General features: G+C 45.9%; 2 protein-coding genes across 2 annotated transcripts in view; one reads left to right on the top strand and one right to left on the bottom strand.

Moving 5' to 3' along the window:
• The first annotated feature begins 37,060 nt into the window (after nt 1–37,060).
• On the top strand, nt 37,061–65,881 carry LOC122934162 (mitogen-activated protein kinase 12-like). The gene is made up of 12 exons (XM_044289416.1): nt 37,061–37,336; nt 40,785–40,914; nt 43,559–43,617; nt 44,338–44,449; nt 56,911–56,940; nt 58,510–58,557; nt 59,313–59,427; nt 59,549–59,620; nt 60,594–60,673; nt 61,103–61,181; nt 62,825–62,998; nt 65,500–65,881. Exons 1-12 carry the CDS (start codon nt 37,218–37,220, stop codon nt 65,559–65,561), a joined length of 1,080 nt encoding a protein of 359 aa, XP_044145351.1. The 5' UTR covers nt 37,061–37,217; the 3' UTR covers nt 65,562–65,881.
• Nucleotides 65,882–70,189: 4,308 nt separating this feature from the next.
• Nucleotides 70,190–72,089, bottom strand: part of LOC122935060 (mitochondrial potassium channel-like) — a 13,256-nt gene continuing 11,356 nt past the window's right edge. Inside the window, exon 2 of the mRNA XM_044290784.1 lies at nt 70,190–70,981. Coding sequence (XP_044146719.1) covers nt 70,226–70,981 — 756 coding nt within the window. The 3' untranslated portion in view covers nt 70,190–70,225. The remainder of the gene's footprint in view (nt 70,982–72,089) is intronic.

Here is a 72,089-nt window from a genome sequence, read left to right as displayed (position 1 = left end):
GTCAAAATTTTCAAAAACATAATGAGTTTGTCTTATTAGCACTTAAATTTATTTTGGAGCACAATTATTTTATTTTTCAGGAACACTTCTATCACCAAATTAATGGAACCGCAATGGGGACGTCATGTGCCCCCACATACGCAAATTTATTTTTAGGGTGGTGGGAAAATAATTTTGTTTTCACGGATGAGATGTCGTCATATGTCTGCCACATTTTATTTTGGGGCAGATATATTGACGACATTCTCATATTATGGGATGGCGGTCACGCACTGTTTCAGGAATTCACTCAGAGGCTTAATAATAATAAGATAGGGATGAGATACACCTGTGAGGCTCAGAATGAGGAGATAGTATTTCTTGATCTCAAAATAAAAAAATCAGAAGAGGGTCAGTTGACTACAGAGGTACATAGAAAAGCTACCGCAACGAACAGTTATTTACATTGGAGCAGTTGGCATCCACCTCCCCTGAAAAGGGGAATACCAACTGGCCAATACTTGAGAGCACGTAGGAACTGTTCGGATGAAATATCCTTTGGAAGAGAAAGTGAACAACTATTCCAAAGGTTCAAAAAGAGAGGATATCCGACAAAACCCCTCAAGAAGGCATTTAATAGAGCTAAAAATACGAGCAGAGAAGAACTACTGAAAACATCAACTCAGAAAAAAAGTGACATCATTAGATGCATTGGAACCTATGATGGATATAATGAGGAGATATGCCGTATAATTAAAAAATACTGGCACATAATACGATCTGATAGAGACCTAGGGATGGTCCTTACCCCATATCCATCGATAACATACAGAAGGGGTCCAAATCTCAAGGACAAGTTGGTCCATAGTCATCTGGCAGAAGAAAAAATTCAACCTGTTGAAAAAAGAGAAAGATACAAAGGATCATCACCGTGTGGGAACTGCTCCTTTTGTAAGTACATACCTCGTATCAAGAAATTTATGAACCCTGGGGACAAAAAGGAATATGAAATTAGAGAACTAATAACATGTAAAACAAAAGGAGTTATATATATAGCCGCCTGTCCATGCCCAAAATTGTACGTGGGTAAGACCATACAGGAGTTGAGACGCCGGATCTCAGGACATTTAAGCACAATTGAAACAGATAAAGATACCCCCTTGGCCAGACATGTGAAATATATACATGGAAACCAGAGTTCGATACTCAGATTCTGGGGAGTAGAAAAGATATCCATGGGACCAAGAGGTGGTAATCTAGATAAAAAATTGTTACAATGTGAAGCCAGGTGGATTGATAGACTAAATACTATGAGTCCCTATGGCCTGAATGAAGGATTTTCATTCGCAGCATTCATCTAGTTTGAAACTATATCTGTATAGAAGAAGGAAACCTAGTTTATATATAAAAATATACATATACTGATTACAAGAGATTTAAATATAAGAAATAAGAGGAAGAATGAAAGAGAGACAAAGAGTAAGGCCAATTACCTTTTAGGTTAGTGTTGTTGAGAGGATTTCAGTAATGTAGTCTGCGTCTATAACCTATATTTAGGATAAAAAATAAAAAATAAATAAAAAAATCTATATCAGATGATTAGAAATAAGAACATGGATATGGATTATTAAATATAATAGTAACACAACAATAATAAATAAAGAATAAAAATCTATATAAGAAGATTAGAAATAAGATCATGGAATATAGGTTATTAAACATAATAGCATAATAAATCCCTCCCTCCCCCCTCCACCCCTTCCCCCTTATTCTATAATTAGGATGGATCCATATTTTTAGTGGTTCACAAAAATATAACAAGGTAAAAATATTCCTGTAAATAAGATTAAAAATAAAATATCCACAAAAGATCTCCCCTTATCTCTGCCTTCCCCCTTTTTCCCCCTCCATTTATTTAGGAAATCACTTGATAATTTCCATTCATATTGGGCAGCTCCCTTATATGAGAATAAAATGGGAGAATAAGCTCTACCTATCTGGAAGGTTACAGATGTAATAGGGAGATAATTAAAATATTGTAGAGAACATACTGAAATTATATATTGGAAAATCTAGGAGTGAGAGAACATACTGAAATTATGTATTGGAAAATCTAGGAGTGAGGACATAAAGGATATTGGAGTTTCTATCTGGGAGAGATGTGGACATTCAAAGATATAGGAAAGACTCTGAATGTGCAGAGAGGAAGAGCAGTGGCAAATCGGAATTGCAGGAATTATGAGGTAAGGACATACATGTAAGGCACTCGGCCAGTGGATCAATCTTGAATCTTAGGAATAAAGTGGATGGGCAAGCGCAGAAGTGATAGATCGTGAGGAAGTGACATGGAGTGTAATGCGCAAGTGCGCTGACTTAGTCTTCGGTTAAAGAAACTATCCGGGACATGCGCTGTGGGGGGTAAAGACAGACGGGAGAAAGGCATGAGATGCTACGCAGGCGCTTACCGTTAACAGACATTGGTGAGTCCTCTGATTACAAACGGAACCTATTGGTCTAACGACGTGACTATCATGCGATCGCTACAAATGCATTGGAGACCTGGAAAGGAAAGATCCACCCCTATTATATTTAAACATCAATCGATATAGCGATCGTGTTGGTAGTAGCTCCATAGCCCCTGAAGATGCCACATCTGTGGTGAAACATGTCGGGGGAGCTGCTAGTTAGGTTTTAAATTGTGACGCTTGTGCTTCAGTGTTTGGCTCCCGGTTCACTGCAGACACCGGATAAGCCGACACAAATAACGGCAACACTCAACCCACTAAGGGGAACAAAGACGCAGAGTTTACATACCCCAGCTACTCTGATGTAAGGCTTACAGAGAGCAGTTATCTCGTCAGACCCTTATGAAATCAGAGTAGGGAAATAGACAAAGATAAACCCCATAGTTTGAGTGGTAAATATATGATTAGAGACTGCAAACATAAGCAGTAACCGCTGAAAAAGAAAACAATCATTGCGGCAAGCACAAGGGCACTTTAATTTTAAGACACATTCTTTCTTTTTTTCTTTTTTGTCTTCCCGTATATCTTTTTTAAAGGAATATATAATAAATGTTAAATTTTAATTAGACCATAAACGGGAATCCATTAGCCGCAAGGCTATTTGAACCATAAATAATTTGAAAATCCCGGGTCCAAAGGGTCCCTGAAGGGAGATCCTATTAATGTCTTAAAAGAGGAATCCTAAACGCAATAAACAAAGTTAGCGAGCCATTTTGGCTTCTGATATCACTTTATTTCTTCAAAATTTTACAGTTTATATGTAAAAGACAGGGAGAGAGAGAGAGAGAGAGAGAGAGAGAATGATGCTTGCATTGATTTTGAAAAATAGCTTTTCTGCATGCAAGTGAAACTCTAAAAATTAGAATATTGTGCAAAGTTCATTTATTTCAGTAATACAACTTAAAAGGTGAAACTAATATATGAGAGACTCATTACATGCAAAGCGAGATATTTCAAGCCTTTATTTGTTATAATTTGGATGATTATGGCTTGTAGCTTATGAAACCCCAAAGTCACAATTTTGAGGTACCCTTTGCTCAGGGGGTTTGGATTAATTATCTAACTAGAGTGTGACACTTTGAGCCCAGAATATTGAACCTTTTCACAAAATTCTAATTTTAAGCTGCAATAATTCAATTCCTTTTAACTTGCATTACTGAAATAAATGGACTTTTGCACGATATTCTAATTTTTCGAGTTTCACCTGTAGCTGTTGAAATCTCAGAAGGAGCATCCTCTCTGCCTTCATTTGAAGCAGTGGTGCTTCTACTATGTTCTCCAATTATATAAATAATAAAAAGTGTAAACCTGAAAGTGTTAGCCCTTTAAGGACTGATGAGGGAGGAGTTGCAGAGAGCGATGAGGAAAAATGTTTTCCATTATATTCACTAAGGAAAATAAACTGTCCGATGAAATGCAGAATGTACATGTAAACTCCTTATTTAATTTGGTCTGCCCGACTTAAAAAGATTAAAATAGACACTTCACTGGGTCCAGATGGCCTGCACCCCTGTATCCTAAGAGAAATAAGCAATAGACAGACCCTTATTTCTGATATTGAAGGACTCTATAATGACAGGGTCTGTTCCATAGGATTGGCATTTGGCAAATGTGGTGCCAATATTCAAAAGGGGTCAAAAACAGAGCCGGTAAGTTTAACATCTGTAGTGGGTAAACTGTTTGAAGGTTTTCTAATATATGCTATCTTGGAGTACCTCAATGAAAATAAGCAAATTATTCTATATCAGCATGGCTTCATGAAGGATCGGTCATGTCAAACTAATTTAATCAGTTTCTATGAGGAGATAAGTTCTAAACTTGACAGCGGCAAATAAATGGATGACGTGTATCTGGACTTCTCCAAAGCATTTGACACTGTACCACATAAAAGGTTAGTATATAAAATGAGAATGCTCGGACTGGGAGAAAATGTCTGTATGTGGGTAAGTAACTGGCTCAATGATAGAAAACAGAGGGTGGTTATTAACGGTACACACTCAGATTGGGTCACTGTCACTAGTGGGGTACCTCAGGGGTCAGTATTGGGCCCTATTCTCTTCAATATATTTTTTAATGATCTTGTAGAAGGCTTGCACAGTAAAATATACATTTTTGCACATGACATTAAACTGTGTAAAGTAATTAACACAGAAGAGGACAGTATACTACTACAGAGGGATCTGGATACATTGGAGGCTTGGGCAGAGAAGTGGCAGATGAGGTTTAACACTGACAAATGTAAGGTTATGCACATGGGAAGGAATAATGCAAGTCACCTGTACATACAGCTCAGCATTACATTGATTTGGTCATTGAACCAATGGCATGGTCATTTCTCCAAAGTGTCCCAGAAGCCATTTTTCAACAGGACAGTGCCAGGCTGCCTATTGCTCTTGTACTATATACAGCCTACATGGCCTAAACATGCTACCATGGCCTGCAGTTTCTCCAGACTTATCTGCTATTCAGCATATCTGGGACGTCATTGGTGGCAGTTGCAAAGGGAGCTGCAAGCAGCAGATCTTGATGATTTGCATGCCCAAGTGCATTCAGCATGGTAGAACACTCCTCAGACAGTGTATTTCTTAGCATGGAGCTCACACAATGTTGAATACATTGAGATGTTTTGAATATTTTATTACTATGTTTTATTTTTTGCATTTCATTAAAATGTCTAATTATCCTGTGGTTTCCATAAATCCATAACTTTTTCTTTTTGGTGTGGCATTTTCAGGGCTGAGGAATGTATATTTTGATCAAAATCATCTGTGCCAAAATCATTTGAATTCATTGAAAATATGCAAAAAGATTGTGATTTGCTTCATCAAATGCTTTATTATGGAGGTATTATCCCTGTAGATGCATTGCTTTCAGTAAGAAATGTGGTGATTCATTGAAGCCAATACACAAAGTGCCCATGATAGCCGTAAGTGAATAAACTCTAAAGTATGGAGCACTGTATACCAATTCTTAAATTTTGATGCACGATATGGGAAATTGGGAAATATATTTGGAGTAATGTTTGGAGGTACAGGATTCACTTAAAACTTCCGGGCACTAGTACAAAGTCTGTAATAGGGTTCACCCATCATGAGTCATTTATAACTAATGTTGAGTGAATCGAAGTTAACAAATTGACTTCAATCAGAATTTCAAGAAAAAATGGCAGCAATAAAAAAAATAAAAAAACTTACTCATCTCATCCATTTGGTTGTGGAGGTGCCGTTGCAGCCATATTGATTGAAGACAACCCAACAAATGTTGCTGATGACGCGATGGTGTCATCGCATCAGAGCACGTGAGATTTGGAGCGTTTACTTCAATCAAGGTGGCTGCAGCGGCCTCTCTGCGAATAAATGTATGATGTGAGTATGTATCTGTCACGACTGTGACTGATCCAGACAGGTCTGGGAGGAGAAGGTCGCAGCGACTTGCTACTCGCGATAGCTTGTGAGTTTGCTCCGTGGTTCAGGGTATGTCATCCGGGTTTTGCCTTGTGAACCTTTTTGTCCTGACTGGGAGTTTGTAGGCATCCTTCTCAGGTGAGTCCTGTCTGCCACTCCCAGCTACTATATTAGTTTCAGTTTCACTTGCAGTCATTGCCAGATATAGTCCTTACTTCCAGTGCTATTCTGACCTTTGGAGGAGATCGTTTGACGGTATTGCCGTGGAGCTCTGGTCTGGCGTGGACTGTCGTTGTTGGGATCACCTTCTCTGCTCGTGACTGGATAAGTCTATGTTATAGATTGTTTGTTTGTTTGTTGCTGTCTTCCCCTGTTGTTCTCCTAGACGTGAGTGATGGTGACTAGTGCTCCCATCTGCCTTTCCCCAGGCTAGTCTTGTTAGGGTGACTAAGGGTTTAGGCATCCTGCTCGCCGCACGGGTTCACATCCCGTCTAGGGTATCAGGGCAGACAGGTGCCAGCTTAGGGTTAGTCAGGGGTGACCATTCTATTTCCCATCCGTAGATAAGGGTCCCCCTTCCCCTCCGTCTGGTGCGACACGACTGCTGCTGGGATAGCGGTCGTGACAGTATATCTGGCCTTTTAAAAAAAAAAAAAAAAAAAAAGTGACATTTCTTTTTTTTTTTTTTTTGCTTGCTGTTTTGCTTTGTATTTTTCTGTTCCACTATGGATCCGGTTACGGTTTTGGCGAAACAATTCCAGGGGTTATCCCTTGAAGTGGCAGGATTAAAAGCAACTGTGCTGCAGCAGCAGCAGCAATCCTTGGGTTCCACCGTTGCTACGGGAAACCAGGGTACTCCTGAGCCAAAAGTGGCTTTACCTGATAGGTTCTCAGGAGGAAGAGACCAATTTGTAACCTTCAGAGAAGCTTGTAAATTGTTCTTCAGGTTACGCCCTAGGTCCTCCGGCGGTGAGGAACAACGGGTGGGCATTGTAATTTCGCTCTTGCAAGGAGATCCGCAGGCTTGGGCTTTCTCCCTACCATCAGACTCTCCGGCCTTACGATCAGTGGAGGAGTTTTTTGAAGCCCTGGGTCTCGTATATGATGACCCGGACAGGGTCTCACTGGCTGAGTCTAAGCTACGTAGACTTCGGCAAGAGAACCGGTCTGCTGAACTATATTGTTCCGAATTCCGTAGGTGGGCTACTGATACATTATGGAACGACTCGGCCCTTAGGAGTCAGTTCTGCCAGGGGTTGTCTGAAAAATTAAAAGACGCGCTGGCGGTATACGAGGTCCCTGGGTCTCTTGAGGCTGCTATGTCTCTGTCCATAAGAATCGACAGACGACTCAGGGAGAGACTATTAAATTCTACAGAGGCCTCTATAGGGCAGGGATCAGTTTGTTATGATCCAGTCAAACCAATGCAAATAAGGGGCGCCACTAGACGGGTGAATCCTCCTAAGGTCCGCCGTAGGTCAGAGGTTTGTTTTCGTTGTGGGGGGAGGGGTCATTTTGTAAAGGTATGTACCTCAGAACCCAAGAGACCACAAACAAAGGAGCCGCCGGAAAAACTAGAGTCCCCAGATTGTGCGGAGGATAACAGTCTGGGCGTATTTGTTTCCTCCATACGCATGTCTCAGTTTTTGTTGTCCGCTACCGTTGAGGCGGGCAATAAGACTGAGATCTGTTCCGTCTTTTTGGACAGTGGGGCAGGGGTCAACTTGGTGGATTCACGGTTTGCTCAGGCTCTGGGTTTTACTCCGGAACCGGTACGCAGAACTATTCCTGTTTTTGCCATTGACTCCTCCCCTCTTACTCAGAGAGAGTTAACTCAGATCATCCATAATATCCATCTGCAGGTAGGGGACCTCCATAAAGAAATTATCTCTTGTTATGTCCTGGACGGTCTCCCGGCTCCTATGGTATTGGGGCTTCCCTGGCTGGTGACCCACAATCCAGTGGTGGATTGGCAGGCCGGGGAGATTGTGGAGTGGAGTGAACATTGTAAGGACAACTGCTTGAGTAGTAGGTTCTCCACACTCTCTGTAACATCTCTACCTGCCTTTCTGTCAGATTTTATGGATGTGTTTTCTGAGAAGGGTTGTCAGGGGTTACCACCTCATCGTCCATATGATTGCCCGATTAATCTTGTACCTGGGGCAAAACTACCTAAAACCCGGTTATACAATCTTTCCGGCCCGGAGAGGAAGGCTATGAAAGATTATATTTCGGAGAGTTTGGCTAAGGGACACATCAGACCCTCTTCTTCACCCGTGGCTGCAGGTTTCTTTTTTGTTAAAAAGAAAGATGGGGGCCTGCGTCCTTGCCTGGATTTCCGGGAATTAAACCGGATAACTATCCGAGATCCCTATCCTCTTCCTCTCATTCCCGACCTCTTTAATCAGGTTGCTGGTGCTAAATGGTTCTCTAAAATGGATCTCAGAGGAGCCTATAACCTGGTTCGCATCAAAGAGGGGGATGAGTGGAAGACGGCTTTTAATACTCCAGAAGGGCATTATGAAAATCTGGTCATGCCATTTGGTCTTACTAATGCGCCTGCGGTGTTCCAACATTTTGTCAACGATATTTTTAGTCACCTTATCGGGAGATTTGTTGTGATATATCTTGATGACATCCTGGTCTATTCTCCGGATTTGGAGACACATAAGATCCATGTGAGACAAGTGCTGCAGATATTAAGGGCCAACAAATTGTTTGCTAAATTAGAGAAATGTGTGTTCGCCGTAAAAGAACTGCAATTTCTGGGGTATGTGTTGTCAGATTCAGGTTTCCGCATGGATCCAGAGAAAGTCCGGGCGATTATGGACTGGGATCTGCCTGAGAACCTGAAGGCATTGCAACGTTTCCTGGGGTTTGCCAATTTTTATAGAAAGTTTATAAAGAACTATTCCTTGGTGGTCAAACCACTGACTGACATGACCCGAAAGGGATCCGATTTTTCCAAATGGTCACATGCAGCCAAAACTGCCTTTACATCTCTGAAGGAGAGATTCACCTCGGCCCCTATTCTCGTACAGCCAGATGTCTCGCTTCCTTTTATTGTAGAGGTTGATGCATCAGAGGTGGGGGTGGGAGCAGTACTTTCTCAGGGCCCGTCCCCTGGTGAATGGCGTCCGTGTGCTTTCTTTTCGAAGAAATTGTCTACGGCAGAAAGGAACTATGATATTGGCAACAGGGAACTTTTGGCTATTAAGTTGGCCTTTGAGGATTGGCGTCATTTTTTGGAGGGGGCGGTTCATCCCGTCACAGTGATTACTGATCACAAAAACGTATTATATCTGGAGTCTGCTAAACGTCTCAACCCTAGACAGGCTCGGTGGTCGTTATTTTTTACTAGGTTTAATTTTGTAATAACCTATCGCCCGGGGGCAAAAAATACTAAGGCGGATGCATTGTCTCGAAGTTTTCCTGGAGGGGGTGATGTTGAGGTACCAGAGCCTATTTTGCAAAAGGGGGTGGTGGTCTCTGCATTACACTCAGGTTTAGAGGGGAGGGTGTTGGAAGCTCAGGGGGACGCCCCGGCCTCCTGCCCCTCGGGTAAACTGTTTGTGCCAGAAAATTTACGCCTGGAGATACTAAAAGAACACCATAACTCCACACTGGCAGGACACCCAGGTAGTAAGGCAACCTCTGAATTAGTGTCTCGTCGGTTCTGGTGGCCTAAGTGGCGCCAGGAGGTGTTTAATTTTGTGTCTGCATGTGCTACCTGTGCTCGTTCTAAGGTAGATCATACTCGTCCAGCAGGGCGTCTTTTACCTCTGGCCATCCCCAACAGGCCTTGGACGCACCTATCAATGGATTTCATTACGGATCTACCAGTATCAGCTGGGAAGACTGTTATTCTTGTAGTTGTTGACAGATTCAGTAAAATGGTGCACTTTATTGCTCTTACCGCATTGCCTAATGCTAATACACTGCCTCAGGTTTTTATTGACCACATCGTGAAGCTTCACGGGGTCCCTTCCGATATTGTTTCGGATCGTGGTACCCAATTTGTTTCTAAATTTTGGAAAGCTTTTTGTTCTCGTTTAGGGGTTCATCTGTCGTTTTCTTCATCTTTCCATCCACAGTCCAACGGTCAGACTGTTGCAATCCCAGCAGACGCGACTTGAATCTTCAAGAAGTTTTATTTTCACAAATCAATATGTCCCATCATCTAGTAGGACGCGTTTCGGCTAACTGCCTTTTTCAACAGATAAATTTACATGGTCAGAAGCACATATATATACAGGCATCAATGATTAAGGATAGGGAACCTCCCAGTGGCATCACCGCCCATAAGGGGTGGTACATTTCAATTAGATATACAAATCAAGGGTTAATCATTCAAGTGGACGGCACTGGTATTAGAACACATACTGATGGTATAAAATGGATAATAAATACCAGTGTGGCTGAGAAAATTCTTCAATAAGTAGATGTCTAGAAAAATGATAAATGACAAACAGAAAATGCATGAGTAAACAGAACCAGAACTTAGATATGCATAATTTCGTAATCTCTATTGAGACCCCTTGGATGAAGGGTGTCTAGGGTGTGGATCCAGTAGGCCTCCCGACGTAGCAAAAGTTTTTTAATATCACCTCCCCGTCTGGGCCTCATGACCTGTTCTATGACCTGAAATTTTAATTGGGCAATTGTATGATGATGTTTCTCAAAATGGGAGGGGATGGGCAAACGGTCAGACTGAACGTACCAATCAAAACCTAGAGACATATTTGAGATGCTTTATTTCCGAAAATCAGGAGGAATGGTCATCTTATTTACCGTTAGCCGAGTTTGCCATTAATAATCGTCGTCAAGAATACACAGATAAGTCACCATTTTTTGGTGCGTATGGTTTCCATCCTCAGTTTTGTACGTTTAGTGAGGGGGGGCCGTCTGGGATTCCCGAGGAGGAACGATTTGCGTCTTCACTTTCATCAGTGTGGCAGAGTGTGCAAGAAAGTTTGAAGAGAATTGGTGGTAGATACAAACGTGCGGCTGATAAGAAGCGCTCTGAAGGTCCGGACCTTGGGGTGAATGACTTGGTGTGGTTGTCTACCAGAAATATCAAGTTGAAGGTTCCCTCGTGGAAATTAGGTCCGAGATTTATTGGTCCTTATAGGGTAATTAAGGTCATTAACCCGGTGGCTTTTCGCCTGGAGCTACCTCAGACTATAAGGATCCATAATGTCTTCCACAGATCTCTGCTTAAGAGATATGTAGAACCTCCTGAACCATTGCCACTACCGCCTCCACCGGTGGTTTTTGATGGCAGTCTTGAGTTTCAGGTAGAAAAGATTGTTGATTCACGATATGTTCGCCGCTCTCTTCAGTACCTGGTGCACTGGAGAGGTTATGGTCCCGAAGAGAGAATGTGGGTGCCAGCATCAGAGATAAAGGCGGACAGACTTATTCGGGCTTTTCATAGGTCCCATCCGGAGAGGCCGGGTCTTGAGGGTCCGGTGGCCCCTCGTAGAAAGGGGGCTACTGTCACGACTGTGACTGATCCAGACAGGTCTGGGAGGAGAAGGTCGCAGCGACTTGCTACTCGCGATAGCTTGTGAGTTTGCTCCGTGGTTCAGGGTATGTCATCCGGGTTTTGCCTTGTGAACCTTTTTGTCCTGACTGGGAGTTTGTAGGCATCCTTCTCAGGTGAGTCCTGTCTGCCACTCCCAGCTACTATATTAGTTTCAGTTTCACTTGCAGTCATTGCCAGATATAGTCCTTACTTCCAGTGCTATTCTGACCTTTGGAGGAGATCGTTTGACGGTATTGCCGTGGAGCTCTGGTCTGGCGTGGACTGTCGTTGTTGGGATCACCTTCTCTGCTCGTGACTGGATAAGTCTATGTTATAGATTGTTTGTTTGTTTGTTGCTGTCTTCCCCTGTTGTTCTCCTAGACGTGAGTGATGGTGACTAGTGCTCCCATCTGCCTTTCCCCAGGCTAGTCTTGTTAGGGTGACTAAGGGTTTAGGCATCCTGCTCGCCGCACGGGTTCACATCCCGTCTAGGGTATCAGGGCAGACAGGTGCCAGCTTAGGGTTAGTCAGGGGTGACCATTCTATTTCCCATCCGTAGATAAGGGTCCCCCTTCCCCTCCGTCTGGTGCGACACGACTGCTGCTGGGATAGCGGTCGTGACAGTATCTTTTTGTTTTTAACCCTTGAAAGTCTTCAATGTGACTGTGAGACGCCACGATTAGCGTAGATCGCGCCATCTGAGGAGTTTAATGGCGGGGGCAGTTTGATAACCATTTTGGTGAAGCAGCCGAATCAAATCCTCTCAAGGATTAATGTTAACTGCACATCCGCCACGATTTCTTCCTCTCACGCTCTCTGAACTTGCTAGCCCTTACAGAAACCTGACTTTAACCCTCTGACACTGCTTCCCCTGCTGCCCTATCCTATGGTGGACTTCACTTCTCCTATGCCCCCAGACCTGATGGCAGGCACGGTGGAGGAGTAGGCATACTACTTTCTCCACAGTGCACATTTCAGGTACCCTGTACCCTCTCTCACATTCCCCTCTTTTGAGGTTCACACCATTAGACTCTTCCATCTATTCCCCCTGAGAGTTGCAGTTGTCTATCGTCCCCCAGGCTCCCCCCACCAATTTCTGGATAACTTTGCAGCTTGGCTTCCTCACTTCCTATCTTCTGAATCATCAACTTTTATTATGGTGATTTTAATATCCCCATTGATGATCCCATCTCCCCATCAGCCGCTCACTTTCTTTCTTTAACCTCCTCTCTTGGCCTATCACAACTTACTTCCTCTGCCACGCATGAATAGGGCAATATACTTGATCTACTCTTCTTCCGTCATTGCTCAGTCTCAAAATTGAATAACTTATCCTTCCCACTTTCTGACCACAATCTTCTTTCATTTACCATACAGACCTCTTACTTTTCTAAAGGCAATCCTACTTTTCACACTTAAAGAAACCTAAACACCATTAACTGCCGGCAACTTATTAATACCCTACAATTAGCTCTTACCCCAATAACTTCCCTCCCCTGTCCATACTTGGCTGCCAATCATTGCAACCAGACCCTCAAAACCTCCCTAGATGAAGTGGCTCCAATGTCAATCCGTCCCTCTCGACACAGAACACCGCAACCCTGGCACACGTCTGAAACACATTTTCTACAGCGCTGCTCCAGATGTGCAGAACGCTTATGGAGAAAATTGTGAATATCAGCAGACTTCCTCCATTATAAATTTATGCTCAAAACATATAATTCGTCTGTCAACATTGCCAAACAAAAGTACTTCACCTCTCTCATCTCCTCACTCTCAAATAACCCAAAACAACTCTTTGACACTTTTCATTCCCTTCTAAGCCCTAAAGTTCCAGAACCTGTCACTGACCTCTGCGCTGATGCATGGCCACTTACTTCAGAGACATGATTGGCAGTATCCGGCAGGAAATAATCTCCCAGTCCCCAAATAATTTCAATCCTCCTCCCTCCAATTCCTCCACATGCTCTCTCTCCTCTTTTTACCCTATAACAGAGAAAGAAGTCTCCAGGATTGTCTGTTCTTCTCGACCCACAACCTATAGCAGTGATCCTATTCCATCACACATCCTCCAGGCCCTCTCCCCGGCCGTCATCACTGACCTTACTACAATTTTTAACCTCTCTCTCTCTCTTCTGGTATCTTTCCCTCCTCTTTCAAACACTCTATTATCACCCCACTACTAAAGAAACCATCTCTTGACCCGACCTGTGATGCTAACTACAGACCTGTTTCTAACCTCCCCTTTATCTCTAAACTTCTTGAGCGTCTTGTCTACTCTCGCTTAATAAGCTATCTCTCTGAAAACTCTCTTCTTGGCCCCTTACAATCTTCCTTTCGCCCTCTTCACTCTACAGAAACTGCCCTTACTAAAGTGTCTAACGATCTAACAGTAAAAAGAAATGGTGACTATTCGCTATTGACTCTGCTGGATCTCCCCTGCAGCATTTGATACCGTAGACCATAAACTCCCCCTCACCATGGTACACTCAATTGGCCTTAAGGACACTGCTCTCTCTTGGTTCTCTTCCTATCTCTCTGGTTGCTCCTTTAGGGTATCATTTGCTGGCTCTTCTTCTTCTCCTCTTCCTCTTGATGTCGGCGTTCCTCAGGGCTCAGTACTAGGTCCTCTACTCTTCTCCCTCTATACAGCCCTCACCGGACAGACTATCAACTCTTGTTGTTGCCTTTATTCATTCTCGTCTTGACTACTGCAACGCATTACTAATCGGTCTCCCTCTCACTAAACTCTCCCCCCTTCAGTCTGTTCTAAATGCTGCAGCCAGGCTCATCTATCCATCCAACCGCTACACTGATGCTACTAGTCTGTGCCAGTCACTTCACTGGTTGCCCATCCACCACAGAATACAGTTCAAACTTCTCACCCTCACCCACAAATCTCTCCACAGTGCTGCAGCTCCATATATCTCCTCCCTCCATCTCCATCTACCACCCTACTTGTGCTCTCCGTTTTGTTAGTGATCTTAGATTAATAACCTCCATAATTCATACCTCTCACTCCCGTCTTCAAGACTTTTCTTGAGCAGCACCTACTCTCTGGAATACTCTACCCCGGAATACTAGGTCAATTCACAACTTCTCCACCTTCAAACATGCCTTAAAAATCATCTTTTCAGGCAGGCTTATCAAGCTGCCTAAACTGACTATTCCCCGACTAAACCTCTCCCCCACCAACTCCTCTGGCCAGAACTCGATCCTCTAGTAGTCACAAACCTGAAGCAGATGGGCCGGCACCACTCCTGTCAGTTTAAGAATGGCTGAAATCCTACTTATCACAATCTACTACCTTATGTGTCACCCCCAATTCCTCATAGATTGTAAGCTCTTGCGAGCAGGGCCCTGACTCCTAGTGTTTCAGTTGCATATTAGCCAGTTAGTTTTGTTTCGTACATGAACCCTTTGAATTTGTAAAGTGCTGCAGAATATGGTGGCGCTATATAAATAAATGTTATTATTTTATTACTTATTATTATAAGGCCTGGGTGCAACTTTTACTTCTGCACCCCTTACTAATATGCCGATACTTTGAGCCATCCAGACAGAATAACTAGTTATGGTTTGGTTTAGGATGGGATAGAAGGAAACTGTTGTACTTCATGGTCATGTTTACTTCTCACTTTTCTGTATAAGGCCCTTTTCAGACAAGCGAGTTCCACGCATCCAACTTGCAGAGTGAGTATGCGGCAGCTCCCATCCTGACCCCCCAGCACTGACAGTGTCGCATAGCATTATATTGGTTTATGATGCTATGTAACCCTTACAGTTCTGGAATGTATTGGATAACACAGACAGCATTATGTCAGTGTTATCCAATACATTCCAGAACGCTAAGGGTTACATTAGGGTGTTTCATTTTTCCAAATATGTGATTTTCATATGACTTTGTTTATGCCCCGAGTCTCAGTGATATAAAAGATATATATACCAAATTTCAAGAAGATTGGGTTGCACACATTGATCACTTTTATTACTACTCTCACTCCTGTACCTGGAAGGTTGGTCTAAAAACAACTTCAGTTTCAAGATCCCAGGGGCTCTGCATCAAGCAAGGTGGATGGCAAAGGCAATATATGCACTTGAATATTCCTCAACGAGAATTGAAAGGAATGAAACGGGTTGCACATTTTCTCAGCCTCATATATGTTCGCTTTTTGCACAAGGCAATTGTAAGTCGATGGGCTATAAAGAATGATTTGGATATGCTACAGCTTCTGAGCACTTAACCATATGCAGACTTTAAAAAAGTGCTCTCACAGTTGCTAAGAGACACCTTTGGTATCTTTCAGAAACAAACTTAGGATTGTCTTTTTTTGGCCGAACATATTACTCAGGCTGTTAAGGAAAATATGACTAAAAATTTAGAAACCAAACTTGCAAAGAAAAAGGAAATGAAATGATTAGAGGGTAAAAACCTGGTTTTTGAAGGAAAAGACCTGAGCCATTTCGTTACTAATAAAACAAAGACGTTCTTTGAATTTTTTGGGATCCACGACGTGATAGAATACTGCAGTGATTCTCTAACAATCCATGTGAATGCTCTTAAGGTGGTCAATGATACAGCATCACAGAAAAGTCATCACCAAACTAACAAAAGAAGAGATTGCATAGTTCAAAGTTGATTAATATAACACATGTTTTGCCAATCATACTACATATTAATGTCTCGTTTTAATATTATTTGAAGTTTGTGATTTCTAGTTTTCCCAATAAAAGTAATTAACATTGAAAAATCTTATTTTTGCCTACTTTTACAAAACTGATCAAAGTGTGCAACCTCTAAATATTACCCAATCTTCTTGAAATTTGGCATATATATCTTTTGCATCACTGAGACTCTGCAAAAGTCTGAAAAAATTTTACATTTTTTTTTTCCATTACAAAATGAAACACCCTAGGTTACATAGCATCATAAATCGATATAAGGCTATGCGATGCTGTCAGTGCCGGGAGGTCAGGATGGGAACTGCCGCATACTCACGCTGCGAGTCTAATGCATGGAACTCGCTTGTCTTAAAAGGGCCTATGGTGATTTTTATGTTTGATGGAATCTTTGGCAGTGATTTCCGACTGGAGTTGATCAAAAGTTTGTAGAAAAAGAAAAGCATAAATTACAGAACCCTGCAAAGGAAAGAGCAAGAAAGTGCAGAAATGAAGAATTCTAGTGCACTTCAAATGCTTGATGCAAATGACCTTCATTAAATATCGTTGATTTGATATAAAGAATACAGAAGAAACACCACTCACGCTACATGTCTCCAGCCTCTGCTTTACATGCAGAGAATTAGCACAGTATTACAATGATAGCAAACAGTAATCATTTCAAGTATCATTTCTATTAGTTAAATATCCTCGGATAAATCAAAACTGATGAGGTCAATATGTTTTCTAAGGTGATTCCTGTTATGTGGGCGAATTGCAGTGTTCTGTGAATTTCAATGGGATAGTCAATTTTCAAAAGAATGTCTCCTATCAAGGCCAATATTCATGTAAGTAGAAATAAAATATAACAATACAAAGTGTATAACTGACCAGACAAATAAAAAAGGAAAGGAATAAAAGATTATATGAACTACTGGTTAAAGCAAATTGATGAAGCATCCTTATCTCAAGCTATAGGATGCACATACAGTATATATCATTTTCTTATTTTGGTTAAAAAACAAAGAAAACCATGGTCAGCTCCTCCATTCAGATACTTCAGTTTGTGCCAGGGAACACCCAGAATGAGGTTAATCCAGTTGTTTCAAAGAAGCAAAAAAGTTTCAGCACCAAACAGTGTATACAGTAGAACAGAGATAAGCCACCTTCAGCTGCTGTGAAACTACAAATGCCAATATGCAAACATATTGTAGTTCTGAGAGTTGTAATTTAATAACAGCTGGAGTGTCAGAGGTTGTTGATCACTGGTATAGAAAATAAAATGTGGCCTTTATTTAAAGGGGTTGCATGATTAAGGCCTCATTCACACGACAGTGAAAAATGGCTGTGTGACGTGGTCATTTTCTGAACCAATTAAAGTCTATGGGGCTAGTCACATGGCTGTTTTTGCAACAGCCAATAAATAGCTAGCCACCATCAAAAAATAGGACCCCTCCTATTTTTGGCCGTTTTCATGGCCAGATGGCCCCTGTTGTAATCAGTGGGCCTGTTTTTAATGGCCATATAGACAGGGGTGCGTGCATATATCTAACGGCCGTTAAAAATGGCTACAAGGGCCATTCAGGGGATGAAATAAAAAAATACTTACCTCATCCACCTGAACTAGCGGGGACACTCGCTCACTGGAGACAGCAGGACCTGAAACTTCCAGCGTGATGATGTCACATGATCATGCTGGGTGCTCAGGTCCTGCAGCCTCCAGTGAGGAGTGAGTGTCTCCGCAAGTCCGTGTCAGCACTATCCTGAGGAGCACTAAAAGAGGCATTAAAAACACTGAGGAAACTCTTATATATACTGGGGGCCACTAAGAGGGGCCTTACATATGCTGGGGGGGTACTAAGGGGGTATTATTTATACTGGGGGTCACTAAGGGGTGCATTATTCATACTGGGGCACTATGGGGGCCTTTTGAAGTCATGGGGCACTATGGGGGGATATTATGTATACTGAGGGCATTGCAGGGGTTAGGATTTAACCCCATTCAGCCAACGTGACGTACCGGTACATCATGGTGGCTGAGGTAATGTATGGAGCGGGCTGCTGCAGTGAACCCATATGCAGCGAGTTCTAGCTGGATAATACAGCAGGCATCGATCACGCCAATAGGCGTCATCTCGTGAGACCCGAGATTCCCTGTGAACACGTGCTCATAGGAGCGCGCAGTTCACAAGATCATCTACAGCCTGCCGGCAGCGATTATTGGCTGGCAGGCTGTAGATTTTAAAATTAACCAATGAAAGAGGTATATCAGACACTATTTAGTAAATAGCGTCTGATATGCCTGCTACCCGGTCCTCTGGTGGTCCCTTTTGCTTGGATCGACCACCAGAGGACATAGGCAGCTCTGTAAGTAGCACCAATCACCACACATACACTACACCCCCCATCACTTATTAACCCCTTATTAACCCCTGATCACCCCATATAGACTCCCTGATCACACCCTGTAAGGGTCCCTCATCACCACCAGGTAGTTAGCTACTTGTTAGGTAGTTAGCGCCCAGCCCACCGCACCGCAGTCACTGATTAGTCTCTGATTAGGGTCATCGCTGTTGCTAATCAGCACTTGTACTATATAGTATCTGTAAGTGATCTAGACTGATTGCAATCAGATCTATATAAGTACATTAGGGTCACCTTAGGCTCTACAAAAACCGCAGTGTTTCGCCCGATCAGGCTTGATCTTGTGCGCACACTTGCGTTCAGTCCGCCCCACCGCAGTGACAGAATTTTTTTTTTCTGATCACTGCAAAAATACTGTAGAATTGCTGCACCACTTTTGAGCTTTTTAGGATCTTTATTAGCGATCGCAGGTTTACTTCGCAAGCACTCCTTTTTACTAGGCAGGTTTGCTCTTTTTCCTGGGTAGTATCAAAGGAACAAGGGGTATTCCGCTGAAGAGGCCTACAGGATTCTGGCCGTGATGGATAAAAGCGATGGGGACGCCGCACCCACTGAATCCAGTGGTTCAGAATATGAACCTGTAGACATCAGTGGCACTCTAACCGCTAGTGAAGATTACGAGGTTGAGGTCCCTGCTATGGTCAGGCGTACCTGATCCCATGTCAGTGTTCTGCATACCCCGCGTGATGAGCCTCATTTGCAGCAGAGTGGTGCTAGCGCTGATCTTTTTTATGGTGCGGCATACACCAGCAGCGCAGCACATCCTGGACCTTCTACCAGCACTGTTGTATTCCCTGGTGAAGTGGCGAGCACCAGAAGGGCAGTTCAAGCTGGTACGGTGGCACGTGCATTAACTCCCCCGTCGCAGCCACCACGCTCACAAGCTCTTAGTATCCCAGAGGTGCTGGCAAACCCTAATTGGCAATCGTATCTTTTAGGGTCTATGAGGGAAAAGACTCAAAACTGGAGCCAGTCTGATGCCCTGACTACCTGGGGAGCAGTGGCAAGATTGTCTGGGACTTGGTGTCACCCTTACTCCACAAGGGGTACCACTTATACATGGACAATTTTTTTACATCTAGTCAGAATTCAATGCTGTGGCACCGCATAACCTAGTCGCCGGGGCTTCCCCCAACGGCTCGTTAATAACCGACTTGCACGGGGAGAGAGGGCTGCCTTGTGTGACCAAGAACTGCTCGCGGTGAAGTGGAGGGACAAGAGGGACGTTTACCTTCTGTCCACCATTCACACAGACTGGGGCACTATGGGGGCCTTTTGAAGTCATGGGGCACTATGGGGGGATATTATGTATACTGAGGGCATTGCAGGGGTTAGGATTTAACCCCATTCAGCCAACGTGACGTACCGGTACATCATGGTGGCTGAGGTAATGTATGGAGCGGGCTGCTGCAGTGAACCCATATGCAGCGAGTTCTAGCTGGATAATACAGCAGGCATCGATCACGCCAATAGGCGTCATCTCGTGAGACCCGAGATTCCCTGTGAACACGTGCTCATAGGAGCGCGCAGTTCACAAGATCATCTACAGCCTGCCGGCAGCGATTATTGGCTGGCAGGCTGTAGATTTTAAAATTAACCAATGAAAGAGGTATATCAGACACTATTTAGTAAATAGCGTCTGATATGCCTGCTACCCGGTCCTCTGGTGGTCCCTTTTGCTTGGATCGACCACCAGAGGACATAGGCAGCTCTGTAAGTAGCACCAATCACCACACATACACTACACCCCCCATCACTTATTAACCCCTTATTAACCCCTGATCACCCCATATAGACTCCCTGATCACACCCTGTAAGGGTCCCTCATCACCACCAGGTAGTTAGCTACTTGTTAGGTAGTTAGCGCCCAGCCCACCGCACCGCAGTCACTGATTAGTCTCTGATTAGGGTCATCGCTGTTGCTAATCAGCACTTGTACTATATAGTATCTGTAAGTGATCTAGACTGATTGCAATCAGATCTATATAAGTACATTAGGGTCACCTTAGGCTCTACAAAAACCGCAGTGTTTCGCCCGATCAGGCTTGATCTTGTGCGCACACTTGCGTTCAGTCCGTCCCACCGCAGTGACAGAATTTTTTTTTTCTGATCACTGCAAAAATACTGTAGAATTGCTGCACCACTTTTGAGCTTTTTAGGATCTTTATTAGCGATCGCAGGTTTACTTCGCAAGCACTCCTTTTTACTAGGCAGGTTTGCTCTTTTTCCTGGGTAGTATCAAAGGAACAAGGGGTATTCCGCTGAAGAGGCCTACAGGATTCTGGCCGTGATGGATAAAAGCGATGGGGACGCCGCACCCACTGAATCCAGTGGTTCAGAATATGAACCTGTAGACATCAGTGGCACTCTAACCGCTAGTGAAGATTACGAGGTTGAGGTCCCTGCTATGGTCAGGCGTACCTGATCCCATGTCAGTGTTCTGCATACCCCGCGTGATGAGCCTCATTTGCAGCAGAGTGGTGCTAGCGCTGATCTTTTTTATGGTGCGGCATACACCAGCAGCGCAGCACATCCTGGACCTTCTACCAGCACTGTTGTATTCCCTGGTGAAGTGGCGAGCACCAGAAGGGCAGTTCAAGCTGGTACGGTGGCACGTGCATTAACTCCCCCGTCGCAGCCACCACGCTCACAAGCTCTTAGTATCCCAGAGGTGCTGGCAAACCCTAATTGGCAATCGTATCTTTTAGGGTCTATGAGGGAAAAGACTCAAAACTGGAGCCAGTCTGATGCCCTGACTACCTGGGGAGCAGTGGCAAGATTGTCTGGGACTTGGTGTCACCCTTACTCCACAAGGGGTACCACTTATACATGGACAATTTTTTTACATCTAGTCAGAATTCAATGCTGTGGCACCGCATAACCTAGTCGCCGGGGCTTCCCCCAACGGCTCGTTAATAACCGACTTGCACGGGGAGAGAGGGCTGCCTTGTGTGACCAAGAACTGCTCGCGGTGAAGTGGAGGGACAAGAGGGACGTTTACCTTCTGTCCACCATTCACACAGACACGACAGTACAAATTGAAAGGGCAACTGGAGTCATTACGAAACCCCTCTCTGTCCACGACAATAACCTTGGAGGGATGGACTTCAATGACCAGATGTTGGCTCCCTATTTAGTGTCCCGCCGCACCAGACACTGGTATAAGAAGGTGTCTGTTTATTTAATTCAATTGGCTCTGTATCATAGATTTGTTCTCTACAGTAAGGCTGGGAGAACAGGATCCTTCCTAAAATTCCAAGATGAGATAATTTTGGAACTCCTGTATCCAGAAGGGTCCGGGCCCCAAGTCCCTGATGTAGTTAGCCGACTACATAGCAGACACTTCCCGAGTATCTATCCTGGTACCTAAACGCACCGTTCCCCAAGAAAAAGATGTTGCGTCTGTAGCAGGGCTGTAATAAGGCGTGACACCACCTTTTTTTGTCCTGACTGTCCTGACCAGCCTGCCCTATGCATAGGGGAGTGTTTCCGCAAGTACCACACACAGGTACACTATTAGTGTAGGGATTGCGTTATACAGGACAGGCACACAGGGGTCTTAGGGCCCTTTCACACAGAGCTGCCACAAACCTCTCTTTTTACCTGTGACAAAGCGCATAATGTACTTCGCGATTTGCGCTTTGCGCTTTGCACATTGTCCCATGGGGAAGGAGAGGTTTATCCTCTAAAGGTAAAAAAATAAAAATAAAAATCACAGGTAATCAAATAAGTTAATGTTCTGTTTCAAAAGTTCAATAAAGTTTATAAAAGTTAATGTTCTGTTTCAAATGTTATATAAAGTTAATGTTAATAAATTTATTGCGTTGCTGCCTGTTTTTTTTTTTTACCTTCTAGGTGGACCAACCGATTGACCAGCTGCAGCACTGATGTGCATTCTGACAGAAGCATTGCGCTACTGTCAGATTACACAAAAGTCGGTGTATGCGGCGCTGCAAGATGAGATTTCTCCTCTGCAGTAAAAAAGATATGTTTGCCGAGGCTTATGAGCTGAGGGCGGTGTTCATATGCTTTGGCAAACACTTTGTATAAAAAAAAAAAATTTAAAAAAAATTCCGGCAATGATTTATTCATCCACATCGATTGATGTGAATGGAGAAATCGGGTTTGCCAGGGCATACGAGCTGAGTGGGTTTAGATGTTGGGCTCCTATGTCATGGCAGACGCCTTTCCCCTCTATTTTTGTTTGCACATTTTTGGGCAGAGATTTTTTTATCCACATTGATGCGAATGAAGAAACCTGTGCCGTTCATTTTATCTTTCAGCCCAGAGGCTGAACGAAAAAAAAATCTCATTACCCGTATGGTCAATATAAGGAAAAAAGCAGAAACTCCTAATGCTGTCCATAAATGTAATGATTGCAGAGACCCTCAAATGCCAGGGCAGTACAAACACCCCACAAATAACCCCATTTTGGAAAGAAGACACCCCAAGGTATTCGCTGAGGGGCATATTGAGTCCATGAAAGATTGAACTTTTTGTACCAAGTTAGCGGAAAGGGAGACTATGTGAGAAAAAATAAATAAAAACAATTTCCGCTAACTTGTGCCAAAAAAAAAAAAATCTTCTATGAACTCGCCAAGCCCCTCACGGAATACCTTGGCGTGTCTTCTTTCCAAAATAGGGTCACATGTGGGGTATTTAAGTCTGGAATCCAAATGTCTAAAAATGCCCTCCTAAAAGGTTCTCATTGGAATTTGGGCCCCTTTGTGCACCTAGGCTTCAAAAAAGTGCCACACATGTGGTATCGCCGTACTCAGAAGAAGTAAGGCAATGTGTTTTAGGGTGTATTTATACATATACCCATACTGTGTGTGAGAAATATCTCTGTAAATGACAACTTAAAAAAAAAATATACAAAGTTGTCAATTTACAGAGATATTTCTCTCACACAGTATGGGTATATGTAAAAATACACCCCAAAACACATTGCCCTACTTCTTCTGAGTACGGCGATACCACATGTGTGACACTTTTTTGCAGCCTAGGTGCGTAAAGGGGCCAAAAGTCCAACGAGTACCTTTAGGCTTTACAGGGTTGATCACAATTTAGCCCCGCCCAAAATGCCAGAACAGTAAACACACCCCACAAATGACCCTATTCCGGAAAGTAAAAAAATAAAAAACACTTGATTTGCTGTTTTTAAGTCACCATTCAACACCCTAAAAAATTTAATAACAGTGATCAAAAAGTCAAACATATCACAAACATGGTACCAATAAAAACAACCTTGGCGGAATTCAGTTTTTTTCTGTTTAACCCAACAAATATTTTTTTTCCATTTTTCCAATAACAGACATGGTAAACAAAATGATGCCCCTAAAACAATACAGCTTATACTGCAAAATAATAAGCCCTCATATGACTATATGAATGGAAAATAAAAAAGTTATGGCTACTGGAACGTGGAGAGGAAAAAATGAAAATGCAAAACATGGGGGTTAAATGGGTAAAAAAAAATCAAAAGAAAAACCCTACCAAATTCAAAATGAATGCAAAACGGACAATTAAAAACAGATAGATAGCCATGGCTGGTCGCAGTTGAACATACATGTCCTCTTAGAAGACCAGCATGGGCACATCCTAATCTGTTGTTTGTGATATATACTGTATGCTGCTCATTTACACTATATTTGCACAGCACTGTGGAAAGGGTTAATGAATACTTGGAGACTTTGGGGATTTTCTAGCTTATAATGAGAAGCTAGTAATTTTCCACAGTTACCATAAGGTTAACAAAAGTATGTTTTGAAGGGAAACCAGACTTGTTTACCACCAAAACTAGGCAGACTGACCTATTGGATGCCTGGTTTAGCTATGTTATTATGTCTGAAGACTTGTTTTCCTACCTTATATTATCTATCCTTTTTTTTTTCCTTTTTTATTATTATGCTTATTTAAATTGGCTCCAGTAAAGAAGCACACTGGTTTATCGCAGACCCTGATTCTCTGGACTTAATACCCATTGGGGTGCACCACGCCTTACCATCGCTTTCAGAGAGCAGCAACATGTGGTGACATCTCAGAAAATGTGATTCAGCAACTTTGATTCATTACGATTTAAATTACTATGAAATCGTTATAAATCAGATATACTCGCACCACTCTGCCTTAGGGTACAGCCACATGGAGTGGCCATGCTATGGTGAAGAACCGTGTGTTTAATTAGCCTGCAGCTGCCTTTCATTTAATAATGAAGACCACACTGTATAGTCCTTCTTCATTGTTAATAGCTGCGCAACACTTTTAAACAGGGGCTGTTGCTGATATGGGGTTTGGCTGGTTAGGTCGGAGGGACAATATGCATATTACTGCTGTTCTTGTCTGCAATCTCCTGCAGGTTATTTGACAGTAAACACAGAATATTAATCAGCTCTGGCATACCCACTTCTCCAACCCCAGCGCTCTCCCGCCCTACAGGTGGGAGCCCTTCTTCTGTCATCTGCTTTTCCTCCTTTTCCACATCAACTAATATCGATAAGAATGTCATCAGTAACATCCAGCTCCTCCTCTCTCTGCATCTTGCTGAGTTTTCTAGAACATGAAGACTGTGAAGGATGATTTGGAAGAAATAAAGTCAGCAAAAGATGAGGACGGTCATCATTAAGACCCCCCCCCCCCCCCCAACCAGAGGTGTGCAGACTGGATGGTATTGGTTGGCAAGCTGGCAGTAGAATAATAAAGGCTTCTATCTTATTGGTATTGAATTACATATCTTAGTTTACAGCTGATGTAGGAATAAGTAAATGTAGAAATAAATTAAACTGATGCAGAATAAGTCTCCCTGCACTCTCTCTCCCTCTCCAATATTCTTCTATTAATCATTTTCAGCAACAAAGTGTCATGGTCTTACCTCCTTGCTGTTCCCTTCGTTTGACATGTGCTGGCGGCCATCTTGGTTTCTGGGTTTTCTTGTAGCCTCCCACCCTGCGGCTCCTCCTTCCCACTGGGAGGAGCTGGATGCCTAGCTCATATATATAGGAGGTCTGTGGCTTCAGTTCCTTGCTTGGTCCTCCTGTGTTCACATGCTTCCAAGACTGCTGCTGCTTCTGGTTCCTGATCCTGGCCTCGTCTGACTACCCCGTTGGTTCCTGATTCCGGCTTCGTCTGACTACCCCGTTGGTTCCTGATTCCGGCTTCGTCTGACTACCCCGTTGGTTCCTGATTCCGGCTTCGTCTGACTACCCCGTTGGTTCCTGTTCCTGGCTTCGTCTGACTACCCTTCTGGTTCCTGACCTCTGTCTCCGCAAGACCCTGCTTCGGTTTAGCCATCCGTTCGGACTTTGCTACGGCTTGCTCTTCAATAAAACCTTCTTATTTTCCACTTATCTCTTGTTGTACGTCTGGTTCATGGTTCCATGACATTAGGACCAAGCCATGAATTCTGACGGTACAGGGCCACCCTCGCTACCTACGCTGGTTGCCAGACTTGATCAGCAGGATCACCTGTTGGGTCGGTTCGCTGTGGCGTTGCAAACCCTGCTTGAACGCACGGCTCATTTAGCTTCCGTTGCCGATGGGTCGGTTGTCGCTCCTGGGCCCGCTCCTACTGCCGCTCCGGTTGTTGCGCCAGAGTCTACCCTGACACCTGTTGCTGCGCCTGTGGTGTTTCAGGGTATGACCGGTTCTGCCCCCCTTCCACAGCGCTTTGGGGGAGAGCCAACTCAGTGCCGAGGTTTCCTTAACCAGGTGGGCATTTACTTCGAGTTGCTGCCACATGCCTTTCCTACTGAGAGATCAAGGGTGGGCTTCTTGATCTCGCTGCTCTCGGACAAGGCCTTGGCCTGGGCCAGCCCTTTATGGGAGAACAACAATCCGGTGGTTGCCGAGTTTTCCGGTTTTGTTGCTTCTCTTCGGAAGGTATTCGATGTGCCGGCTCGTGCTGCCTCTTCTGCGAAGCTCCTTATGTCCATCAGACAGGGTTCACGATCCGTAGCTGAATACGCCATTGAGTTTCGTACCCTGGCAGCAGAGGTGGGCTGGAATAATGAGGCTCTGGTCGCTGCTTTCTCTCATGGTCTCTCGGATGCCTTGAAGGATGAGGTTGCAGCTAAGGACCTACCAGTGGAGCTCGAGTCTCTTATTTCTTTCCTGATTTTGATTGACACCAGACTCAGGGAGAGACCTTCCTTTAAGGAGAGCCTGCGGAGGTCTCCTAACAGATTGGCGCCTACGTTTGCTGTCCCACCCGTGCCTCCCTCTCCTCCCACGCCTCCTGGGGATGACTTGTCTGGGGGTGAACCCATGCAGCGGGGGTTTGCTCGCCTGTCTGAGGGGGAGAGGGTACTCCGGAGACGCGAGGGCCGATGCATGTACTGTGGTCTCGGTGGGCATTTTCGGTTGGCATGTCCGAACCGTCCGGGAGAACGCTCGCACCTGAGGTCCTGTCGGGGGCAGATCTTGGGTGGAGTCTCCTCGTCCCCGGTTTCCCGTGTTGACAAACCACTGATCACGGTTGTCCTCTCCTGGGTCGGGGGCTCGGTGACGACCCAGGCGTTGGTGGACTCTGGTGCTGGTGGTTTGTTCATTGATAGAGTGTTCGTTGCCGCCAATTCCATTCCTCTGCAGCCTCGAGGTTCCCCACTGGCTCTTGAGGCGATAGACGGCAGACCCCTTCTGCCGCCACACGTGACTCATGAGACCCTTCCAGTGGGGATAGCCATTGGTGCCGTTCACAGAGAGTCGGTCTGTCTCCAGGTTATTTCGTCTCCACACTACTCGGTGGTCTTGGGGTACCCCTGGCTCCAGAAGCATAATCCGACTTTCGATTGGAGATCGGTCGAGATCCTCTCGTGGTCACCGCAGTGTGGGGCTAGTTGCATCCATGGGCCTGTCAAGTTGCTGTGTACTTCCTCGGACTCTCTGTTGCCTCCTGAATACGAAGAGTACCGGGATGTATTCGATAAGGTGCGCGCGGTTGCCCTACCTCCGCACCGCCCATACGATTGTGCCATAGAGTTACAATCCGGTGCCGTTCCTCCTCGTGGCAAAGTCTATCCACTGTCGGTAGCGGAGAATGAGGCCATGGAGGAGTACGTGAGGGAGGCGCTTTCACGCGGACACATTCGCAAATCCTCGTCCCCGGCAGGGGCTGGATTTTTCTTTGTGAAAAAGAAGGGCGGCGAGTTGAGGCCTTGCATCGATTACAGGGGTCTCAATCGCATCACGATCAAGAACGCTTACCCGATACCCTTGATTTCCGAGCTGTTCGATCGCCTCAAAGGGGCCACGGTCTTTACCAAACTCGACCTGAGGGCGGCATATAACCTGGTAAGGATCAAGGCGGGCGATGAGTGGAAGACCGCGTTTAACACCAGGACCGGTCATTATGAATCCTTGGTTATGCCCTTTGGGTTGTGCAATGCGCCCGCAGTCTTCCAGGAATTCATCAACGATGTTTTCCGTGACCTGTTGCAGCAGTGTGTGGTGGTCTATTTGGATGACATCTTGGTATATTCTGCATCCATGGAGGCCCACATTCTGGATGTCAGACGAGTGTTGCAACGCTTACGAGAGAACAAGCTGTTCGGTAAGCTTGAGAAATGCGAATTTCACCGATCCCAGGTAACCTTCTTAGGTTACATCATTTCCGCTGAGGGGTTCTCCATGGATCCTGAGAAGGTTTCGGCTGTCTTACAGTGGCCCCAGCCCAGTGGGCTTCGTGCCCTGCAGCGCTTTTTGGGCTTCGCCAATTATTATCGGAAGTTCATCAGGGACTTTTCCATGCTAGCCAAGCCTCTCACGGATCTGACCAGGAAGGGCAGTAATCCTCAGGTCTGGCCGCTCGAGGCCATCCGAGCTTTTGAGGCTCTAAAGTCCGCCTTTGTGTCGGCTCCGATTCTGTCGCATCCCAACCCTGGGTTGCCTTTTGTCCTCGAGGTGGACGCGTCTGAGACGGGAGTAGGCGCCCTCCTGTCTCAGCGTAGAACACCAGAGGGTCCTCTGCTTCCTTGTGGGTTTTACTCCCGGAAACTGTCTTCCGCGGAGTGCAACTATCAGATTGGTGACAGGGAGTTATTGGCCATCGTGCAGGCCCTTAAAGAATGGAGGCACTTGCTCGAGGGCTCGGTGGTTCCGGTTCTCATCCTGACGGACCACAAGAATCTGACCTACCTCTCTGAGGCCAAGAGATTGACACCACGTCAGGCCAGATGGGCTCTGTTCTTGTCACGTTTTAATTACGTGGTCTCCTACCTACCCGGCTCCAAGAACATCAGAGCGGATGCCTTATCACGGCAGTACTCCGAGCTGTCCGGGGAGGAGTCGATTCCGACTACGGTCATACCCCCGAATCAGATCCTGGCCGCTATTCGCACCAGCCTGACTTCTCCTCTGGGTGAGCAGATTTTGGCGGCTCAATCTGGTGCTCCCTCTGGGAGACCCAACGGCAGATGTTTTGTGCCTGAGGAGTTGCGCACTCGGTTGTTGCGAACCTACCATAACTCCAAGGCCGCGGGGCACCCTGGAAAGAATCAGCTGTCCTGGGCGGTTTCACGTCTGTTCTGGTGGCCTTCTCTACGTTCCGACATCGCCGCATATGTAGCGGCATGCTCCGTTTGTGCCCAGAGTAAGTCCCCTCGGCACCTTCCGTTGGGCCTTTTGCAACCCATAGCCACCGGGGAGCGTCCATGGTCACACCTGGGGATGGATTTCATTGTGGACCTCCCTGCATCCCGAGGCCATACGGTCATTCTCATGATTGTGGATCGGTTTTCCAAAATGTGCCACTGTGTTCCTCTCAAGAAGTTACCCTCTGCACAAGAGTTGGCCTCGATTTTTGCCAGGGAGGTCTTCCGGTTGCACGGTTTGCCCAAGGAGATTGTGTCGGATCGGGGGAGTCAGTTTGTGTCCAGGTTCTGGCGCGCCTTTTGCTCCCAGTTGGGGATTCATCTCTCTTTCTCCTCGGCCTACCACCCTCAGTCCAATGGGGCCGCAGAACGATCCAATCAGGCCTTGGAGCAATTCCTTCGTTGCTATGTCTCCGATCACCAAGACAATTGGGTTGACCTCCTGCCTTGGGCTGAGTTTGCCAGGAACACGGCGGTGAACTCTTCCTCTGGGACGTCTCCCTTCATGGCCAATTATGGGTTCCAACCTGCCGTGTTACCGGAGGTATTCTCTCCCCAGGATATTCCGGCTGTGGAGGATCACCTTTCCGTCCTACGTGCTTCTTGGGTACAGATCCAGAGGTCCCTTGAGGTCTCTGCGCAGCGCCAGAAACTCCAGGCTGATCGCAGACGAGCGCCCGCTCCTTCCTACCAGGTCGGAGACCGCGTATGGTTGTCCACCCGCAACCTCAACCTTCGAGTGCCCACTCCCAAGCTGGCGCCTCGCTTTGTTGGTCCCTTCCGAGTGCTTCGCAGGGTAAACCCGGTAGCCTATGCCCTTGCGCTTCCTCCTGGCATGCGGATCTCCAACGTGTTTCATGTCTCCCTGTTGAAGCCACTGGTGTGTAATCGTTTCACTTCCTCGATTCCTCGGCCTCGTCCGGTCCAAGTGGGCAATCGTGAGGAGTATGAGGTGAGCAATATCCTGGACTCACGCCTGGTCCGCGGCCGGGTGCAGTTTTTGGTCCATTGGCGTGGTTATGGTCCAGAGGAGCGTTCCTGGGTTCCCTCCGCAGATGTCCATGCTCCTGTCTTGCTCCGAGCCTTCCACGCACGCTTCCCTCAGAAACCGTTCCTTACTCCGCGGAGGAGGGGCCCTTGAGGGGGAGGTACTGTCATGGTCTTACCTCCTTGCTGTTCCCTTCGTTTGACATGTGCTGGCGGCCATCTTGGTTTCTGGGTTTTCTTGTAGCCTCCCACCCTGCGGCTCCTCCTTCCCACTGGGAGGAGCTGGATGCCTAGCTCATATATATAGGAGGTCTGTGGCTTCAGTTCCTTGCTTGGTCCTCCTGTGTTCACATGCTTCCAAGACTGCTGCTGCTTCTGGTTCCTGATCCTGGCCTCGTCTGACTACCCCGTTGGTTCCTGATTCCGGCTTCGTCTGACTACCCCGTTGGTTCCTGATTCCGGCTTCGTCTGACTACCCCGTTGGTTCCTGATTCCGGCTTCGTCTGACTACCCCGTTGGTTCCTGTTCCTGGCTTCGTCTGACTACCCTTCTGGTTCCTGACCTCTGTCTCCGCAAGACCCTGCTTCGGTTTAGCCATCCGTTCGGACTTTGCTACGGCTTGCTCTTCAATAAAACCTTCTTATTTTCCACTTATCTCTTGTTGTACGTCTGGTTCATGGTTCCATGACACCCAGATTCCAATAATGTGAATATGTTATTATACGAAGATCTCCTCACCAAGCTCATACACAGTACACTTTTCTCCCATTCACGATATAACCATAACTGCCCAGCCATAAAGTAGCTCTTGAAATAGTGAAGATTCAATCCTCCCTGCTCCAAGGGCTTATAGAAATATTCCAGTTTAAGCCTCACCCGCTTTCTTCCCCACACCAAATCATTAATGATTCTCTCAATAAGTTTAAAAATCTTCTCCTCTATCCATTTGGGTGCATTCCTAAGGATATAAAAGAGTTGGGGTAAAATCACCATCTTCACCAGGGAGACTCTATCAGCTCTAGATAAGCTAAGTCGGAGCCATATTCCAATCTTTGACCTGAGTTTACTTAAAGGGACACTGACAGGCCCAATAAGCATATTTCGGTATATATATGACAGTACAGGTCTTATCAAGTGTGTTAAAATCATCTAAGTAGCCCCCCTGTCCACCTTATAAATACCAAAAACTAAAGTTTTATAACCTGCTTGTCCGGTCAACAATCTGCCCAAGGGGCGGAGTTTCGTCTCAAAATGCGCCCAGCCAGCCGCTCCCAACTGCCGTTCTGAAGCCCCGCCCAGCTCATCAATATTCACTTCGCTGGGCGGCGGCTACAACTCTCCCCGACTCAAGTGCCCGGCGCAGAGGCTGCAGCGGCCTCTAAGACACAGACTGTCTGTACGCAGGCGCGATGTGACCCTCGGCCGGGCGCATGCGCTGAAGATTAGACGGAGGACGTGCCCAGAGGATTGAATTGGCCATGCACAGGATCTTGAGTCGGGGAGAGTTGTAGCCGCCGCCCAGCGAAGTGAATATTGATGAGCTGGGCGGGGCTTCAGAACGGCAGTTGGGAGCGGCTGGCTGGGCGCATTTTGAGATGAAACGCCGCCCCTTGGGCAGATTGGAGACGAGACAAGCAGGTTATAAAACTTTAGTTTTCGGTATTTATAAGGTGGACAGGAGGGATACTTAGATGATTTTAATACACTTGATAAGACCTGTGCTGTCATATATATACCGAAATATGCTAATTGGGCCTGTCAGTGTCCCTTTAACAATGGAATCAGATTAAGCTGTAAGAAGTCTTCAATCTTAGAGGATTGTCACGGCTGAGGATGGGGGAAACCCTCAGCCGTGTGATGCCAGATGCTGTAGTGGCTACTCGGCCATGAGAACAGGATAGGGAGCAGGTCACCTCCTACAGCGTCCCTACCCTGACCCTAACTCCTAACCTGCATGGGCCGACCTTTAAGGTAGGAGGACCCATGCGCAGGAACCTCGGAGCCCTGTCTTACCCTCCGCAGATCCCTGAGCTAGGAGCTGGGTAAGACGACCTTCTCCTCCTTGGCACGGAGGAGCAGGAGTCTCAATGGCCAAGCTGTTGGGAAAAGGGGAACATGAACAGCCTCACGGGAATGGCAGGCGAACACCAAGTTCCACCAACCTGCCACAGCCTTGCTGACTGGATCCCTGAGCAGACAGGAATCCAGAACCGTGAGCTGCACCAAAACATAAGAAGGTCCCAACAGAACAACATACAACCACACACGCATAAAGACATCAAACACTACAATACTTTTATGACCACAGGGGTGGCTCTCACTGGCAAGGAAGATGGAGGTCACAGGAGGCTGCTCCAGCAAGCATGGCTGAAGCAACCCACTGAGCCATGCTCACACTCAGGCTATATAGGCCAAGAAGCCACACCCCACAGTCGGACACACCCAGTGACATCAAACACACACTGGGAAGGGAGTTAACCCTTCCAGCACCACAGAAGGGAAACTCACAACTAAAAGGGGAAGTGTCCAAACAAATCACACTGTGGCTGTTACCGCAGGCAACGACATGGGTGGCAACTGTGTCCTGGGAGTCAGCCCGAAGGCCGGGACACTGCCACCACATGGACACCAACAACCAAACGCTGCCACGGGCAACCACAGTGGAGGAAGATGCAAGTGCACACCACACATAAACAAAGTGCACACAGACATACCAAACGTGCATCCACACACGCACACAACTCCGAGGGAACCGCACACATAGCTGTTGTCCGCGGCAACCGCACTTGAGGCTAACTACATTATGCCTCAAGCTGCGGTAGACACAACAACCCAAACCGCGGGCAACTGTATGCGGCTCCCAAGGAGTCACGACCATAACCGTGGCCGTGACAAGGATTTAGTCATAGCTAAATATTCAAAAGAATCAAAGACCTTCAACATGCTCAGCGATCCCTCACTGGTGGGTACAAAAGTATCCACTGGCATCAGGGTAGTTTTTGACCAATTTATATCTAGGCCTGAGACCTTACCAAAAGAGGTAACTATTCGGATGAGTCTTGGAAGTGTCATGTTCATATGATCTATAAAAAATAAGACATCATCCGTGTATAAAGTAATACGGTCCTCCACCCCCAGTCTTCCAAACCCTTCAATCTTAGGGTCCTGCCTAACCGCCAAGGCTAAGGGCTCAATATAAATATCAAATAGCAATGGAGAAAGTGGACAACCTTGACGAGTACCTCTATTCAAAGTAAAGCTCCCATTTATATTCAATCTCGCCTGGAGGAGATTTATACAAAAGCTTAATCGTATCTTTAAACCTACCTCCAAATCCCATCTTCCCCAAGACCTTCCAGAGGAATCTCCACTCCACCCTGTCAAAGGCCTTAGAGGCGTCTAAAGGCAGAATGGAGCGGGAGACCTTCCCGGGAGACTGAATGTTCGTATACAGATGATGAAGATTATAATGAGTGTCCTTGTTTGAATAAACCCATTCTGATCCGGGTGTATAATTGATGGGATAACCTTGGAGAACCTCATAGTCAGAATCCTTGAGAGAAGCTTCACATTTGTGTTCAATAACGATATAAGGTCTATATGACCCCAAATCTAAGGGGTCTTTACCTTTTTTTCAATATTAATATTGTTACAGCTTCTGTCATTGACTCCGGTAGACTCCCATCCTCCAATGAGTCAGCGAATACCTTCAAAAGACTAGGGAGGATAACCTCTCTGTATTTACGGTAGAATTCATATGAGAATCCGTCTGACCCGGGGGAGGAATTGCCAGAACATGCTTTAATTGCAGCCGCTAATTCCTGTAAAGAGAAGTCGACCTCCAGCGATTCCCTTTGGGTATCTGTAAGGAGCGGGAGAGAGATGGCATCCAGATAGGAGTCCATCATTTCATCCGTAATATTATTATCTGCTTTATATAAGTCTGAAAAATGCTTTAAAAAAATTCCCTTTATAAGATCTCGATCGTTGACAATCCCCCCCCCCCCCTCCCCCATTGAGCGGATGTTAGCTATCTGTTCTTTTTGGTCCTGATTAGAAATCACCCTCGACAGCAGCTTTCATAGACGACCCAATTTCGTGAAATATTTTTGACTCTTAAAGAATAACTTTTTTAACAGGAAGTCGGAGTAGGCTTGACTCGCATTCTGCATAGCTTTTCTATTTTCCTCTATCTTATTCCTATAGAAATCCTTCATGGCTAATGTCGCTGCTTCCTTTAGTGCCTTCTCTTTAATACCATACCCTTTTCTTAAATTAAAAATAATACTAGCAAAAATCCCCCTCATAAAGGCCTTAAATGCATCCCACACTACTAATGCATCAGACAATGGGGGCATATCGCTAGAATATGCCCCCATTGTCTGATAGGTGCAAGTCCCACCTCTGGGACCCGCACCTACAATGAGAACGGAGCAGGGAAATGAACGGAGGGCGCACTGCGCATGCGCAGCCACCCTCCATTCATTTCTATAGGCCGCCGAAAATAGCCGAGCGCATGTTTGGGATCGGCATGTCTGGGATCGGGGTTGTGTAGATTGTATTATTTCCCCTTATAACATGGTTATAAGGGAAAATAATAGCATTCTTAATACAGAATGCATAGTACAATAGGGCTGGAGGGGTTAAAAAAAAAACAAAAAAATTTAACTCGCCTTAATAGACTTGCTCGCGCAGCCGGCATCTCTTCTGTGTTCATCTTTGCTGTGTGCAGGAAAAGGACCTGTGGTGACGTCACTCCAGTCATCACATGGTCCATCACATGATCTTTTACCATGGTGATGGATCATGTGATGGACCATGTGATGACCGGAGTGACGTCACCACAGGTCCTTTTCCTGCACACAGGTCCTTTTCAGCAAAGGAGACAGAAGGAGATGCCGGGCTACGCGAACAAGTGGACTAAGGTAAGTTAAATAATTTATTTATTTTTTTAACCCCTCCAGCGCTAGTGTACTATGCATTCTGTATTAAGAATGCTATTATTTTCCCTTATAACCATGTTATAAGGGAATATAATACAATCTACACAACCCCGATCCCTTCAGTGACCACTGCTTCAGTGACCACTGCATCCGCAGTTGCTTGCGATTTTCACGCAGCCCCATTCACTTCTATGTGAAAAACGCAGAATATAGAGCATGCTGCGATTTTCACGCAACGCATAAGTGATGCGTGAAAATCACCGCTCATGTGCACAGCCCCATAGAAATGAATGGGTCCGGATTCAGTGCGGGTGCAATGCATTCATCTCACGCATTGCACCCGCGCGGAAATCTCGCCTGTGTGAACTCAGCCTTAGTGTTCTTTACATGGCTAGAAAATCTTTAGGACCTTTAGGGCAATACTCCTTGGGAAAAGTAAACAAAAATACCCCCCCTTCCCTCCCCCCCAGCATATAAAAGTGTCTCCCTACTGCCACCTATAGTTGTTTAACCTGTAACTCAATCTTCGATTCTTGACTTGTGGCCACCCGAAGCACTAGGGGGACAACGTAGGGGTATTTTAAGGCTGAAGAAAAGACATATGCCCATCCTATTCAACATATTATCCTAAAGTGTTGATATTCTATAACTTTCTTGGTTTGGATCTGAATACTTTTGTAATTGCATGTAATTAAAAATTTCGCATAGCCGCTGAGTTATTCAATAAAATGTATCTTTATAGCGCCACCTGCTGTTCGTTTTTTTTCTTATTTCTTTGACCTGCTCACTGAGACGGCCGCACATGCTCAGTTTCATCCTTCAACTGCCTCCTGAGCTGTGATAGGGAGAGCATGGACACGCCCCCTGAGCTGCAGCAGAAAAGACACTCCCCTTGAGCTGTGATAGGGAGAGCTTTGACACGCCCCTAAGCTGCAGCAGAAAGGACACCTTGAGCTGCCAGCTTGATATAAATCTAGCAGAGCAATAAATGGGGAGATCTCTGGATCCATGTGAGGTCCAGGGCTGGTTCTAGCTTTGTAAGAAAGAGATTGTCATGCACTATATGATGTCTGATTTTACATTAGTTATGGGACAACCCCTTTAATCACTTCTTGTACCATCGCTGCACTGTTATAATGTATTAGGAGCCAAGGACAAGCTTCTGCCATGGAGCTGGAGAGACTTTATGGCTATTGATTATAACGCAGACAGTAAGGCCTGGCCATGAAATACATCCCGCCTCTTGTGTAAACCACCTTGGCTTTTACCCAAAAGCTCTGTGAATTATTTCACTATCGACATTTGTATAAAACCAGTGCTGAAACAAAACAAAACATCCAAGACCTTTCCGAATGCACCTCTTACCGAGGTTCGCATAGTCCCCTCTTCATTCTGTGGGTCCCTGGAGACAAGAAGGTCATGGGGAGGTCCCCTGTCATCAGCTGATCTGTAAGTTGCAACAGTTTCTTGATTGGCACCATTTCCTACAGCGCCCCTGCAGGAAAAATAAAGTATTACAAGACTTATTGAAATCAATGCACAACAGAAGTCCTCCAGACCTGAAACTAGACCTTAAAGGGGGTTCCCACTAAGAACATTTATTAGCTACTCACAGGAAAGATGATAAATGTATGAACGCTGGTGATCTGACCACTGGGACCCTTGGCGGTCACGAGAATGGGGGCCCTTTGTGAATGGAACAGGGATGCATTCGCTGACCACCTCTCCGTTCACTTCAGTGACCACTGCAGCCCCACAGAAGTGAATGGAACGGTGGTCAGAACATGCTCCATTTCTTGTGATTGGTGGGGGTCCCAAATACGGATAAAGCCAAGATAGAAAATTTGTAAGGAGGTCCCGAGGACTGTCATAAATTTACATTTATTTAATAGATGCAAATTCTGATAATCTGACCCCAGGGTGAGGTTGGCTCTCCTCTACGTGCCGGTCAGTCTGACCCCAGGGTGAGGTTTGCTCTCCTCTACGTGCCGGTCAGTGACAGGCTGGGACATGTTCTGTCATTTCCAGGAATCCAGATCGGAGTGAATTCCTTAGGTGAGACCTACGTGCTCTTTCATAAACTGAGAAAGTCATCCTGTTTACATACCTGGAGGAGGAGGAGGAGGAGGAGGGGCGCACCTGAGGGAAGATCTCATACATCCACTCACTCAGCCCAGGACACCATGGACGCTGCACCCAAGAAAGGCTTCTACCACCAGGAGATTAATAAGACAAAATGGGAGGTTCCTGAGCGATACAAGGAGCTGCGGGCGGTTGGCGCTGGGGCGTATGGAACCGTCTGGTGAGTTCTACGCACAATTTACCTGGTACAGATTATCTTAAACTTATCTGAAACCTGAGACGTCTCTTCTGGCACTGGAACACGATGAGTCCAGAGACAGCGAGGCCTGAAAAAGGCAAATGTGCCACCGAGAGTCCACACTGTGTCGCCATGTGTCACACAACATAGAAATGAATGGAGACAAAGTGACATCATCCATATCACGCGTTTTAGGCTGTGCAAACTGAACGGGAATAGGAGCTGCCAACCTGTATTATTATTTTATAGGGACAATGTATCCAAAAATGACAGACAGCAAACATATTTGTGGACATCTATCTATCTATTTATCTATCTATTTATCTATGTCATATCTATCTATCTATCTATCTATCTATCTATCTCATATCTATCTATCTATCTATCTATCTATCTATCTCATATCTCATATCTATCTATCTATCTCTCTCATATCTATCTATCTATCTATCTATCTATCTATCTATCTATCTATCTCATATCTCATATCTATCTATCAATATCTCTCTTATTTCCAGTCTATCTATTTATCAATTTCTCTCAATCATTTTTTTAAATGGTTATTAATAGAATAATCTATCTGTCTCATATTTATCTAATATCTATCTATCTCATATCAATCTCATATCTATACATATATACAATAAGATCCCTATACTGTTCTGCATGCACACGTATCAGTCTTTACTGTAACTCTTTCATTACATTCATGAACCAGATAGCTCAGTATTATCACACACGCTGCAGTATCTGGAAATATGGAGGGATGAAAAACTATTGTTCCTATGACTATAACCAAGGAGCCCTTTTGGGACGGGGATCTCTAATGGAAATGCCCATATGCCATGCTGTAGTCATGCTGGAACTTGTAGTCCCATTAGTCTGGAGGATGCATGGAGCAGTTTGGGCCCATCCTCGGTGCAATTTACTGTTTATTTGCATATGAAATAAAGTCCTGTTTTTTTGGAAGGAAGCAACAGATCTCTAAGGGCTCGGCCACATGGACAGGTTTCTGCTGCTGATTTGGAAGACAAACTCAGGAATGGATTAAAAAAGGGGAGGAAGCATAAAAGACGGATACGACTTCTCCTATTTTTGGAATTCACTCCTGGTTTTGGCTGTCCGTGTGGCCGCACCCTACGTGAAGGGTATCATTACCTTCAGCTGAGCTGGCCCTCCTAGGGATTGTTATTGCTGTGCCTGGGAGTTTCCCGGGGATTCACTCCCTTTTAGGGCTCATTCACACGACAGGGCAAATTGCAGATCAACAAAACATGGATGCCGTTCCGCAATTTTTTCGGAGCGGAACAGGCGGCCCTTTATAGAACTGCCTATAGAATAGGACATGCTCTATCTTTTTTGCGGGGCCACAGAACGGAGCAACGGATGCGGACAGCACTTCCTTTGCGTCCCCATTGAAATGAAGGGGACCGCACCCATTCCGCGGAACGGATGCGGACCCATTCATACGGTTGTGTGAATAAGCCCTAAATTTCATACAATAGTGGCAGAGGGGCATTTGCCCCCTCTTCAGAAACCAGGGCTCGCAGTTGGCGCCCGCTATAGCTACACCCCTGCATACATATACCCGGATACCAATGTAATACACCGCTATGGCATGATGCCCACATAGCATGTTGTAATGCCCCGTGAGTGACTGTGCCCACACGTCCCCAGTGTATTCGTTAACCCCTCCCCCACAATAGAAGAGAAGACATTGGCATTCCCTCAGTCCTGTTTCCTAATTACCCGGGGTAAGCAGCCGGCAAATCTGGCATTTAGGGAGATAAATACGTTGGGAATTATTATGAGCTCCGGTAATGAGCTGAACAGTGATGGCTGCTCGCCGCACCGTGACAATAACATTCTGCCGATTGGGTCCCGGTGCGGGTGCAGTCGCTGCTCGCCCTCATATGTAATGTGGAGGAGGGATATCTGTCTACAGCACAGCTCATTAAACAGAGCCAGAAAGGTCCCACAGCACCGTCTGTCCTTAATTAGCCTCCATCACACAAGCATTATACAAAAAAATAAAAATAAAAAATAGCATCATTTTTTTCAAGGTAAATTCCACATTTCCTAAATAAATTGCCAATAGGGGGCGCTGTTTCCTTGCTGCCTAGTGCTAAATCAGATTGATCTGGGTTCTAAAAGTTTCTTCTCGCTCATCACAAAGATTCATAATTTCCCAGAAACAGCGCCACTCTTGTCCACAGGTTGTGTCTGGTATTGCAGCTCAGCCTCCTTCACTTTAATGCGCACAGCCCATGGAAAAGAGTGGCAGTGTTTTAGGAGCATTGCCATAGGACAGGGATCAGCAACCTCCGGCACTCCAGCTGTTCTGAAACTACAACTCCCAGAATCCTCCTTTTCCTTTTTTTTGGCAGTTACAAGAACAGATGAGCATATGTGCATGCTGGGAGTTGTAGTTTCACAGCAGCTGGTTGCTGACTCTTGCTATAGGACAGGGACCAGCAACCTTCGGCACTCAAGCTGCTGTGCAACTACAACTCCCAGTGTGCTCTTTCCCCCTGCGTGGGAGTTTAGAGAGCAGCCAAGCAAGCGTGCATGCTGGGAGATGTAGTTTCACCACAGCTGGAGTGCCGAAGGTTGCTGACCCTTGCTATAGGAAGTGCAAAGGCTGCCGTCACTGCAGGTTCTTATTCTTAAAGGGGTTATCGGGAGAAACAGCGCCATTCTTTTCTATAGGCTGTGCCTGGTATTGCAGCTGCCTCATGCATATTAGAATATAGTGGCAGTGTTTTATGGAATATAGGTAAAGAGGCACAAAGGCAGCAGTCACTGTAGGCTCTCTATTCTTAAAGGGTTTGTAGGGAGAAATAGCGCCTCTCTTGTCCATAGGCTGCATCCGGCATTGCAGTATTCAAGTGAATGCTGTTGAGTTGCACTAGCAAAGACATCCCCTGGACAAGACTGGTAAAAAAAAACAGACGCTTTCTACTAATCCTGGAAACCCCTTTAAGTGTTATATAAAGTCCTTAAAGGGATTGTCCACTTTAGACAATCTCCTTTGGTTAGTAGGGTCCACTGATAGTAAGCTGATGACAGTATGTCCTGCTGCTGGGATCTCCAGTAAACAGCTGTAAATCTTTAATAGCAAGTGTTCAATTCCCCTACAGCGCCACCACTGGGGAAAAGAAGCATTACACTGTTCCTATTGGAATCAATGGGCTGTCTGTGTAATGAGTGGAGGTGGGGATCCTCCAGTTTGAATTTACTGCTGCGGCATCTGAATTTATTTACATTTTAGAAAATATAAATATCAAATGCATAATAGAAAAAAATAAAAATAAAATAGAATAAAAAAAAAAAGGTTGCAGAGTGATGGGGGTAGAGATCAGGTAATAATCTGCAGAGCAGCAGAGTATCTCATATCCAGGAACTGACTTACTGATTTATTATTTTGCAGCTCGGCCAAGGATACAGTGACCGAAGAACGTGTAGCCATAAAAAAATTACTCCGTCCGTTCCAGTCCCTGATACATGCCAAAAGAGCCTACCGGGAGCTGCGCCTGCTGAAGCACATGAACCATGAGAATGTAAGTGCAAAGCAGAGATCAGCAGGACACTGACCAGCAACATGTCCTTTCAATGTCAACTGTGCTGTATATTATCTATAGTACAGCCTATGGGGGGATCGAAGCAGAAAGAGCGAAGGCAAAACATATTTCTCTTGTCTAAATAGGATCATATAGAATCAGCAAAACTCCAATTCCCCTGTATAGACATAGATTTAATTCTGGCCACAACAACCACCAGAGGGAGCTAAAGAGTTTACTGCATACAACTCGCTGTAAACTCCTGAGCTCCCACTAGTGGTGACTACAGGCAGACAGAATTTTATGGGGGGACTTTATCACTTTACTTTAGCAAAGTGATGCTCACTTACTCAAAATTTGAAACTTTTTGGGGACTGTGTGCTAGGATCAACATTTTTCAAATAAAACTAGATTAAGACATATCATAAACCTAGTTCAGATATTGGCTGATGTAGACTCCAGTTCTGGCACACGGATGGCCCATGATGCACCGTATTAAGAAATGTGCACCTCTTGTGGAGCATCTGACCCCAGAGGGGGATAGAGTAAGACCAGAGTATGAATCACACTGGTCTTGATAATAACATAACTGTGCAGGAATCTGACCCTGTCAGCTAAGGGCTCTTTCACACTTGCGTTGTCCGGATCCGGCGTGTACTCCATTTGCCGGAATTACACGCCGGATCCGGAAAAACGCAAGTGAACTGAAAGCATTTGAAGACGGATCCGTCTTCAAAATGCTTTCAGTGTTACTATGGCAGCCAGGACGCTATTAAAGTCCTGGTTGCCATAGTAGTAGTGGGGAGCGGGGGAGCAGTATACTTACCGTCCGTGCGGCTCCCGGGGTGCTCCAGAATGACGTCAGAGCGCCCCATGCGCATGGATGACGTGCCATGTGATCACGTCATCCATGCGCGTGGGGCGCCCTGACGTCACTTTGGAGCGCCCGGGAGCCGCACGGATGGTAAGTATACCGCTCCCCCGCTCCCCGCTACACTTTACCATGGCTGCCAGGACTTTAGCGTCCCGGCAGCCATGGCAACCATTCAGAAAAAGCTAAACGTCGGATCCGGCAATGCGCCGAAACAACGTTTAGCTTAAGGCCGGATACGGATTAATGCATTTCAATGGTCATTAATTCCGGATCCGGCCTTGCGGCAAGTGTTCAGGATTTTTGGCTGGAGCGCAGCATGCTGCAGTATTTTCTCCGGCCAAAAAACGTTCCGGTCCTGAACTGAAGACATCCTGATGCATCCTGAACGGATTTCTCTCCATTCAGAATGCATTAGGATAAAACTGATCAGGATTCTTCCGGCATAGAGCCCCGACGACGGAACTCTATGCCGGAAGACAAGAACGCAGGTGTGAAAGAGCCCTTAGAAGGGGTAGGAGGGCTGGCAGAGAAACCAGGAGGAACAAGGGTGCACACAGTGGCTTAGGCCCGCCCTCGGTGCACTTTACTGCTCATTTGCATATGGATTAAAAGTACATTTTCTCCAGCATGAAGCAACAGATTGCTAAGTTGAAGGTATCATTATATCTGGCTGACCTAGCCCTACATAGCATTGTGCCTGGTGCAAGAGTGAGTTTCCTGGTGACATGTTCCCGGGGTTGTCCCACGAAAAAAAATATTCTACATTTTTGCAAAACCAGCACCTGGATCTGAATACTTTTGTAACTGCATGTAATTAATAACTTAGTACAGCTGCTGACTTATTCACTGAAATCAGTAGAGCGCCACCTGCTGTTTGCTCTTTTTCAAAATTCTCTGTCCATCACGCTGAAGTGGACGCACATGCTCAGTTCCATCCTTCAACTGCAACAGAAAGGACACACCTCCTGAGAGAGGACACGCCCCGTCAGCTGCCAGCTTTGAATAAATCTTGCAGAGCAACTGGAGCAAAGAATGGGGAGATCTCTGGATCCATGTGAGGTGCAGGGCCTGTTTTTAGTTTGCCGTGTACTATAGGATGTCTGTTTTTTTTTTTTGTTTTTTTTTTACATTGTTCAAGGGATAACCCCTTTAAGGAGTAGACAAACCTTGTGGTCACAAACAGGGCAGGATAAGGAGACTGGTCTTCATCTTGAAGAACCTAATTACTTACTCCTATGATAAGGCAGGAAGCGATAGGCTCTCCCTACGTTCCCATACATTCCTTACATTCAGGACGGGTGATAACGGCCAATTTCATTTCAACAGTTCTCGCTCCTCCATCATAATCCATATCTGAGAGTTCGCACTCGTATCAAGAACGACGTGATTATGGATGCATTCCGTTACCATTAGAGCGCGGCGGAGTGTAGGAGAGCTGTCTAAATGAATATTCATTAAATCATTAAGAAGAACCTATACACTGGGGGTGGAGCATGACACTTCCTTTTGTCATGCTCCACCCCCTCAGGCCCTGCACATATATAGATGTGTCAACTCTATTGGTTCTACAGTCCATTTTGCAAACAGTCAACATAGTGTTAATCTTCACAACAGCTATTCTCTTCTTGGCCTGAAATGGGTGAAAAGTCAAACGCAGATGAGAAAAGCTTCAGGTTGACTGTCCCTTTAAGAACTGGTTGTAGATGCGTTAGGACTGGGAGGTTTTATTACTAGATCCCCTGGAGTTATGAATATTTTTTCTGTTTATAGGTGATATCCCTCCTCAATGTCTTCAGTCCTGACGAGTCGATGCAATCGTTTCAGACTTTGTAAGTGCACAAGTTAACCATAATCTGCGTTATAATAAACAGTAACCGCTTTATTACACGTTGCAGTCATATTGGGTTTGTTATTACTAAATCCACATTTCTGTATGGAGCCATTTCATAAGCTCTTTTTTTTCTGCTTTGTTTCTGCTCCAAATTCCCTGCATATCCATGGAATTAAATGATAAAATTCTGTCCGCCTGCAGCCACCACTAGAGGGAGCTGAGGAGCTAACTGCATACTGGTTACACATTGAACTCAATAATAACACAGTGTGCATTAATATCTTCTTCTAGTGGTAGCTGCAGGCTGACAGAATGTAGAGGGGCTGCCCGAGACTCAAAAATTGATGACCCATCGCCAAGCACAGCGCCGAACATTGCATAGTCCCTGTGCTTGGTATTGCAGCCTAGACCCATTGACATGAATGGGACCGAGCCACAGAAAGGCCGTATGGCCTCAAAAGCCAAAGAAGAGGCCGCAGAACCTTCCAATAGCCGATTGGCAGGTGCGCTGGTAGTCGGACCCCCACCAGTCAGATATCGATGAGGTGGAATCTTATTGGTCGCAACTAAGCTACTTACCAGTCCATTAGGCACCAAGCGCAACGGTGCAGCAATTTCCCAGAGGGTCATGAGTATAATCTGGAAAATCCTGAAGAGACTACAGGGAGGTGGCTTCAGATCTTGTATAAATCTGAATTCCTCTTTCGTTTCTCCCTAGTTATCTAGTTATGCCATTCATTCCTCTGGACTTGGCACGGGTCATGAAGATGCAGAAACTAAACCACAGCATGATTGTCTACATTCTCTATCAGATCCTTCGAGGCCTCCAGGTGAGTAGTTACAAGCTGCCCCAGATCTTCCTCTTCCATGATCCTGTCCTTTTCAAATTAGGAGCGGTCTTCTACTAATTTAATTTATCCATCCTCACCTAGTACTACAGCTAGGGGCACATCGCCAATGAGGCGAGGTGAGGCCATTGCCTCAGGCAGCGCCATCTAAGGACAATGGAAGCTCATCTCTGTATATTGAACTGTATATTCAGTATTCAGCTAACTGCTTCACCGGGGCACGGAAGAGATGTCTCCCTGCCCGGCCGCAGCATGAGGTTATATTAGGGGAAAGAAGTGATGTCTTAGGGAGCTTGGTCCATATCTAGGAGGCAGCTTGCTGCAGCAGAAACCTTCTGCAATGGAGACCAACCCTAAGGCCCATTTAACACGGGCGAGTATTCCGCGCGGATGCGATGCGTGAGTTAAACGCATTGCACCCGCACTGAATCAGGACCCATTCATTTCTATGGGGCTGTGCACATGAGCGGTGATTTCCACGCTCTATATTGTGCGCTTTCCATGCAACGCAGGCCCCATAGAAGTGAATGGGGCTGTGTGAAAATCGCAAGCATCAGCAAGCAAGTGCAGAAGTGGTGCGATTTTCAAGCGCGGTTGCTAGGAGACGATCGGGATGGAGACCCGATCATTATTATTTTCCCTTATAACATGGTTATAAGGGAAAATAATAGCATTCTGGATACAGAATGCATAGTACAATAGCGCTGAAGGGGTTAAAAAAATTTTTTGGAACTCACCTTAATCCACTTGCTCGCGCAGCCCGGCTTCTCTTCTGTCTTCTTTTTTGCTGTGTGCAGGAAAAGGACCTGTGGTGACGTCACTCCGGTCATCACATGATCCATCACCATGGTAAAAGATCATGTGATCGGAGTGACGTCACCACAGGTCCTATTCCTGCACACAGCACAGAAGAGATGCCGGGCTGCGCGAGCAAGTGGATTAAGGTGAGTTAAAAAATTTATTTTTATTTTTTTAACCCCTCCAGCGCTATTGTACTATGCATTCTGTATTCAGAATGCTATTATTTTCCCTTATAACCATGTTATAAGGGGAAATAATACAATCTACACAACATGCCCCATCCTTTGGTGAAAAGAAGTGTCTGGCATCAGCTTATTTCCCATCCCTATTAAGACCATATGCATCCTTAGCTGAGCCGAGCATGCATGTGTATAGGAGGGTGAGGAGGAACAGCCAAACTCTCTGCTGTCTAGTGCGTACGGTCACCTAAATTTCGCTTCTTACTTGATCATTACAACGACCCCTGTTTAAAGTCCATCCCTGCACCTCCTTCACTTAGTAGTCATGCTCATGCACCTCCTTCACTTAGTGGTCAGGCTCATGCACCCCCTTCACTTAGTAGTCAGGCTCATGCACCCCTTCACTTAGTAGTCATGCTCATGCACCCCCTTCACTTAGTAGTCATGCTCATGCACCCCCTTCACTTAGTAGTCATGCTCATGCACCCCCTTCACTTAGTAGTCATGCTCATGCACCCCCTTCACTTAGTAGTCATGCTCATGCACCCCCTTCACTTAGTAGTCATGCTCATGCACCCCCTTCACTTAGTAGTCATGCTCATGCACCCCCTTCACTTAGTAGTCATGCTCATGCACCCCCTTCACTTAGTAGTCATGCTCATGCACCCCCTTCACTTAGTAGTCATTCTCATGCACCCCCTTCACTTAGTAGTCATGCTCATGCACCCCCTTCACTTAGTAGTCATGCTCATGCACCCCCTTCACTTAGTGGTCATGCTCATGCACCCCCTTCACTTAGTAGTCATACTCATGCACCCCCTTCACTTAGTAGTCATGCTCATGCACCGCCTTCACTTAGTAGTCAGGCTCATGCACCCCCTTCACTTAGTAGTCATGCTCATGCACCCCCTTCACTTAGTAGTCATGCTCATGCACCCCCTTCACTTAGTGGTCATGCTCATGCACCTCCTTCACTTAGTGGTCATGCTCATGCACCCCCTTCACTTAGTAGTCAGGCTCATGCACCCCCTTCACTTAGTGGTCATGCTCATGCACCCCCTTCACTTAGTAGTCATGCTCATGCACCCCCTTCACTTAGTAGTCATGCTCATGCACCCCCTTCACTTAGTAGTCATGCTCATGCACCCCCTTCACTTAGTAGTCATGCTCCTGCACCCCCTTCACTTAGTAGTCATGCTCATGCACCCCCTTCACTTAGTAGTCAGGCTCATGCACCCCTTTCACTTAGTAGTCATGCTCATGCACCCCCTTCACTTAGTAGTCATGCTCATGCACCCCCTTCACTTAGTAGTCATGCTCATGCACCCCCTTCACTTAGTAGTAATGCTCATGCACCCCCTTCACTTAGTAGTCATGCTCCTGCACCCCTTCACTTAGTAGTCATGCTCATGCACCCCCTTCACTTAGTAGTCATGCTCATGCACCCCCTTCACTTAGTAGTCATGCTCATGCACCTCCTTCACTTAGTAGTCATGCTCATGCACCCCCCTTCACTTAGTAGTCATGCTCATGCACCCCCTTCACTTAGTAGTCAGGCTCATGCACCCTCTTCACTTAGTAGTCATGCTCATGCACCCCCTTCACTTAGTAGTCATGCTCATGCACCCCCTTCACTTAGTAGTCATGCTCATGCACCCTCTTCACTTAGTAGTCATGCTCATGCACCCCCTTTGGTGTAATTTATATAACTTGAGTCACGTTTCTGTATATCCCATAGAACCCCAAACCGCACTTCAATACCATCAGCAGCCCTTGCATAGGCCAACATGTACAATACTTTAGACTGACCGTCCCTTTAAATGTGACAGATTCCAAGGACCCCCCCCTCACATCTCCGAACGGACACCCATTTATGTGGAATTTTTATAGTTTATTTTTCTTTGTCCCATAATTCGATAGCGGACGTGCGTTTGGCGTTTCTCACTATCGGGCACGCCTGGCCGGACGTCTCGCCGAAAGCGCGCTTGCTTTAATTCTACAGCTGTTCTTAAGGGGGCGTTACAGCCGGGGTTTCTTGTGGGAAAAGAACAACCTAGATATTGTCAGGGGAGAATGGAGGACACGGGGACAAGGGGCGTGACGAGGAATGATGCCATGTGACTTCCCAGCAAGAAACGGCCCTTGTCTGCACTGACATCTTATCAGCGGCTCTAGATAAATAAATAGTTAACGCTCGGTCTACGGACGCGTCCTGGCACTCTCCAGAAATGAGTCACAGGAGTCTCGCCGGGAGAAAATAAACTCGGCGCAGACGCATTGACTATATTTACGTGGTAATTCGGAGATAACGCGTCTCAGGTAACCGCTGTACCCAGCCCAAGTATGAAGCAAGGCTCTGAAAATGGAAACTAAAACCTCTGAAATATAAAGGGTTAAAGTGGTCATCCAGGATTGGTAAAACATGGCGCCACACCTGTCCCTGGGTTGTCTCCGGTACTGCAGCTCCCGTCTATTGAAGCGAATTAGGTCAAGCTGCAATATCATACACATCCTGTGAACGGAGGTGGCGCTGTTTTTCTAATCCTGGACAAAGCCTTTAAAGGGGCGCTCTGTCTGCCTATCGCTGGTCACTGTTCAGTAGCGGTGTCTTTGTTTCTCTTCTCCATACCTTTGTCTTCTACTACAGCGTCGGCCCCTTGGTAGAAAGAAGACGATTTATTGCTTAGGAGATAAGCAGCATCTATTATGTCCGGTTGCCGCTTATCTCCTTTGCCTTCTAAGACAGCATTGGTCCCTTGGCAGAAAGCAGGCTTGGATTTCAACCAGCACGATTTATTCCTTAGGAGAGAAGCGGCATCTATCATGTCTTGATGCCGCTTATCTCCATTGCCTTTGCCTTCTACGACAGCCTCGACACCTTGTCGGTAAAAAGGCTTGGACAGGTTGGATTTTAACCTGCACAATGTATCCCTTGGGAGATAAGCGGCATCTGTTATGCCTGGATGCCCCTTATCGTCTTTGCCTTTGACTTCTACGACAGCATCGACCCCTTGGTGGAAAGAACGCTTGGACAGTTTGGATTTTTAATCTGCACAATTTGTTCCTTAGGAGATAAGCGGCGTCTGTTATGTCCGGATGACACTTATCTCCTTTGCCTTTGTCTTCTACGACAGCGTCGGACCCTCGGCACAAAGAACGCTTGGACAGGTTGGATTTTAACCTGCACGTTTTAGTCCTTAGGAGATAAGCGGCATCTGTTATGTCTGGATGCCGCTTATTACCTTTGTCTATTGAGGCGAACATGAATGAGCGCTCGGCAGCGAGGTAATGAACGTCCAGGTTTACTACATCCCCATCTGTTCAGCTGCTGAAAAGCTTCTTTGCAGTTGTCATTCGATCAGGCGGTGCTCTATGCCAGGCAGCTGGCAGTGCCCGTGTACATCCCTCTGCCCCCGCCCCCCCCCCCATACAGACCACAATGCCCATCAGTAAATCATTACCTGCAGTTCCATCTCATGTTTCATTTATGGCATATCGGTGGGCTAGCCATAAATGTCCGATAGATGCCCGACCTGCTCCTATCTTACAAACAGAGCCCGTCGTAAATGGAGGGCACGCGGCGCATGCGCAGCTTTCTCCTTTCACTGCTGACTTCTGAAATTAGCCAAACGTTGTGGTGAACAGAGTAGGCACCACGCATGCGCAGCGTCCTCTCCATTCACTGCTATGGGACTTAAGGAAAATAGACGAGGGCTGCAGTGAATAGAGTGGGGACTACGCATGCGCAGAGAGGAGGCGCTTGCTTGGCTATTATTGAAAGTCCCATAGCAGTGAATGGAGAACGCGCACATGTGCAGCGACCTCTCTATTCACTGATGTGGGACTTATAAAAATAGACGAGTTAATGGATTGGGGGCCACGCTTGTATGGAGCGGTAGCGCTCGCTCGGCTATCTTCAGAAGTCCCATAGCAGTGAATGGAGAAAACCGTGCATGCGCAGCAGTCTCTGCTATGGGACTTACAAAAATAGAAGAGTGCTGCAGTGAATGGAGTGGGGGCCACAGAAGTGGCGCTCACTCAGCTATTTTCATAAGCCGCATAGCAGTGAATGGAGAAAGCAGCGCATGCGCAGCATACTCTCCATTCACTGCTGTGGGACTTATAGAAATAGACGAGTGCTGCAGTTAATGGAGGTGGGGCTCACCTACTTTCATAAGTCCCATACCAGTGAATTGAGAAAGCAGCGCATGCGCAGCATCCTCTCCATTCACTGCTGTGGGACTTACAGAAATAGACGAGTGCTGCAGTTAATGGAGGTGGGGCTCACCAATTTTCATAAGTCCCATACCAGTGAATTGAGAAAGCAGCGCATGCGCAGCATTCTTTCTGTTCACCGGGGACATACGAAAATAGACCAATGCTGCAGTTAATGGAGCAGGGGCCACGCATGTGCAGAGAGGTGGCGCTCACTCAGCTATTTTAATGTCCCAGAGCAGTGAATGGAGAAAGCAGCGCATGTGCAGCATCCTCTCCAATGCACTGCTGTGGGACTTACAGAAATAGACGAGTGCTGCAGTTAATGTAGTGGGGGCTCACCTATTTTCAGAAGTCCCATAGCAGTAAATGGAGAAAGCCGTGCATGCGCAGCGTCCTCTCAGAGTTGCAGTTAATGGAGTGGGGGCCTCGCATGCACAGAGAGGTGGCGCTTGCTCAGCTGTTTTCAGAAGTTCCATAGCAGTTAATGGAGAAAGCCGTGCATGGCTTCACTGCTATGGAACTTCCGAAAATAGACAAGAGTTGAAGAGAATGGAGTGGGGGCCATGCCTGCGCTGAGTAGTGGCGCTTGCTCAGCTATTTTCAGAAGTTCCGTAGCAGTGAATGGAGAAATTCGCGCATTGGGGGGCTTGCTCTCCTTTCACTTTGGGGATTCAGTCTTGAGATAGGAGCGGGCCCCAGAGTTGGGACCTACACCTGTTGGTCATTTCTAGTAAATCTTATCAATATGCCCAATGTCCAGATGCCAATACTGATTTAAATGAGACAATAAAAATAAATGACAGTGAGAATACGGGGGCTTAGTCTATGGCGCTGCGCTGCTCTCCAGGGCGTGAAGAAGTAATTTTTCTTAAATAATGACCCTGATATTGAAGCAAGTCACATTTTCGGCACGAAGCTCCTCTCATTCTGCAGACACGCTCCTTTTTATGATACACAATCCGATCCACAGAAGACTTATGGTTGTCCTGCATCGATTTGTTCCCGTAGAGCAGATTTATTAACATATCTCAACAGCAAGACGGGTAAAAATCAATCACTATATAATAATAAAAGAAAGTGACTGCCACCGGAGGACCTGAGAGGGATGCTGCTGCCGCACGGGTCACACAGGGAGTCTATTATCCATCACTTGTCCTAAATCTGATTACCAGTGTGGTTTTTTTTTTTCGATCAACAAGATGAGCCCTATTATTATAGGCATACTGCCTGGTAGAGATGATCCTGCTGAATAAAATGATACCCATCTTGTGAAAATCGGTTGTGGCGTTACCGAGCAAAAAGCCTTTCATTCTTTAGGCAAGTGAGAGCTTCAGTGCACTAAGGGGCGGGGTCTAGACTCTCCATGCATCTTCAGCTTTCCAGTACTGGCCACACCCCTTAGGGCAGTGAAGCCCTGATTTGGGAAAAAAATAAAAGTATTTTTTCTCTGGAACACCAGAACCGATTTTCACAAGACAGGTATCGTTTTAATCAGCACATTCCACCTTACCAGGCAGCATGCCTGGCCTAATGGCTGACAGCTGCCCTTTAAGACAGTTTTCCCATCATGTGTTGCTCATACTTCGGAGACCGGCACCTATTAGAAGAACCTAGACAGTGGAGAGGTGCTCGCTCCTCACTGTAGAAATTGGTGGCACTTCTATCAATAAGCCATACATTTAGAAGGTAGAAAAACTCCTAAAGCTAAAAATCTGTATTAATTCTACCATATATAATCTCAAAAGGACCAAGAGTTTTGGAAAAGGTTCTTACTCACGTCAGACAAAAATAAGACCTAGACCATTAACCAAAATGAATTATTCTAAAGAGCACACTGTTTGACCTACAAGATGACTATCCCATACTCACCAGTACATCTTTGTAGAGGTTGCTGATGTTGGTCCAACTGCACCACTTTAAGTGGGAGGTATGGCGGCACAATGGATTTTCATGCATCCTTCAGCAGATCTGTCCCTATGACACTGGCTGACCTGTTCCATGTGCTCTTGGCAGCTGAAGGCATCTGTGTTGGTCCCATGTTCATATGTGTCTTAGAAAAATGAGGTTTTATATATGCAAATGAGCCTGTAGGAGCAACGGGGGCGTTACCATTGCACCTAGACTCTCTGCTCTCTCTGTAATTGCCACACCCTCTCTACTTTAGTTGACAAGGCCAGGTAGTGAAAATATTAGCAAGCCTGGCCCTTTAACCCGTTAGTGACCACCCATACGCCTTTTCGCAGCAGCCCGTCTAAGCGCTGCATGGGTCACCTGTGCAGCGGAGAGCGGGGGCTCAGCTCTCACATGAGAGCCACACTCCTGCTCTAACACCCTGGATCGGCAGGAGCGCTGCTTAACCCCTTACCTGCTGCATGTAATGGCAGACTCATTTGAAAGAGTCACCCCACAAATGAGATCGCGGGGTGCCGATGTGTGTATAGGCAGGCCGTGACCTGATATAGGCCCCAAACCTGTCTTGAGTGTTCTCCAGCAGGCTGCGTCTCCCTGTAATAAAAAAAAAAATGAAAAAAAAAGCCAGAACTGCTAATTTTTGATTAGTCGCCACATAAAAAACTTAATAACCAGCGATCAAAAAGTGTTATTTACCCCCAAAATGATACTATTGAAAACTACAAGTTGACCTACAAAAATCAAGCTCAAGCCCTTACACAACTGCGCAGAAAGAAAAATAAAAGTTACTGGTATTGGGATGCGGCTATGCAAAAAAAATTCATTTTTTGTTAAAAAAAAAAAAGGGTTTTATTGCACAAAAGTAGTAAAACGTACAAAAAAAAAAAATATATGTATTTGATATGGCTGTCATCGTACTGACCCAGAGAATAAAGATATCATGGTATTTATGCTGAAAAATAAATAACGTAAAATCTCACGGTATTGCTGTTTTTTCCCCCATCTCCCACACAGAAAGAGTTAATGAGAAAGTTACGTGAACCCCAAGATAGCACCATTAAAAACTACAGCTTGTCCAACAAATAAACCAAAAACCTCATACAGCTACATAGACGGAAAAATAAAAAAAGTTATAGCGTTATAGCTCTTGGAAGGCGATGATGAAAACATGAAGAAAAATGCCTGGTCAGTAAGGCCCAAAACAGACTGGTCATTAAGGGGTCAAACAAACTCTGCCTTAGGCTACATGTACACGAACGTTGTTTGTTTCTGTGTCAGTTCCATAGCCCCGCAAAAAAATAGAACATGTCCTATTCTTGTCCGTTTTATGCATTGTTACAATGGACCCGCAAAAAAAAAAACGGATGTCATACGGATGTCATCTGTTTTTTTTGCGTATCCGCAATTTGCGGACCGCAAAACACATACGGTCGTGTGCATGTAGCCTTAGGGTCGATTCACACGTCCGTATGTGTTTTTCAGGCCGCACATCGCCGGCACTCTCATAGAAAATGCCTTTTCTTGTTCGCAATTGCGGACAAGATCAGGACATGCTCTGTTTTTTGGCGGAATGGAAGTGCGGATCCGGACAGCACATTCCGGCCCCATTGAAAATGAATGGGTCCGCACCTGTTTTGTTTTGCAAAATTGCGGAACGGATGCGGATCCATTTCGCGGACGTGTGAATGGACCCTCATAGTGTATGGGGGGGGGGGGGCTCTGTTCTGCGTTTACCACTAAAAGAAGCAGATTGATGATGGCTTCCTGCACATATTTCTACTGTAGGAAGCACATTCCTTGCAGAGATTTATTATTCCGAGGGAGTAAACGGTGAAGACATATCAGTCCTGCTCGGACATGTTTACAGATACCTCCCATGTAATAAGTGGGTGTTATCCCATGGGAACGCTGGAATGTACAGTCTGACATGGATAAAAGATAATATATCCTTTATTCACTGTTATGGAGGCACTAATATGTGAGCATTATATAGTCACTGCTATGGGGGCACTATGGCTGGCGCTATTATGTGAGTATTGTGTCTGGGACTGGTATAGGGGCACTGTGGCTGGCACTATTATGTGAGTATTGTGTCTGGTATTGTTATGGGGGTACTCTGTGGCTGGCACTATAGTGTAAACATTATGTAGTAACTGCTATGGGGGCACTATGGCTGGCGCTATTATGTGAGTATTGTGTCTGGTATTGGTATAGGGGCACTGTGGCTGGCACTATTATGTGAGTATTGTGTCTGGTATTGTTATGGGGGTACTCTGTGGCTGGCACTATTATGTGAACATTATGTAGTCACTTCTATTGGGGCATTGTGTTTGGCACTGCTATGGGGACACTGTGGTCGGCATCATTATGTGAACATTATCTAGTTACTGTTATGGGGGTACTATGGCTAGCACTGTTATAAGAGCATAGAGGATGTGTAAAAGGGGATATTAATTATTACTATTTTGGGTTAATATTAATAATTAATATTCCTATATAGGCGTGAATCATCTATTGATGACTCCGCCTATTTATACTATAATTACTAACTACCTGTTGCTATACCTTACTGTGAACTACGTGCGATGGATTATTACGGTGTCGACCAAAAGGACTATAAACTGCGTATTGAACAATAAAGGAATTTATTGCACAAGTACAAGTCTACAGTCTATCAATTCTACTATATCTATACATATTTATATCAAAGGTTATATACATATATATACACACCGCAATACATTAACAACACTATAAAACCTGACTACGCTAACACAACGCAATCTACTGTTCCACCCCACAAACTATCTAAACATACACTTACATACACATCAGTATTAGCAGCAGCACCCTCCCTCCTGACGCTAGACTGTCCCTAAGGGGTTAATTACAATATAACAGGGCAATATCAGTGGGAAAGGGTTAGCCAGGGATTTTAAAAGGGGCAACCCAGGCTAGGTGGTAAGGTGGGGGTTAATGCAGGGAATATTGCAGGGGTTAAAGGGATAATGAGTATAGCAGGGGTTAATGCAATGCAGGGAATATGAAGGGGTTAATAATATTATCAGGGCAATGCAGGCCAGGGTAGCAGTGAAGGGGCAGTGATGGGGTTAATAAGGATACTCAGCCAGATGTTCGTCTCTAGGGGTTAATGCTCGTTCCTAGGGGCAGATCCTCGCTTGGGCTTGTTATCCAGGGGTTAATTCCAGCTTCAATGCTCGTCATCTGGGGAATGATTCATGCTTGAGGCTGCAGGAGTTAACTCACCTCATTGGGGCTGCAGGAGTTAACTGACCTCCTGAGCGCTCTGCCGCCAGACTATTTAAATCCGGCGGTGCTCGCTTCCGCGCTGCCCGCACTGCAGGCGTGCACGCGGGCTGGCGCGGTGATATGACGTCACCGCACCAGCCCGCGCATCCTGGCTTGCGCTTCCGCCTGTGAAGTCATCACGTATCTCCGGCGTAGTAATTGCTGCACCGGAGGTACACGGCATACAAGGGCAGGGGAGCCCTTTGTTCCCCTGTCTTTGTAATGCAAAGCATCTCCAGCCCTGCTGGAGGTGCTATCAAAAGACAGAGGATCTCTATTGACCCTTTGTCCTTTGAAGTGACCGAAACTGGACATAATTGTATCGGCATCTTCCCCCTGCAGGCGCGCTGGTATGCGCCCGCAGGAGGATTCCTCAGCTGGGGAGGGGGGGGGGGCACCCGTAACTGGGGGGAATTGTTTTAGCCGAATATAAGCATATATATGCATACAACTAAGGGCTCTTTCACACTTGCGTTGTCCGGATCCGTCGTGTACTCCATTTGCCGGAATTACACGCCGGATCCGGAAAAACGCAAGTGAACTGAAAGCATTTGAAGACGGATCAGTCTTCAAAATGCGTTCAGTGTTACTATGGCAGCCGGGACGCTATTAAAGTCCTGGTTGCCATAGTAGTAGTGGGGAGCAGTATACTTACCGTTCGTGCGGCTCCCGGGGCGCTCCAGAATGACGTCAGAGCGCCCCATGCGCATGGATGACGTGATCCATGCGATCACGTCATCCATGCGCGTGGGGCGCCCTGACGTCACTCTGAAGCGCCCCGGAAGCCGCACGGACAGTAAGTATACTGCTCCCCACTACACTTTACCATGGCAAACAGGATTAATTCCGGATCCAGCCTTGCGGCAAGTGTTCAGGATTTTTGGCCGGAGCAAAAAGCGCAGCATGCTGCGGTATTTTCTCCGGCCAAAAAACGTTCCGGTCCTGAACTGAAGACATCCTGATGCATCCTGAACGGATTTCTCTCCATTCAGAATGCATTAGGATAAAACTGATCAGGATTCTTCTGACATAGAGCCCCGACGACGGAACTCTATGCTGGAACAGAACAACGCAAGTGTGAAAGAGCCCTAACAGGGGCATGTATGCATATCTATATATACACATACTTGGGCCCATACAATATATACGCAACCTGGGGGATACAGGGGACATATATATCTATCCCCACATATATACTGGGCCCACACATCATATATACTGTATGTATATAAGCAACCTGGGGCACATACTAGGACCCCCACTGGCCATATATATATATATATGTGTGTATGCCTTAGACATGTATACATATATATGCATAAGTTACCACTTCCCTCTACAGGATGTCACTGTTTTGGGGGTACTGTGGCTGTCACTTTTACAGGGGCCTATTACTGGCACTATTATGTATGCATTGTGGTTTTCACTCTGTCATCGTTACGGGGACACTGTAACAATAGATAGAACATTTCTAAAATATGTAGACATTGGGAGAGATAGATCAAACTGGTGTATAGTAGAACTGGCTTAGTTGCCCATAGCAACCAATCAGAGTCCACCTTTCATTTTTCACAGCTCCTTTGGAAAATGAAAGGTGGAATCTGATTGGTTGCTATGGGCAACTAAGCCAGTTCTACTTTACACCAGTTTTGGTAAATCTCCCCCATTGTTTACAAGTAGATGAGTAATATTTTCCTAAGAGTGTGGCAGTGCCCCCACATTGGCAGCCACAGTGCCCTCCAAAATAGTGTAGATCTCTCCCTTTACTTTGGAAGGCTGCCGGACATTCTGGGAGGGTGGGCTAGAATAAAATTTAAGGGGCGTTTTACTATTAGAAAATCCTCTGTCAGCTTTTGGGTTGTGTCTGGCAACGCAGCTCAGCCTCATTCATGTGACTACTGCAATACCAGACACAGCCCATGGACAAGGGCGGCACTGTTTCTCACACTAGACAACTCATGTATTGTATGTTGATGGGGCAGAGGATACAGGACCACCATTAACACTGTTCATTTTCCTTTGCAGTACATTCATTCTGCTGGCATCGTTCACAGGGTAAGTGCGCATTTATGTCAATACCTGGCGGATACTTTACACGGCCAGTAACGCCCAAAAATCAAAGGGGATCGACTGCAGTGCCAGAGACTTAACGTATACTCACCAACTCTCCACACATCATCTTTATAAAGTATGATGTCACTTAAAGGCTACGCACACACCTTTGGGAACCATTTTTTTATGATTGCATTTTACTCATTTTGGGCTAAAAATACTTTTTTCAATTGGTCTTTATTAAAAATATTCTGTCACAAAGGGTTAACTGTGTATCTAGCTGTGTGACTGGTGCTTTCAAATTACTAAAAGGTCATAAACACTTATTTAAGCCACATTCTCATCAGTAAGATAAAGATTGAGCTATAATGAGTCAGAGATCAGAGATAAGGAGCCGTCAGCTGAGCTGCCTGAAGGAACAAAATTCAGAGCCTGCTACTAGAGAATCTCAAGATTGTACAGAGAAAGAGGCTCAACATTTTTATTAAACACCAATTGAAAAAAAGATTTTTACCTCAAAAGGAGTACAATGCAATAATACAAATGCCCCCAAAAGGTGTCCATAGCCTTTAAAGCTACTAAGCTCCAATGCAAAATTCGTAACCGGGGCTCCACCTTTCATGTTCTGGTGACTTCTCATGTGGCAAGGGGTTAGCTGCTACCAATGCACCCCCTATGGCTACACCACTGAATATCGCATGCCCACCAGTATTTTTATGTGTATATAATGGAGAATCTGCAAACCGCTCCTCATCAGGTAGATACCAAGAGGGAGATTTATCAAACTGGTGTAAAGTAGAACTGGCTTAGTTGCCCATAGCAGCCAATCAGATTTCACCTTTCATTTTTCATAGCTCCTTTGAAAAATTTAAGGTGGAATCTGATTGGTTGCTATGGGCAACTAAGCCATTTACCAGTTTTGATAAATCTCCAGAATTGTCACGATCTGCAATATTCACCCACAGGCCACTTTTTCATCACCATATCTTACAGATGCCCCAATCTAATACTCTCATCTGAGAGCCATGTTTGCTGACGTGTATGGGATAACTCCCTCCGTTGCCCATAGCAACCAATCACAGCACAGCTTTCACTTTTCAAGAGCACTGTAAGAAATGAAAGCTGCGCTGTGATTGGTTGCTATGGGCAACAACACTTATCTTTTGGACAGTTTCATAAATCTCCATATTGTGTGCGTTTCTGAATTAAAGGGGTTGTCCCATCGACATTTGCCATAAATATGAGGATCCCACCTCTGCTCCGACCCTGACAACAGGGCCGTGGAGAGGTGGGTGTGCAATGACCCCCATACTTGCCAACTACTGGCAGAGAGAGGGTCGCGGCACTCTGAACTTTTCTGGCCATTGCTCCACCCCTTTTAACAGGTTCCTCCCCTACACCTTTTTTTAGGCCCCCCCAATGCACATTTGTGCGCCGGTGCGGTGTCTAATGACGCTGTACCCAGGCGTCACCTACATTTAACATACAGGGAGGGCTGCAGATTCCATGTCTATTCAAAACTGATCTATTTCTCCGCCCTTTACGTTACTGAAAGACTTTGTTCTATTCCAGGATCTGAAGCCAAGCAATCTCGGAGTGAGTGAAAATTACGAGGTCAAGGTAAACCCAAGACTATTCCGATCTGTACTGTGGCGTACACAATATATTATGACATTTACAAGGGACCGGTCTGCTCTCCTCACGTATCTGCTTAGTGGCTTCCTGAGCATCTTTCCTTAAAAGGCATCTGTCAGCAGTTTTGTCCCTATGACACCGGCTGACCTGTTACATGTGCGCTTGGCAGCTGAAGGCATCTGTGTTGGTCCCATGTTCATATGTGCCCGCATTGCTGAGAAAAATGATGTTTTAATATATGCAAATGAGCCTCGAGGAGCAACGGGGGCGTTACCATTACACCTAGAGGCTCTGCTCTCTCTGCAACTGCCGCCCTCTGTATTTTGATTGACAGGGCCAGGCGTGATGACATTTTCACTGTCTGGTCCTGTCAATCAAAGTGTAGAGGGGGCATCAGTTGCAGAGAGAGCAGAGCCTCTAGGTGTAATGGTAACGCCCCTGTTGCTCTTAGAGGCTAATTTGCATATATTAGACCATCATTTTTCTCAGCAATGCGGGCACATATGAACATGGGAACAATGCAGATTACTTCAGCTGCCAAGCGCACATGGAACAGGTCAGCCAGTGTCATAGGGACAAATTATGCCCTTTGCCGTTCCTCTGTTATTCCTCCTGAAACCATATTACTAAATTGACAAGTGACTGTTACCATTCCCCTTCTTAATATCCTGCTATCCTGGACAGTGTCCCATCCCTGAATGACATTCTCAGAGGTGTTTTCTTCTTTATAATGATTTCAGATTTTAGATTTCGGACTGGCCCGGCAGGTAGAACCTGAGATGACCGGATACGTGGTCACTCGCTGGTACAGGGCACCAGAAATTATCCTCAACTGGATGCATTACAACCAAACAGGTGATTACAGTCATTTTCCAGTAGAACCATGGGAGATCGGGACATCGAGGCAGCGGTGATATGGACGCAGATATGTGCCGGTATTACAGCCGTGGTGCATTTCCTCTCTTTCTCCTTACAGTGGATATTTGGTCTATTGGATGCATCTTGGCAGAAATGATCACTGGACGTGTCCTGTTCCCTGGAGGAGATTGTATCCTTTGTGAATTATATGAAGAATTTTATATAATATGTAATATATTTATCATATTCATTGGTGGAGCTGTATCTAGAATGCTGACATGCAATGCCGGGGACTGCTGCAGCAATCAGTGTCATGCACAGTGACATGCAAATGTGCGGCACGTGACTGCTGCAGCCATTCATTGATGTGCACAGTGACTTGCAGGTGTGCGGCGCGTGACTGCAGCAGTCAATCAGTGACATGCAGGTGTGCGGCATGTGACTGCAGCAATGAATCAGTGACATGCACAGTGTCACAGTGACATGCAGGTGTGCAGCATGTGACCGCAGCAGCCTATTACTGTCCTCAGCAGCAGACCGTTGAGGACAGTGTTTGGCTGCAGTAGTCACATGCTGTATACTGGCAACTCTCCACTGCAGTTTGCAAACATGCAGAGTCAGGAGGACCACACCAGCGGCACAGAAAATGGCGCTAATGAAAGAGGTGAGTATAAAATAATTTAGTATTTTAGGCTAGTTTCCTAACTGTGGCACAGCTTTCCAGCACGCTGTTCTGGCAGAGAACAGCCTGCTAGAGTTTTCCCGATCTGGCATTGCTGGATAGTGCCGCCTGTCCACCGGTCCCCATTAACTATAATGGGGTCCGGCGGACATCTGGCCGCTACCCAGCAAATATTTTGAAATTCAGACGGACAAAAAATGCTGCACGCAACGTTTTCTGTCTGGCCGATCCCAGGCCTTCTTTGCTGGAACAGCCTGCCGGAGAGCTGTGCCGCAGATGTGACACTAGCCGTAACCAATTGGTGGGCTTTTCCGAGATTTTTCCTCATCTCCGACAACCCCTTTAATAGCTAATAGACCACAGAAATTACTTTAGTTGAAAATTGGTTGGTGAAATTCTTTATGTGCAAGCGCCATGTTGCATTAGGTCACACTGCTGCGCACAGCACTAGGACTGCAGAAAACCTTAATTTTTACAACAGATTTTGATGAGCTGAACAAAATCATCGAAGTGATAGGAAGTCCCAAACTTGCTCTGATCAACAAGATGGAAAGTAAACACGTAAGTGGACGGGCTTAACAATACCGCCATACTCTCTCCAAATAACATCACTACATAATGCCCATAAAATCACTGCCCTACATTTACCACACAATACTGCCCTTCAAATAAAACTGAAATTCGGAGTCCAAATAATACCACCATACGATGCCTAAATGGTAAAGGGTTTAATGGTAAAGTCCTTGGTGGTCTAGGGCAGTGAAGAGGTTTATGTTAAAGCTCCTGGTGGCCCAGGGCAGTGAAAGTTCACATGTTCTAGATTGCTCCTCTGGGTCCTTTTAGGCCGCCCCTAGGCTATATAGGGGTTCAGGTCAACTGCCCAGTTTGCCACCCCCTATAATGAGTCCACCTACATAGGATATAGGATGAACCAATATCTATTGAATGTATCAATAGCGACAAAATGTACTAAATTGATTCCATCCACAGGCTCAAGACTACCTAAAAATGCTCCCAGAGAAACAGAAAAAGAATTTTAAAGAGCTCTTCCCAACAATGAGCCCGTTAGGTGCGTTAAACTCTGTCTCATATCTATTTGCTTTGCTGTTGAATGCAAACTATTGTTCTCTGTTGTCGACCATTTCAGGCTGGGTGCTTAAAGGGCTATGTACACCTTTGGGGGCAATTTTTTTAAATTATTGCATTGTACTCATTTTGAGCTAAAAATTATTATTTTTTATTTATTAACAAATATGGCATCTTTTTTTTTCTGTACTGAGCTGACATGCTCAACCTGCGACCCTCCAGCTGTTGCAAAACTACAACTCCCAGCATGCCCGAACAGCCTACAGCAGGGCATTGTGGGAGTTGTAGTTTTATAACAGCTGGAGGGCCGCAGGTTGAGCATGCCTCCTCTAGTACATGGGTAAGCAACCTCCGGAACTCCAGCTGTTGTGAAACTACAACTCCCAGCATGCATTATTTCTCTGCTCTTCTCAGAACTCACATAGAAATGAATGGAGCATGCTGGGTATTGTAGTTTCACAACAGCTGGAGTGCCAAAGGTTGCTGACCCGCTGCTCTAGTAGCACCATTTGGATTTTCTATCTTTTCCGTCAGACAAGGAGCTGATGGACTCCTTTTCTTTCTCTGCTCTAGGACATTATAAACACTCATTATATCTTACTGATAAGAATGTGGCTTAAATAAGCACAAAGTGAAAGTACCAGTCACACAGCTGGAAAAACAGTTAACCCTTTGTGACAGAACAGCTCAATATTTTTAATAAAGAATTGAAAAAGTGATTTTTAGGCTACATGCACACGACAGTTGTTTTTTGCGGTCCGCAAATAGCGGATCAATGTTCCCTGTTTTTTTTTTACATCCACATCAGTTCTGTTTGTCCGCAAATTTTGTAGATTGTGTTTCCGTGTGTCTTCAGTTTTTTTTGCGGTCCGCAAAAAAAAAACCTGACCGCTGTAATTCTTTAAATTTAAATATCCCCTCCCAGGATACAGGTGTATACAGGTTTCCCAGCAATCATCCGCAAAAAGAAAAAAAAAGGATGCGGATGACATACGGATGGCTTCCGTTGGTCATCCTCATTTTTTGCGGACCCATTAACTTCAATGGGTCCGCAAAACGTTTATTGCGGACAAGAAGAGGACATGCAATACTTTTTTTGCGGACGGGAAACACGGACAGCGGCTGCAGAAAAGAAATAGTTGACTACACCACAATTTTAACGGCTCTATAGAAATGCATGGGTAACCATCCGATCAGCCCAAAAAAACGGAACGGATGCAGAGAAAAACAACTGTCGTGTGCATGTAGCCTTATCCAAAAATTAGTCAAATGCCATCACAAAAAAAAATTGCCTCCAAAGGTGTACATAGCCTTTAAAGGGTTATAGTAGGGTAATAGCTGCCGACTGTGAGTATCCCTTTAAATAAGAAGGATTAGGAATTTTTCATGTAAATAGTATAGATTTAAAGGAACACTCCAGGAAAAAAATTATACTTTGTGTTATGCCTTGTGTAGGTCCAGAGGGGGCGGAGCTTGACTGACTGGAGCGCTTTGGTTCCCTGTGTCATGCCCCACCCTTCAGGTCATGCTGGAGGCATAATATAGTGTATCAGTTTTTCCTGATGTGTTCCTTGAAGTGAGTCGTAATGACTTCTAGATTGACTTGCGTCCTCCATGTCTCCCCAGAGATTGATCTTCTAGACAAGATGTTGGACTTGGACCCGGAGAGGAGATTATCTGCAGCAGAATGCCTGGCACATCCTTACCTAGAGGAATACCAGGACTCCGATCCCGACCCGCCCGCCGAAAAATATGATGACTCTTTTGAAAGTCTGGACCTTGCCATTCCTGAATGGAAAAGTAAATGTTCATATAAGAGCGCATTAACATTTGGGTTTCAGATTTTCAGGACATGCAACTCTCTAATATATGTGTTTCAATTCGTTAGCATTTACAAAACTTCTGCTTGCTGTCAGTGAAGCATTCTTATTTACAGTCACATGCTAAAAAACCTGCCTGTCCTGGTCAAGTATAAATGGGGCAGATGCACAATTGTCCTTTGGATCAAGAATGTTATTTTTTATTTATTTTTTATAGAGCTCCAAATCCCCAGTTTTAGAGTTAACGGGGTTGTCCAAGATAGGTTATCAATATCTGATTGGTGGGGGTCCGACTCTCAGCACCCCTTCCAATCAGGAACACACCCTTCCTCAGTCTCTGACGTCACCGTCTATCGTTTACATGGCTTTTCTGGTGCTCAGTCCCACTCACGTGTATGCGCCGGGGCTGCAATACCGAGCACAGCCACTATACAATGTATGGCGCTGTGTTTGGTATACTATCAAGGGGCCACAGCACTCATCTAAGTGCTGCGGCCCCTTAAGAAAACCGGTTGGGGGTGACAGGAGTTAAACCTAACATAAGGATGGGTCATCAATATCTAATTCCTAGCAATCCTCTTTAAAGGGGTTCTCCAGGAATTAAAAAAATGAAAATACTTAAATATTATTTTATAATAAATATATTCACAAATATCTTTCATTACTTACAATGGTTTGTTTTGTCTAGAGAGCAATCATTAGTTGAAATAAAATGGCCGCCGTCCTATCAGTACGCACAAAACCCGTCCTAATCGCACAGGAGGACAAGTTACTTCACCACAATGAGCCATATTGCTGCCTCATCCTCCTCTCTGCTTGTCAGGAATCATGATCCTGAATACAGGGGAATCTCTGTGGGAATGGAGATGATGAGGAGACATGAGAGGAGGTTGGGGCTATGGCTAATGAGCAGCAGCACTTGTATGCAGTCTCCATTACCACAGTCTGTCCTCTCTGTACTTCATGTCTCCTCATGAACCAAATTCCCCAGAGATTCAGCTAAAGTTCTTATCATCTGTATTCAGGATCATAACCCCTGACAAGCAGAGCAGAGAGGAGGATCAGGCAGCTGTTGTGAAGTAACTTGTCCTCCTGTGTGATCAGGACAGGTTTTGTGTGAACTAATAGGACAAAGGACATTTTGTTTCCCCTGATGATTGCTTCCCAGACTAAACGAGCCATTATAAATAATGAAAGGTATTTCAGAACATATTTATAATAAAGTAATATTTAAGTATTTTCATTTTCTTAATTCCCGAAGAACCCCTTTAATCTGGCTTCTAGGAGCTCCGCCTAGTGGTGGCGGCAGGCAGACAGCAATTTAGGAAATTCAGAATTAATGGGATGGGAGTGAGGGGAGCGGATGTCCTTATACAAATCCCCCATGAATTACTTACAGTAGTGGGCAGCAACAAAGAACATCTCAGCCCTGTAATACTTCATTTCCCCTGTGATGGCACTGTTGGGAAATTGAACACTTGTAGCCAGATCTCTGTGCAGATCACAGCTGATCACTGAGACTTATTCGCAACCTAATTTCAGTGATCTTTTACCTGAAAGTCAACTATAAAAAGCTTTATCTTTATAGGGATGTCCACCTGAGGAGGACTTTCGGTCAGACCCCCAATATCGCCAGACCTGTGGAGGGAAGCATACTTACCTGCTCCCTGCTACTGGGTTCCGGCTCCTTCCATCCCCTGCTGCCGTGCTTTCGTCCCACTCGTCAACATCCCGTTTGACAGGGTTCACGTGTGACTGTCTGCGGCATTGACTTGCTCCCCCACCCCATGCATCACACAATCACCGCTCCAGCCAAAGACTGGCACTTGTGCCCCCCCCCCCCCCATCCCAGTCACAACGGATGTTGACGAGCGGGACCAGAATATGGCAGTATTGGACCGAAGAGGCTGGAACCCAGCAGCAGGGAGTAGATTTGGTTATGTGGGAAGGAGGGGTCTGGTCAAAAGACCCCAAAGGTGGACCATCCCTTTAAGAGTCTGGATTTCTCGCTGACACACTGTAGCAAACACCGAGGACAGGAGAGAGATTTGTTCTGTGGATGTATTACACTTAAGCCTCATGCACACGTCCGTTCAGTTTTTTTGCGGTCCACAAACCGCGGATCTGCAATAAATGGAAGCCGCCATGTGCCTTCGGCAATTTGCGGAACGGGCGGCCCATTGTAGAAATGCCTATTCTTGTCCGCAAAACGGACAAGAATAGGACATGTTCTATATTTTTTGTTGTCTACATCTTTTGCGGCCCCATTGAAGTGAATGGGTCCGCACCCGAGCCGCAAAAACTGCGGCTCGGATGCGGACCCGAACAACGGTCGTGTGCATGAGGCCTTACAGAGAATTGTCTTGACTGGACACAACAGCGGTAAAGGCTCAGCTTTGGGAAGTTTTCCGTATGGATGATTCCATTCAGTGACATTCAAGGACATCTGAAAAAGATTTTTTTTCTTTTTCGTTTCCACAGGTTTAAGTCACATGGAAATCATGACATTTGAGCCCAAAAAGCCAAGCGAGCAGGCGACATGACCCTGCTCCTCCACCTCCTGGGGCCTTAAGGCGATTCCCGAGCTCCGGGGTATAAAGGAAGGGGCGCTCCATTCATCAGCCAAAGAAGCGTCAGAGGCCCAGTTCCCGTCATTCCCAGGGCCGGTTATAGAAAGACTTGTTCTAGAGACGTCTCTGTAGATCGTGTGGATCCCATTTAACCTTAGAAATGTGTATAAATGTTCAGTGACTAATAGGATTCTGGATACAGCGCCCCCACAGGCTGCGTCAGCGATTGCAGCTCAAACCCTTTCAATGTATTTTTATACTAATATCAGATACTAATAAATATTCTTTTTTTTTTCTGTTTTTATTTTCTGCGTGTGATTTTTTAATTCTATTTTCTGTACATGATTTTAGGGGCAGCCAACTTGCCTAAGCTTCTGTTAACAGTAGTTCAGAGACTTGCTTTATAGCAGCCACATGGACCATAGGAACCTGTAGTGAAGGGGGGTGTTGTGGGCATGCTCTGTGGCCTGTGCTGAGGTCACTATGCAGCAAAGGGGAAGTATCTAAGCTAAGACCATCACCTATTGTAAATGGTGGATCCTGTGTCATCTATATAGAGGTATTGCCTGTCATTGTAATCGTGACTGCGAAGATAATGTGATGTCTGTTGAGATGTGATAGGCAGTGTTGCTCTATTATGAGGGTCAGAGTAAAAAATGCAAGATTTACTGATGACACACTCCCTTTAATGCAGAACTTTAAAGGGGTTGTTCAAGATTAGGGCTCGAGCACATGAACGTGGGCCGGCCAGGCCCATGCTGCAAATTGCGGTCCACAATGCACGGGCTGCAGTATGTGGACGCGGACCCAGTCACACGAATGGAGTCCGTGATCTGCAAAAAAGTAGTGTAAAAACAGTTGGGATCCGTGCTTTGCAGACTAGCTGTTTGCGAGCCGCAATACGGTGCCCGGCCGGCTCACGTTCGTGTGCATGGCCCTTAGAAAAACAGGGCCACACCTGTCCACCGGTTGTGCGAAGCGTTGCTATTGAGCCCCATTCAATTGATTAGGGATAATGGCTTATGGCGCTGGTTCTGGGTAACTCAGATCCTTTTTCTAATTTCATATAACCTGTTTAGGAAATGGCCCCGAATGTGCACATTTGTAATATATCTCTTAGGCCTGATGCACACGACCGTGGTGTGTTTTGCGGTCCGCAAATCGCGGGTCCCTGTGCGTTCCACAATTTGCATAACGGCACGGACAGCCGTTAATATAAATGCCTATTCTTGTCCGCAAAGCGCGGACAAGAATAGGATATGTTCTACTTTTTTTTTGCGGGGCCACCAAAACGGCAGCTCGGATGCGGACCAAAACAACAGCCGTGTGCATGAGGCCTTACAGTGATCTTCCTGGGCACCTCCAAACATCAGTTTCAGAGTCACCATACCTCCATGTAGGGTAGGTGGTCCAAAGCAAAAACGCTCCTTTCTTGTAAAAATCTGGTAGTCTAATCCTGAGAAAAGCTCATTTTTAGGCCTCATGCACACGACCGTTGTGTGCATCCGTGGCCGTTGTGCCGTTTTCCGGTTTTTTTCGCGGACCCATTGACTTTCAATGGGTCCGTGGAAAAATCGGAAAATGCACCGTTTTGCAGCCGAGGCCGTGATCCGTGTATACTGTCCGTCAAAAAAATATGACCTGTCCTATTTTTTTGACGGACAACGGTTCACGGACCCATTCAAGTCAATGGGTCCGTGAAAGAACACGGATGCACACAAGATTGGCATCCGTGTCCGTGATCCGTGGCCGTAGGTTGCTTTCATACAGACGGATCCAAAGATCCGTCTGCATAAAAGCTTTTTCAGATCTAAGTTTTCACTTCGTGAAAACTCATATCCGACAGTATATTCTAACACAGAGGCGTTCCCATGGTGATGGGGACGCTTCTAGTTAGAATACACTACAAACTTTGTACAAGACTGCCCCCTGCTGCCTGGCAGCACCCGATCTCTTACAGGGGGATATGATAGCACAATTAACCCCTTCAGGTGCGGCACCTGAAGGGGTTAATTGTACTATCATATCCCCCTGTAAGAGATCAGGGCTGCCAGGCAGCAGGGGGCAGACCCCCCCCTCCCCAGTTTGAATATCGTTGGTGGCACAGTGTGCGCCCCCCATTGGGCCCCCCTTCCTCCCTCTAGTGTAATAAATCGTTGGTGGCACAGTGTGCGCCCCCCATCGGGCCCCCCCTTCCTCCCTCTATTGTTATAAAATCGTTGGTGGCACAGTGTGCGCCCCCCATCGGGCCCCCCCTTCCTCTATAGCAGTAACAACATTGGTGGCAGTGTGCGGCCTCCCATCCCCCCCCCCGATCATTGGTGGCAGCATAGTTCCGATCGGAGTCCCAGTTTAATCGCTGGGGCTCCGATCGGTAACCATGGCAACCAGGAAGCTACAGCAGCCCTGGTTGCCATGGTTACTTAGCAATAGTACAATAGTAGAAGATTCATACTTACCTGCTTGCTGCTGCGATGTCTGTGACCGGCCGGGAGCTCCTCCTACTGGTAAGTGACAGTTCTTTAGCAATGCGCCGCACAGACCTGTCACTTACCAGTAGGAGGAGCTCCCGGCCGGACACAGACATCGCAGCAGCAAGCAGGTAACTATGAATCTTCTACTATTGTACTATTGCTAAGTAACCATGGCAACCAGGACTGCAGTAGCGCCCTGGTTGCCGATCGGAGCCCCAGCGATTAAACTGGGACTCCGATCGGAACTCCGCTGCCACCAATGATGGGGGGGGGGGGGAGATGGGAGGCCGCACACTGGCCACCAATGTTGTTACTGCTATAGAGGGAGGGGGGGCCGATGGGGGGTGCACACTGTGCCACCAACGATTTATTACAATAGAGGGAGGGGGGGCCCGATGGGGGGCGCACACTGTGCCACCAACGATTTATTACACTAGAGGGAGGACGGGGGGCCCGATGGGGGGCGCACACTGTGCCACCAACGATATTCAAACTGGGGAGGGGGGGGGTCTGCCCCCTGCTGCCTGGCAGCCCTGATCTCTTACAGGGGGATATGATAGTACAATTAACCCCTTTAGGTGCCGCACCTGAAGGGGTTAATTGTGCCATCATATCCCCCTGTAAGAGATCGGGTGCTGCCAGGCAGCAGGGGGCAGTCTTGTACAAAGTTTGTAGTGTATTCTAACTAGAAGCGTCCCCATCACCATGGGAACGCCTCTGTGTTAGAATATACTGTCGGATCTGAGTTTCACGCTGTAGCTCATATCCGACAGTATATTCTAACATAGAGGCGTTCCCATGGTGATGGGGACGCTTCAAGTTAAAATATACCATCGGATTGGAGAAAACTCCAATCCGATGGTATAAAAGAACTCCAGACTTTACATTGAAAGTCAATAGGGGCGGATCCGTTTGAAATGGCACCATATTGTGTCAACGTCAAACGGACCCGTCCCCATTGACTTGCATTGTAATTCAGGACGGATCCGTTTGGCTCCGCACGGCCAGGCGGACACCAAAACAACTTTTTTTTCATGTCCGTGGATCCTCCAAAAATCAAGGAAGACCCACGGACGAAAAAACGGTCACGGATCACGGACCTACGGCCCCCTGTTTTTGCGGACCGTGAAAATAAACTGTCGTGTGCATGAGGCCTTATTTTAAGCAAATAAGGTTTTCAGCGCACTTGGTGCTCCATTGCTCCTCCAGTAACACCGTCCGCCGCCTCCTGCTCTTGCTCGATTGGCAGAACCTGTGATTTCACAGCCGGCAGCGAAAACGCAAGGGAAGCCACGTGCACTAAACAGAGCGACCCCGCCCACGGTGCACCGAAAACCTTATTTGCATAAAATGAAAAATAAATAAATAAAAAACTCAGGATTAGAGGACCGTATTTTCACAATAAGGGCTCATGCATACGGCCGTAGCCATTTTTTGCAGTCTGCAAATTGCGTATCCACAAAACACGGATACCGGCCGTGTGCGTTCTGCTCTTTGCGGAACGGAACGTCCAGTCTCCTGTAGATCTGTCCTATCCTTGTAATTCGGACAAGTATAGGACATGTTCTATATTTTTGCGGGGCTGCGGAAAGGACATGAGGATGCGGTCAGCATCCTTTTTCAGCCCCATTGAAGTGAAAGGGTCTGCATCACAGCCACAAAAAATGCGGATCGGATGCGAAAAAAAACAACGGTTGTGTGCATGAGCCCCTAAAGGTATGGTTCTGTTCTACATGGTGATAGACTCCATTTAAGAAAGTTGGGTGACAGCCCCCATGAAGGTGGCCACGGCAGCCATACTGGTGACCATCCAGCTTTCTCAGGAACAGATTCTCAGAGAGCCTCGCAGACTCCAGGTCATTTACTATCACATCTGAACACAGACATCAGATTTTTGCGGTGGCATCAACTGATCGAATAATTATTCCATGTTATCAGGAGAAACTGACCTTGTTCCCCCCCCCACGAGATAAGCGGCGCTAGCGTGCCAGGTAGCCACTTGTCTCCATTTTTTCCTAGAAAAGCCAGATTTGACCATTTACTGTTGATGTCTTCTGATATTAAGAGGTGAACTCCCAGAAAATTTGTGAATCTGTACAATAAAGAAGCCACAACCTTGTGTAAAATCATTGCTCCTTGTAGGATTCTTTTATTCGTGGTGGTTTAATTTCCTTTAAGTAAAACGTACAATACTGGGAATGCGACAGCGAGTGCGGTGCATGTCAGCGCCGTGCTGTACAGGGAATTCCTATTGATCTGGGAGCCCAGCCTCTGCTCGGCCTCAGATAATTCAAGTATAACGTCCTGGAGGGAACCTCCTTGCCCTCCGCCACCAGGGCTGAGGACCGACCCTTCTGTGGTCTTCAAGGAAACCTTGGACTTTGCATTCTGCATCTCAGTTGCCACCTTACCAAGACTCTTCTCCAGGTCCCCACAGATCTGCTGCAAACCTTCCAAGCTTTTCCCGGATTCTTTAGTATAGGCCATGTGCTCCTTAATGGCCGATAACACCTGATCCACTGCCGAAGACCCCATGTTGGCACTCTGAGGGTCTTGAGATGGCGGCAGGTCAGCAGGTACCTTGTTTCTTAATGCTACAATGAGGTCTCCCAAATCCTTCTGCTGGGATTGGTGCACGGACGCGTGCTCGTGGATCGCCTCCTGTAAGCTGATTGGTCCCTTCTGAGCTTCCAGGAGCAAATTCTTCAACTCCTGGAGCCGGATGCGGTTAATATAAGTTGATCCCATGACCCCGATGAGGGCCCCCAGTACGGAGCCGATGACGGACCAGTTTTTAGTCCGCTCGGCTCTGGTCCTCTCTTTTTCGTGACTCTCCCTCACGGAGGCGGAGAAAAGAGCGAACTTCTCTCTTTCCGACTCCTCGGCGTTGATGTATGAAGTTCTTAATCTTTTTTCTTCCTAAAGGGCGAAATAAAAAAAATTAGGGTCAATTTCAAAAGTCAGATTACACTCATCACAGCCTCACTCTGCTGATCTCTTCCCATGCTTTACACTGCGGTTCTGCTCCTTCAGATTAGCTGCAGTGTATAAACTAATGGCTATCCGGACACGACCTACCAGAAGTCTCACATGTGTATGGATGAATAGGCGAAAATGACTATCGGGGCTCTCCCTTGTGAGCATTATCCTGGGCCACTTACAGATGTCTGCTGTATCCTGAGACCCCAGACCAGAGGAAGACACAGAAGACCATTAGGACCAGAGTACTCGGGCATGTACCGACTGCTGGGCCCATTACAGACAGATTTAGATGGTCAGCTCATATGCCAATACCTATTAGAAGCTAAAAAATTGATAGGGCACAATAGTGATATTATTGGAAATAACTGGGTGGTCCAGTAAAAGAGGTTTTCAGAGATCTTTTCAGGGTTTTCTTCTATTGACCAGACTGGAAAACAGCTACAAAGGGCATCTCTCACTCTGGAGGACCCATTCTGTCCTGCATTACACAGACATCCCATGGATATGAGTGGATACTGTGTAATGCTTAATTCCCCCTGCGGAGGCGCTGCAGGGAAACACAATGTTAGATTTACCCACAGATGACAGCCGATCGCTGGGGATCGGCAGGAGAACACTTGGTCATCAGCCTAATGTCAAGGAAGAAGTCCTAAGTGGAGAACCCCCTTTGAGATCTACGGTTTGAGGAGTAGATCACCCTTGAAACATGATCATGCAGCTTCACCGCAAAAGACCAGGTATAAAGTGTCACCTCCTCTACATGACGTTGCGCTTTTTGTTTCTCCCATGTCCAATAGAGAGTACATCTAATAAATAAATAAAAATTACAAATCGAAATCATTTTAGGATCAGGACCCACACCACACAGATAATAAAGTATAACGAAACTTGCGTCAGTCCTCGAGGGGTTAACCTCCGCCCCCGTGGTTTATGGCGTTATGCCTTCAGTAATCCACAACACATGCTCTACACCAGTCCGCTGAATTGGATTAGTTGATGGTCTGGACGGGCAGAATTTGATTTAGTGAGTCATTGAGAAGAGGAA

Source organism: Bufo gargarizans, chromosome 4 (genome assembly GCF_014858855.1).
Source record: "Bufo gargarizans isolate SCDJY-AF-19 chromosome 4, ASM1485885v1, whole genome shotgun sequence".
Taxonomy (NCBI): Eukaryota; Metazoa; Chordata; class Amphibia; order Anura; family Bufonidae; genus Bufo; species Bufo gargarizans.
The sequence above is the reverse complement of the archived record's forward strand: the minus strand, read 5'-3'. Positions and strand labels throughout refer to the sequence as shown.

Bases quoted from the DNA above. Each gene is read 5' to 3' on its own strand.
- LOC122934162 (XM_044289416.1), top strand. From the start codon at position 37,218: ATGGACGCTGCACCCAAGAAAGGCTTCTACCACCAGGAGATTAATAAG. The intron at 40,915-43,558 runs GTAAGTGCAAAG...TTCTGTTTATAG, and splicing joins AGCACATGAACCATGAGAAT to GTGATATCCCTCCTCAATGT. The intron at 58,558-59,312 runs GTAAACCCAAGA...TAATGATTTCAG, and splicing joins GTGAAAATTACGAGGTCAAG to ATTTTAGATTTCGGACTGGC.